The 72,089-nt window shown below is 36.3% G+C and overlaps 3 protein-coding genes and 1 long non-coding RNA gene across 4 annotated transcripts; all 4 read left to right on the top strand.

The window, feature by feature from the left end:
* The first annotated feature begins 5,959 nt into the window (after positions 1-5,959).
* LOC108599905 lies at positions 5,960-9,316 on the top strand. Its single transcript, XR_004458842.1, has 3 exons — positions 5,960-6,072; positions 6,125-6,307; positions 8,867-9,316. It is a non-coding gene; the product is annotated as an uncharacterized LOC108599905 (long non-coding RNA).
* Positions 9,317-15,256: 5,940 nt separating this feature from the next.
* LOC108599901 lies at positions 15,257-16,605 on the top strand. Its single transcript, XM_017987095.2, has 2 exons — positions 15,257-15,782; positions 15,837-16,605. Exons 1-2 carry the CDS (start codon positions 15,628-15,630, stop codon positions 16,381-16,383), a joined length of 702 nt encoding a protein of 233 aa, XP_017842584.2. The 5' UTR covers positions 15,257-15,627; the 3' UTR covers positions 16,384-16,605.
* Positions 16,606-21,671: 5,066 nt separating this feature from the next.
* LOC108599285 lies at positions 21,672-22,390 on the top strand. Its single transcript, XM_017986083.2, has 2 exons — positions 21,672-21,754; positions 21,817-22,390. The coding sequence occupies exons 1-2, from the start codon at positions 21,704-21,706 to the stop codon at positions 22,315-22,317; spliced, it is 552 nt and encodes a 183-aa protein (XP_017841572.1). The 5' UTR covers positions 21,672-21,703; the 3' UTR covers positions 22,318-22,390.
* A 48,151-nt stretch (positions 22,391-70,541) lies between these two features.
* LOC117134804 lies at positions 70,542-71,229 on the top strand. The gene is made up of 4 exons (XM_033293760.1): positions 70,542-70,640; positions 70,703-70,736; positions 70,788-70,843; positions 70,897-71,229. Exons 1-4 carry the CDS (start codon positions 70,593-70,595, stop codon positions 71,197-71,199), a joined length of 441 nt encoding a protein of 146 aa, XP_033149651.1. The 5' UTR covers positions 70,542-70,592; the 3' UTR covers positions 71,200-71,229.
* Positions 71,230-72,089: the final 860 nt, after the last annotated feature.

The following is a 72,089-nucleotide window of genomic DNA, read 5'->3' on the forward strand; positions in this document are numbered from 1 at the left end:
ACACACACGTACAACGCTGGGCGTTGATGTTTCGGGCGGAGTTGACTTGAGCTCTGTGAGTTGCACAGATAGAAAACTACAAGCTACACACACACACACACACACACACGCATATATTTATATATATACATATATACTACAAGCTTACGTACGTAAAACTCGATTTCAGTTAAGACGCAGTAAAAAGTTGTAATGCAGCTTAAGACGGGAGCGCAGTCGCTTTAAACATAGAGGAAGGAAAGAACCGCATGGAAAACGAAAAGCAGCAGCAACCACCAACAACAACAACAACAAATAAAAGCTTTACTGCTGGAAGTGGCAATTACACGCAACGAAAAAAGCAAAAACTATCAGATTGTAGCTATAGTCCCAGATTTGAGCCCATAATTTGTTATATGAAAATTAATCGATTTAGAAATGGCAAAGCGAGAGGGAAATCTGTCTTCGTATAAACTTTGACTATTAATTGTAGACATAGCCCAACTGCAATTGGAGAAAATCGTCTAAAAAAAGAGAAATTCGAAATGGTTTAACTAGATTAAGTGGCGGGTAAGTGGGTTAAAGTAAGGGTTAGCCATAAACTTGAAATAAATATTTTAAAAATCATCGAGTGATATAAGCAGCAAATTAATTAAATGCCCAGTTATTGTTTTAATTTCAAATTAAATAATTGTACCTTGGTAAGCTTTAATTTAATAATTTTTGCAAATTAAATATTTGTACCTTGTAAAGTTTTCTTTTTTTTTCTATACAAATTTTGTTGCTCAATTGTATAATCAAAATATATAGCAGCAAAACAATTTTAATTTAATTAAATTAAAGTAAGTTATTTTTAACTTATTTTTTCAACAGCAGCTTGTAGAAAATAAAGTTAAGTACCCACAACTAAAATTCTACATAATAAATATAAATAAAAAAGCGAAATGCAATTTGTTTTGCTAATAACAAAATATTAATGCTGTTTAAAACTCTATAAAAAATATATATATAAGAAAAACTATTCAAATACAATTTACACTTACTAAAAAAATTAATGGCACGCAAAGTGCTGTCAATTTAGTTTAGCTTAGTAAAAATCTGCAATTTTTATGCTTACATTTTATTATATTTTCATTTCTCTCAGTGTAAAGCAACTGCAAGCTATAACAAAGAAGGTTCTTAAAAGCTTTAATGCAACGTTGTCGCTGTCGTACCCCAACAAAACCGGTTGGGAGCCAAAGACTTGGAGACTCAACTCGACATCGACTTCGACTTGGACTGTGTTGTGTGTTGATTTGTTGCGCATGCGCTCGACTTGCCACAGCCGCTGCACTGTGCTCTCTGCGCTGTACACCCTGCAGCGTTGCAGCTGTGTGCCGCACACACACACACATGCATAGAGTGTGGGGCGGCAAGAGGAGGAGGGGCTGCTACATCTTGTTGTTGCTGTTATTATGACGCTCAAGCAGCTACTGTGCACTGCTTAACGATCATGCCCGATTTTTTTTTTTCATGCCTGAAGAAAAAAAATAAACAACAAGAAATGTAAGCCAAAAGCTCTCGGAAATGCGCACGTTTTTGTTTTTGTTTTTGTTTGGAGTCTGCTTTGGTTTTGGAGTTTGGCTTGGTTTCGTTACCATTCGTTTCGTTTGGCTACCGTTTGGTAACGCTTTTGGTATCGTTTTTGGCTCATTGTCAATGTCGCTGCTGCTGGCTGGTTGGCTGGCTGGCTCGCAGCTTCTGTTAGCCAACGCCGCGTGATTCATTTGTCGTGCTGTGCGGATCCAAAGCGTTAGCCCAGCAGCTTTGACGTTTGATGCGGGCAGCGCGCTCTTGGTTATGGAAATATGATTGCCCCCCCAACCCACCAAAAAGGTTCTGGGCCAAGTTAAGTACGTGCCTTGGCCCCCAGTGAGCTGCCATTAAACTATCATGGGTTGCACCCAGTTGGCAATTTATGCAAAATGAACGGTGATTAAAATGATCGCCGTCAATATTTGCATTGGTCAGCGCGTTTAAACTTTGGCTTGCATTCAATTATGTGAGCTCCCATAAAATAACAATTGACAGCATTTTTTAGCCGTCGGGGGTGTGCCCATTAAACAAAAGCGATGCACGAGTTCGCCACAATATTAAATCTACGTAAATATTCTCAAGGATGCATCGAGAGTTGCAACGATCTCACTTGCAGTTGCAGTTGCAGTTGTAATTGCAATTCCAATTGCGATTGTAATTAGATTTTTATGACCCTGAACATCGCAGCCAAGCTGCAGCAATTATGCATTGTACGCTCCTATATATGGTCAAGGTTGTGATTAATCTGTGGAATACGAGCTGCTGCTCAACTAAGTAATAGATCAATATTTACACTCCAGGGGGGCCAAGTAGCCAAACAAACGACAAACAACAGCAGCCAAAGCAAAGAATTTTCAAAACCTACGCTCAAGCAAATAAACTCAGAGATCTTATCGCTCAGCTAGCAAACAGCTAGATAAATAGTAAGGCGGCTTATCAGGCAGCAAACTGAAATGAAAATTTTCACAGCTCAAAACGAAAGGTCAAGTGCAATAAATATACGTCAAATTAAACTCATGTGGGCAAATATTAAAATATAAACTAATTTTTTTTTATAAATATTAATAATAAGCGTTGTTTGCATAATTGAGTTTAGTTAAAATAATTAATACATTTTTTATACAGTTTTTGTAAAAAATGAAAAAAAAAAACGATATAAGGCAGTAAAAAAATCTTTAAAAATCTGAAATAAAAACAAATGCCCGTAGTCATGTTTCGAACGATGTAAAAATTCAGAACGATTATGCGGTGTTCTGCGACGCCCTAGTCAAACTGTATCTAAAAGTTGGTAGCGCCCAACTGTAATTTGTCCACTTGTTTATTATAATAAAGTGAACTATAGTCTTAAGTCAAAAAGAGATACACAATGTTATTATTTGTATATAAAATAGGATGTGTGTAAAATATTTTAAAGCTAAATTTTGTAAGAATTGAGGTTAAGCTTAAGATTTGCCCATTGTAACCATAAAAACCAAACGAATTACTTGAAATTTTCTCTCAATGTAGCTTATTGTTATGCTTAAAGAAATTGTTTTAATTAAATGCTTATATATTTAATTTGACATGCAGCTTAAATGCACAAAAATATTAAATTTTAAAATTGCTGCAAAATTTTGTTTTAATAGAATATGATAAGCTTACAAATTTGGTTTAAAGGTAAGTTTGCATGCATATAAAGAATTATGATTCTGCCATTAACACAAAGCCAAACGAGATTTTGTCCTAAAAGTATTAATTATATGCATAAAGCATACTTTAATTAAATTACACGACTACAAATTTGCTGCAATAAATATTGTTTTAAATAGAATTAGATTAACGCTTATCAATGGTTTTAAAAGTACAGTTTTCATGCATATAATAAAATTTATTTATCTTTATGATTGTTTGCCATGTATAGACACAAATCCAACGAATTCGTGGAATTTTCTTTAAAGTAATTTAATTATATCTTAAACATAAATTTAATTTAAAATTGCTGCAATAATTTTTGTTTTAAATATAATATGATTTAGCTTATCAAATGCAAGGACAAGTCTGATAACTCGTTTCATTTGATTGATGCAGCTTTCCTGCTAGTACAATTGTCACTGCGATAAAGTTGATGCCAACTACGAACCAATGCCTGGACGCTCGTACTGTACCCAACTTAAAGATAGAACAGCGAGCGCTGCACACACATCCCAAACCAGATTAAACCGCAGATGCGCTGTCAAACTGACAGTCGCGGTGAAACGACTTGATTGCGCATGAGCTCCACTAGCCATACACACAATGCTGAAGGTAGAAGAAGGCGCAGGCACAGGCTGTGGCTGAGGCTCAGGCCTAGACACAGGCTCAACAAGCTGAGACTACGACAACGTTCAACGTTCTAATGAACCCAAAAGATTTTACGCGCCAAAGGCTTTTTTCACGTTCGTAAGTAACTCAACTGCAAATAAAATAATAAAGTATGTTATATAAAAAAAGAAGAAGACATTGGAGCGGTGGAGCTGTGCTCTCTGTTTTGATACGCGCTTTGCAGTCGATATAAAATTAAAGACCTAATGAAGTGGAGGCAACGACAAGGCAAAGATAAATATGCACACAGGCCACATGGAGTAGAAGAGAAAATAAAAAAATAATATAAGAAAAAAAAGAAAAAAAAAAAAACTCGTTTGACCAGTTGTCGCGCCAACGACGTTGGGGCAAGAATCATCATAATTTTTACTATCAACTTGCAACATGGACACATGCTACGATGTGGCTGCAGCTCTGACTCTGGCTATGGGCGGAGGAGACGCTGCGACGCATGCAGCCAACCGATTGCGTGTGCCTAACCCGCTCACGCCTACGCCCCGAAAACAACGCTCAAGCTACAAGTGCAAGCGAGACAAAACAACAACAAAACAGAGCCAGTAAAAATATATATATATATATATAAAATGATATGAAAACAGGTCATTGCCTTAATGGATCCCGAACAACAAATCCAAGTCTCTCGAAAGTCTCTCCTGGCTGCCTCGCTCGCTCACTCGCTCTCTCGCTCTCTCACTCACTTGCGCTTGTTGCATACAGAACGCGGCACACAGCGATAAAGATTTAAGCAAATAACAAATACAAACACAACTGAAAGTTACTCTACATTGTTAATCGAACGGCATCTTTATATATTAACTATCAACTTAACTAAGCAGTAACGCGGCTGTCTTAGAATACAATCAGATTTATTGTTAAAGCAAATCGTGTGCATAAAAACAAAGCAAAGCGCTAAGTAAATTGGGTTAAAAGTACAATTGTCATTTAGACTCTAATTGGAGGCGTGCGCGAGTGCGCGCGCTAGTCCAAAATCGCTGATTGGACGCTGGCCTGTCACTTGCCCAAAGGCCACAAACAAATCAATTGCCTGCGGCTCTGCAGCTTCGGAACAATACAATGAGGCTACTGTTTGGCCAGCTGGTCAACTTCGCTCCAGACTTGTGCTAAACGCGTGCCCGCCTGCAGCAGCTGCAGCTTGTACGTAGCCGCCCCCCATTGGATCGCTCGCTGTCTCTCTTGGTCCTCCTGGGTACAGTGCCGCCACCTTTTGCCAGCTGCTGCGCCCAGTTGCCTTGAGGCAGCTGCCAATGAGCAACTCACCCCGCCCCACCATGCCGAGCTCTTCTCTTAGGCGATCTTGTGCCTCTGATCTATGCAGTTGGGCCCAAGCGATAAGCTCACTGCTGGTTCAATGTTGACTTTGCTTATGTAATACTCAAGTCCACTCAGCTGCCGGCTGCAGTTGGCTGCTGCCTCTTGCTTGCCTGTTGCATCTTCTTTTGAGGCACTGGCACTTTGCTTGCCACTTTCTTGGCTCTTGGCGTGCTGCATTTGATAAATTGCCCGCGCTCTGTGCTCAGCTGTGGGCTATGCTGGGCTTATGGTTAGTCAAGTGGTTAAGTATAGGTCATAGCTTCGTACAATAGTGTGGGCTGTAACAACAACAATAACCAGCTAAAAGTGCTAAGGCAATTTCGCAATTTTTATCGCCCAATAAATCCTTTTACATACATATAACTAATAAATCAAGATATTATATTTATACTCGTACAGCTATGAAACTTATACACAATCTAAGTAAAATCAAATTCGTATTATAATTAAATATTTATTAAAATTTTTCACTCACAGAAATCACTGCAGATTTTAGTACAAAACGTAGAGCTTTGTTTAGTACTTTTTCTTAGTTACGTATACTTATTGCAAATATCTAAGCACTGAACTCTTGACAAATTGTTTTGATTTGGTTTTGAAATTCTCTTTTTCGATAAAGTCTAATCAACTCAGTATGTCTTGCATTTGCTTACAACAAGCAAACATTTTTTGTTTCAGGTCATGCGACATTATTCATTTGGAAATCATGCAAAATTCATTGAAATTTTAAATTATTAACAAAATTTATTTAATTGAAATTATAAGAATTTCGCGGACTTGGAGCTTTTTTAATTGGAATGTATAAAATCGCCGCTTTTTTTATATTTTGCTGCAGTTTGCCATTGGGTTTGTAAAATGATTCGATTATTGGAAAGTCGATTAACCCCGCTGATTTCAGTGATCGCTTTAACATGCCCTGCCTGTTACAATGAACAGGAGTGTCAGCGCCCCAGGAATGTTGAGTGCAATAAGCAAACTGTAACTGAATGTCTTACAGCAGTTAGTAAAGTTATTGCGGACTTTTCAAGAGACGGAGATTATCGATGCTTGGACCTGCAATATATGACCCGGGAATTCAAAAGTAATCTAATGCTATAGTTAGAGCAAATGATTAAATTTAGTAATTATATTCATATACCAGAAGCCCGTAAAAGGGTTTGTGTGGTTGGTAGCTGTGGACGCCAGAGAGTGCCCGAATTTCAGTCACTTATGGTAGATGCATGTTCCTGTCCCTATTCTTACGTCGGTAGTAGTAGCTCAAGCAGCCAATCAAGCAGTTCACATTCAAGCAGTTCACATGCGGTTCACCATCAAGCGGTTCACCATCAAGCGGTTCACCATCAGGCGGTTCACCATCATTCGATAACTCGGAACTAAGCGATCTTTTTCCATTGTATGTATCACACACATCATCATCAGGATCACAAAACACTACCAAAGCAAACTCGGCGAGTGAATTAAGCAAAAGTTTCTTGACAATGATCGCTGCTCTACTTGGATTAGTCCTGGGCTTTAAGCTATTAATGAGGCAATGAAATAAACTAAATACATGCATATGTTTGTATACGATTTCGAATAAAAGATGATATTAAGTTATGCTAAGCTATACATTTTATGTTATTATTATTAAAATACACACACACACCCTCATCAAAGTGGTTCAAAAATGCTCCTGCGCTATTTCAAATGAAACAAAGTGAACTCAGCTTATTTTTAATATTATATTAGAAATGAAATGTTTTTAATTTTTAAAGGTATCTGGTTTTCTTTTAATTAGTAATTATTTTATTTATTATTTAAAATATTTTTTCGTAAAAAAGTTTTTATTTTAAGTTATCTAGTCTTTTTAAAGAAAATTTCATTACAAATAATACATTTTTTTTATTAATAATTTATATGGGTGAAAAATAAGTAGACAAAATAGTAAAATACTAAACATAGAAAAAATGAATTAAAGAAAAATACAAATTATAAATTAAATTATTTTTATTATATTAATTAATTTAAATTAAATTCCAATTTATAAATTTAAGAATAATGATGCGACTGTAACTTTGAAAAGTAGTAGTTCTTAGTGATAGGGGAATTTATATAATATTGTAAAAATAAATTTAAATGATAAGATAAAGAATTCGGCAATTTTATTTTATTTTCGATTTTAGTCGAGTTCAATCGTAGCAGTCACAGATATTTACAGCAATTTAATATAATGTAACAACATAGTTCATTTGGAATTAATACATTTTCGGAATTTGCTTAGTAAATTAAAAAAAAAAAATGTATCTGAAGTTATCTTTATGTTAATAATGTGTAAAATTTCGATAAATGTGAGATACTAGTTGATTAATTCTGCCTATTGCAGTTAGATCTGCTGAATGTGAGACCTGTCTCATCCCAACGGAATGTTTGAAGCCCTAAATGGAAGAGTGTGACGAAAAGGTACATGACAATGAGATATGATTCCGCAGCAGGCGCAAGTAATTGAATGCTTCAGATAGAAGAGGTGACTAAAATTTACCACAATCATTTCTATTACACAGAAGTACATATCAGTGGCTGTGTGGGTGGTACTTGTCCCTGTCAAATGCCGATCCGGCCTGAATATGCTAGCTACAATAGTAAATAATGTAGTTGCGGTCCCCCTAGTGGTACTACTAGTCACACTTTTACTATTACTCTTGGTGGTGATAATGACCAAGAGTCCAAAAATGATAAAAGCTTCGCGAGTAAACAGAGCAACAGCGCGACTGATGGGCTTTATACTATTCGTAAGCCAGTGATCTAAATCCATAGACATTAATCAGTCTTAATAATCAAGCCTTGAACGACTGCTCATGGATGGAAATCAATTTCGTAATTGTAAGTCCTAAAAAGCAGCTACATAATTTGCAGTTGTCGTCGTTTAATACTTCAAACAATTTTCTTTAAAACATTGCGTCGCGCTTAAACTTGTGATAAGAGCATCATAGATAATGATAAGAGTGATTGCTAGTGAGGCAATTATTTAAACTATATTTAACTACAGAAAACCTTTTGGCTACAAGTTTATGCTTTTTTAGAACATTATTGCAAATATCTAAGCACTGAACTATTGAGGAATTATTTTTATTTAATTTTGAAACTTCTCTGACTCATTTTCTTAACTTATATTTAAACTCTTGCAACTTAAAACTAAACCCACCTCAACTTATAAATAAGCAAACTTTTTTTGTTTCAGCAATGCCACATTATTCATTTGGAAATTATGCAAAATTTATTTAATTGAAATTATAATTTTAGTTGAAAATGTATAAAATCGCCGCATTCGGTACTTTTGTTATATTTTGCTGCAGTTTGCCATTGGGTTTGTAAAATGATTTGATTATTGGAAAGTCGATTAACCCCGCTGATTTCAGTGATCTCTTTAACGTGCTCTGCCTGTTACAGTGAACAGGAGTGTGTGCTCCCCAGGAATGTTGAGTGCAATAAACAAACTGTAGCTGAATGTCTTTCAGCAGTTAGTAAAGTTATTGTGGACTATTCAAAAGACGGAGATTATCAATGCTTGGACCTGCAATATATGACCCGGGGACTCAAAAGTAATCTAATGCTATAGTTAGAGCAAATGATTAAATTTAGTAAAATTATATTCATTACGCAGAAGCCCGTATAAAGGGTTGTGTGGTTGGTAGTTGTCCCTGTGGACGACCAGAGAGTGCCCGAATTTCAGTCACTTATGGTAGATGTATGTTCCTGTCCCTATTCTAACGTCGGTAGTAGTAGCTCAAGCAGCCACATCAAGCAGTTCACATTCAAGCAGTTCACATTCAAGCGGTTCACATTCAAGCGGTTCACAGTCATCACACACATCATCACAATCATCACAATCATCAAATACTACCACAGAGGACTCGGCGAGTGAATTAAGCAAAAGTTTCTTCACAATGATCGCTGCTCTACTTGGTTTAGTGCTGGGCTTTAAACTATTAATGAGGCAATGAAATAAACTAAATATGTGTGTGTGTGTGTTATTTTATTATTATTCAAACACACACACACATCCAAAGTGGTTATCAAAATGCGTCAAATGAAACACAGCTGATTAAAATAGTATATTAGAAAAGAAATTGTATTTATTTTTAAAGGTATCTAGTTTTTCAACAAATAAGTTTAATTATTTAATTTATTATTTTAAATATTTTATTAGAAATGAAATGTTATTCTTTTTAAAAGCTATCTGGTTTTTCAAGAAACACGTTTAATTCAGAAATTATAAATTTATTAAAAAAATGTTTTAATTAAATAATTTATAATTTTACTATTTTATGGGAGCTATAAAATAAATTTTTTAAATAATAAATTTAATAAATATATGCTTGGAATTAGGAAAATTTTATAATTATTTATTAAACTTTAAATTTAGAAGAGGTGACTAAAATTGAAAATTGACTGGCTAAATCAACTGTAAATATTTTATACTTCTAAGCCAACAATTTCTTGATTAGGGGTTACATAATTTATGCATCAAGGCGCAGGTGACAGCTGTCGACAATTGTTTTAATTGTACATCTAAAAGAAAACGCTAAATAACTTATTTGCAAACTGGCTACTCAAAAACTGTACTGCTGGCAAACAAGTGCAGGCAGTAGATCTAGAACTAGTTTCAGTTTGCAGACTAAGGACTAGCAGCTAAGCTAAACATTTGAATGTTGACTGCAGCTCTTGGGTTGGGCACCAATACCCAGTTGCAACAGTGCAACGGCACTTGCAGCAGCACTTATCGTCGCACTGTGGACGTGCAGCAAATATCTAATTTGCAAAGTATTGCTATTAATTGGTCGTAATTTATTGCGTGTCGCGTCCGGTCTAAATCCTTTTATCCAGCATTATAATAGTTCCTTTATTTAACATTCAAGCTACATGTGATTCTATTGCTCGCTGTTGTTGTTGCTGGCACTCCTTTGGCTCGTTTTCCCTGCGCAGTTGTCAATTTTAATTGATTGTTAATCTGCGCAGCGCGTAGGCTCTCAACTCTCCGCTCAGCATGATCTTGGGCCCTGGGGCCGCTGGCTGCTCTTCAACGAGGTTAATCTTATAAACGTACCGAGTTAATTGTATTAAATACGCTCCATAGCATTGTTGTTGTTGTTGTTGTTGTTATATAGAGTCGGCTTGCTTGCTTGATTTTCGTTGGGCGCGCTATCGTCGCCACTGGAGTTAATGAACCATTGAAGATCAAGGATAAACGACGACTTGCACATGGCAATTAGTTGATTGTTTTTATTGTAGTCACAGCGATATAACTAAATATAGATTGAGGCCACAAACGTATAAATTGATATGAAGCCAAAAATAAAAAGATCTCTAAGCACAAATCTGCTTTAAATTTGATGCTTTATTTATAAAGTATATTAAATATGTCGGATCTAAAATTATTGTTCTCAGTGTATGACAAATAATTTGGCACGTTGCTTTTCATATCCGTTTATTCGCCAGGTAGCCAAAATAGTTCGAAACGGGCGTCAGGTTAGAAAATTGAGAGAGTTACGCATAGTACGATTGTCGTGCGTTTATGCTTGAGTCACTGCGAGAGACAGAGACGGTGAGAGGTCTTTGACAGAGACTGCAAGGTAGCATGTGAGGTGCTTGCGGCAGGAACACTCGCCTCACTCTTAAGTTAGCAGCAGTGCACTCAAGTTTATTCGCCAAGCGCAATCTTTAATAATTAATCGTGATTAAACTACACAATTATGTCTGACGACAACAATAATAGTGTGCACCCGACAAATATACTATATATTGTAACGAAATCAGCTGGACCCACCGATCAGCTGGGCCGCTTCGGTGGGATCCGACCTAGCACCCCAACGCTCCTGTACGAACGGGCAATTAGAGGACCTAGCCCTGGTTTCCGCTTCCCGTCCCTGGGCGCTTTAAGCATCTAGCCCTGGGCGCTTCCCGTCTCTGGCTCACTTCTCTTTCCTTCCGGGCATCGTGCCGAACAGACGCGTATTAAATTAAATAAGCCCTAATAAATCTTCTAAATTTGGAATCATCTTGCAAATAAACGTGAAGTAAACTAAAATTTAAAATTGTGTTGGTGGTTTATTGTACAACTGTGCCTAACGTTGCAAGAAATCGTAACCCGCCTCGCTCAACCGCTACCGCCCAAACGACGCAACAGAATTGCCACCGCACATATGCGTAGTTCGGACCCCAAAAAGATTCGTTCGTGGGCCCACCAAACGGCTAATTTGTGCTACAATATTATATTTAAAAAACATTATTTCAATTTTTATAATATTTTTGAATATTTTATTTATAGGCGGCATGGAAAGCAAACTTTTGGCAGTTAAAATTCAAAGTGTGGTTTGCGTTATGGTAAGTCTGATATTAATTTAAGCTTGTAAGTAATTATATAACATTTTTTTTAAATCAGACACAATGAATTGAAATATGCTGGCATTTTTTATTTTTATTTTACTTTTAATTGCGCAAACCTGCGTAAAATTCAACTCACTTCTTGGCCCTTAAGTTGCTCGTAAGATTATTGGCCAATGTGGCTTAACTTATTATTAATCTATTCATAGCTTATTCCAAGTTCAGGTTTACATCTCTATCATATGCTTTGTTTCAAATAGTCGCTGACCTACTATTATTTAGTTCTAGCATACTTTGGGGCAAGTATTAAACGCTATTAATCTATTGACTAAAAGCTAATATTGTTGCATTTAGAACACAGTTATATTTAGCAATATATCAGGTTTACCATTAACTACGTTGACAGGCATTAAAGTTAATGTAGTCTTAAAATAAATGACGAAACCATAAAACGCTACACGATTTGCATATTCTGAAGTTATATTAATAACACTGAGATCAAGTGACAGGCATTAGCATAATCAAAACCTAAGGTCTGGAACGCAGACTCGCGGGGCTGTTGTTGGCTGGCTTAGTAAAATAAATCAAACTTTTAATTACGCTGCAATTAAATAACGTATTTCAATTAATTAAATGCAATTTGATTTGGCTTGCGCACGTAACTTGGCTCAGACTGGGACACACTGGGCCCACGCCTTGCGAAAATCGAAAAAATAAAAAAAACTGGAAAAACATTACGAAACTTGAAAATTTTGCGCGCCAAAAAATCTGCTGAAACCAAAAGAAAAAAAATAAATAACTAAACAAACTGCGCATTGAAAAAAAATATATATATTTATAAAAAATAACGCCAGGCCACAATGTTGGTTGCAATGAGGGTGGGGAGGGGGGGTCGGTTGATAAGGCAGCTTCGCTGGCAGGTTGTTAAAACCAGCTGCTGCTGCTGCTGGCGTCGAGGAGGGCAGCGTGGGAGCTAAACAGCAACTCGTATTGCGTCGTGGCAATAAAAAGAGAAAAAATTAACTGCAGTCGGTCGAGCGGTCGCTTTGCCACTTGGCATAAATGTTAAAAGGCTTCCATATACAAAAAAAAAAATAAAGTCTATGAAAAAAAGCTTCCTACACACAGACCCAGGCCCAGGCATGAGCGGCATGACGGCTTCCGTGGCTTTGGCTGCGGCTGCGGCTTCAAAACAAAATTCGCTGTTGACGCTTTTGGCCTAATGCGAAAGTTGTTGCCCTTGTATTAGTGTGCACACTGCAGTGTATGTTTGTGCCACAAGTGGCAGTGGCAAGTTACACCACGCAGCCAAGTTAAGTGCAGTAAAGTGTAAGCAAACAGTTCTTAGATTTATTTACAAATACGACTTGGGTATGAGCATTTGTATTATATAATATTTAATTATTTAAATAAATTATTCCATGCAATTTATGTATAGTTATAAAATGAAAACTTATTTATCCATTAACAGCAGAACAGATTTACATGCATTTCAATTTATATATCAATTGATATTAATTGAGTAACTAACGAGCTTAAATTGTTTATTTACTATATTATTTGTTTTATTGCACTGCAAAGCTTACGGAGTTATAATAAAATTGATCTATATTTATTTTTAATATTTTTTTCAAATCATAACTTGATAGTAAACAATCAAACCCAAAAATTAAAACTTAATTATTAAAAAAACAAGTCTAAAAAAAATATTTAGCAGCTAGCTTTTGCGCTATTTAGGGAATATGAAATAGAAGAATTAAAAAACCTATACAGATGCTGTAAAAAATAAAAAGTATTTGCTTAATTTTATGGCTTAGCTTGAATTAAAATGAAAATTAAAGAACTTATAACTGCGTGTTTGCTATAATAAAACTTATAATAAAAACATTGCCTCATAAAAAATATTTATTTACTTATTGCTATCAAATTTCAATGCATGATTTTTATGCACAAATAAATGCATTTCAGCATTAAGTTAATAGCAAATTTGTAGTGCAGTGTAACTAGCAAACTAAGCAACCGAGTCACGCGTCAAACTTTGTACGTGTTGTTTCGTTTGTTGGTCAAGTGAGCAACGGCAACAGCAACAGCAACTTGCCATATCGACAACAACAACAACAACAACAACTGCAACACGCGCTTAATTTTATTGGACGTCAAGCAGTGCGCATGCGCAACGTAATATCAGATCGAGCCAATCCACCAATAGCTGCTGCCAGTAATTTGTTGCTTTTTATTTTGTTGTTGCCTTTGTGTTTTTTTGGGCCAAATGGCATAATTAACTGGCCCACTGTACGCTACCGTCCCACACCAAAGCCCACACGTATACAAATCACACATACAACATGTTGTACTACTAACAGACAAGGGGCAATCTGTACGTGAGACATATTTGGTTTAGCTTCAAGTAATTTATTGATGCAATGCCATTAATTTTAATCAAAAGCCTAAACAGGCTAATTTGCCATTATACGTTATTTAATAAGTTTTGAATTAGTTCATTTTGAACACAGTTAACTGTTCGAGCTCTTGGCTTAGTAGTCGCAGCTACGAAAATAGTGAGCGCTCAAGTTCAGCTTACGCCAAACTTGACAAACTGAATTTGCTGCATAATCAAGAATAATACACTGCTAAGAATATTAATGTAGTAGAGCAACACTGAATGACTGACGAAGGGTGACAGCCCTACAACTATCGCCTAACTGACCACCCCTAACCACAAAAGCGCATTATCAGTCTGAAATGAAATTTGAAGCCGTGAAGTAGTTTGTTTTAAAGTTGCCCAAAAAGTCGTTAATTTGTTTAATTGAAAGTTCCTAAAAGAACACATTATTCCTTTATGTTAATTTATTTTGGCTCAGGCTATAAAAATATGATTTTTTATGTGAGTAAGTTTGCAGTCACAATTCGTGCAGCTTTTTTTTTTAATTTGTTAGCTGTGTAGTGTAGTGTGACTGGCACTTAACAGTTGCTTTTTCTAACGGTATATATGGCGTGTAGTGCTTGCTGGCTAAGCAATTGGAGGTTGAAAAGGAGAAGCAATTGGAGGTTGAAAAGGAGAAGCAATTGGAGGTTGAAAAGGAGGGCTAACTGGTTAGAAGGTTCTTTGTATTTCATTTCCATTTGGAATAGTAAGTAATGGGGCGGTAATAAAATCAAATTCAAACTGATCTGGGACTGCAGCTGACGGTTCGGACGGAACTTACTGAACTGATAAATCGTACGGAACGGACCGTTGCAAATCTTTTATGGTTTGCGCCTTCAATGTTTTTAGTTCCTCTTCCAGTGCCTCCACTTTACATGTGAGGCGAAAATTGTTCATTTTGTAGTCGCTTAGTTCAGCCTTTGTTTTGGCGAGCCCTAGTTCTGCTTTTTGTAATTTGAGGTTATGCTCGTCTACCGCTTTCTCAGCAACTCTTCAATTCTAAAGCTTCTTGTAGGCGCAGCGTTGTGAAGGCCAGCTCCTCCAGCTTTTGTACATATTAAATTCATAAATTATATTCATAAAGTATATTAAATTCATGTTTCGCTAATTGGCAAATGTTGCTATCAATTGCTTAAGAAGCTATTGACAAGCAGCGGCGGAGCAGGCGGCAGTGGACAGCTATCGGCAACACAAGCAAAGAAAAAATTTGAAGCGCGCTTGAATTTGCCAGTTTGCTTTCAGATCTGCTTTCAGGCAAGTTAAAGCAAGAATTAGATTAAAAGCATATTAATAGATTTTTAATGCAGGCACAACTTGAGCCCTTGCTTAAGGAGGACACGTTGATAGCCAAATTTTCAGAGGATTCAAATCATTTGGCAGCCTTTAATGTGGCGCTGTCTATCTACCTGAAGTGTTTGCAAAATTCTACAAGCTCAAGGTGCAAATTATTTTGTGTCTCTCACGTTGGATTACAGATGCCATTAAGCGCTTCAAAGGCAAACAACAGCAACAGTTTTCCCAAGGCATTCACACGACAAAACTATTGATTACAATTGCATGTAGATACGCGCAAGCTGCACCAAAGATCCTCAAACATTCAGTTATTTAATGATGTTATGAAGAATTCTATGGCTGCTCTGGCTGATAACCTAAGCAATCAATTGCTCAAGATACAGCAGACACTGAAAGAGCCACTCAAAACTTTTGCGCAGTTCGGTTTGTTGGTGGTGCAGCAAATTCTATCACATGTCTGCAGTATTCTAACTACGGCGTTAGTATAAAAACATGCAAATATTTGTACGTTTAAATAACTTTAGTCTTGCAGCTATTATAATGAAGAAAGCGATATGCTTGCTTCTGTGCAGAAGACTGACGAGTCTTGGCGTCGTCTGTGCAACTTGAAGAGCGTTGCGACAACATCGCAGGCTAGTCTTGCCATGACGGAAGATGATAAGATACGCCAGCAGCTGCGTGTTTATGTTGCCAATTGGCAATTGGAGCTATCCAAGCTGAACTGGTGGAGGACAGTATTAAGTCCAAAGAAAGCAATGCTTACGACGAGCTGGACTATTATATTTTGCTGGAGCGCATGTTGCCGCCGTTCGAGCGTTGCTTCTTCTACTGCCCGCTGCCTGAGTCTGAGTGCGCGACAAGTACTTACGGCAGACCACTTAACTTACGTTTCAACGGATTTGCGTCCCACGGAAATATATCGCGCGGCCAGCAGCCATGTGGAAACTTATCCGGCGCGCGTGCTTAGCGCTGGCGCACGTTCGGGCATCTTTATGGCGCTGCAGAGCTTTAAGCAGGAGGTGGACTATGCTTGTCGTGGCCCTTACGCTGATCTATTGCTACGATCGTGCAGAGAGTGAGCTGCTAGTGCGTGAATTCCAACGCGTGCACAGCTTGAGTGGCACACTTCGCTGACTTACAACACGGAAATCTCCCAGAGGCCAACTTTGATCTGAATGAAATCTTGGCGACGGAGAAGGATACGGACTTCATGCGCGAGTATCCTGGCTCGCAAATGTCGCGACTCTCCATTTACTTCAAGCAAAGTCAGTCAAGCATGTTTCTCACCAGAAAAACTTAATTTAGAACATGCGCCTGGTCCACAGAAAATCTGTGTTTTATGACAAATATTATTTCTATAAATTTCTATGATTAATTTTTGTTATTTATGAACTGCTTTGTTTTTTACAGCGGCAATTATTTGTAATAATTTGTAGCTCTCTAATCATAAGTTTTGATGTATTGTTTTATTAAAAAGTCTAGTTTAACATTTAAAAATAAATCAATTTTATTGTATACATATTGTGAAACTAAATTTATCAATAATTAATTTTTGACAAGCATTTCAATATATTATGATAATTAGCAAATATACTCTCTTCTGATATGAAATATGTCTCTGTTGCCTCCTCCGCTACGCATCGAGCAAAATTTTTTTGTAAAAATATATTTTAATATATTTAATTTGACCTGCACAAGTAATAAAATATTGCGCTGACCTCTGTTGACTGAACTTTAGAAAATGCAACTATAACCCTACTTTACCCTAAGTTTATTAGCAGTCAGACGGAGGCTAGATAAATATAAAAATATGGCTCTTGGGGCCCAATTGTCAAAAAATTTTATTTGCAAGCCACTTTTTGGTCAATTTATGTACGCCTCTATGTATTGTATGCTTTGTGGTATTAACAATTAAAAAAGCCGCTCGACAAGATTTGAAGAGCTCTCAATAAAGTTTGTACAACTATTAGTAAATTCATATTTATATATTCTATTATTGTAAAACGATTGCAATTTTCTCCAGCTAACTGCATTGTCAAGCTAAAATATTATAAAATGGAATTGTTTGTTTTTAAGTTTGTAGTGAAAATGAATATTCTAATCGCATTGATATTCACCTTGCTCTTGTCAAGTGTTTGGCTTATTGAAGCTAAAAAAATAAAAATCAAAATTGCTATAGGATCAAAAGGAAGTGAAACAAATAATATCGGTAATCGGAGGAGTGAATCTTTCCGCTATCCACTACACTATTACCCACCCTACCCAGAACTTGCTTTTCACACGGTCAACCAAGAACACCCAGTCCATCCAGACCACCCGGTCCACCATCCTATATTTGGTAACCCTCCATTTGATCCACATGTATATCACCATATATATGGTTATGAGGATGAAGAGCCTGGCCATGTGTTTGCATCCCCAAAATAATGTAAACGGTATAAATTATAATCCTAAAGGCCTAAAGCTAAAACTTTGTTGTGGAGAATCGGTCGAAGATCCAAGTGAAATAAAAAAGTTTATCAATGTCAAAGATTTGTAATGAAAGCGGGCTGATATCTGTCTCTCTCTAATTGCTTTGAAAACTATTCATAGATTTCTTATTCTCATGGCATAACATAAAATGGCATGTAATGCAGTCTAATCAATTCCCATAATTGCCATCTGTATTACTGCAAGCAAAGCGCGAAAATTTGATAAAGCATCAATAACTTGTAGTACAAATGATGGAAGATTCAATTTAGTCCAATTGTATATTGGGTAAGCGGAATTGCAATTTTCTCCAGCTAATAAGTTTTAGTCAAGCCGTATATAAGCTCTTAATATTATATAAAATGAAATTGTTTGCATCCTTTTCAATCATTTGTGAAAATGAATATACCTAACCGCAATTTGATATTTACCTTGCTCTTGTCAAGTGTTTGGCATATTGAAGCAAAACAAATAAAAATCAAAATTACAAAAGGATCAAAAACAAGAGAAAAAAATCAAAAGGGTATACAGAGGAATGGAGATTTTCACTATCCACTCCACTATTACCCAGAGCCCCCACCAGTCTATCAAGACGACCCAATGCACCCAATCTATCCAGGCCACCGCCCAATCTACCCAGGACACAGCCCCCCAATCTATAAAGTCTATCCAGACGACGAAAGACACCGCCCAATCTACACAGGCCACACAGGACACCGCCCCCCAATCTACAATGTCTACACAGACGAACGAGGACACCCCCCAATCTACAAAGTCTACCCAGATGATCGAGGACACCGCCCAATCTACACAGGCCACACAGAACACCGCCCCCCAATCTACAAAGTCTATCCAGACGACGAAAGACACCGCCCAATCTACACAGGCCACACAGGACACCGCCCCCCAATCTACAATGTCTACCCAGACGAACGAGAACACCCCCCAATCTACAAAGTCTATCCAGACGACGAAGGACACCGCCCAATCTACACCGGCCACACAGGACACCGCCGCCCCCCAATCTACAATGTCTACCCAGACGAACAAGGACACCCCCCAATCTACAATGTCTACCCAAGCCCCCGCCACCCAGTATACACAGGCTACCGTCACCCGCACCACGATGTATACCAGTATCCCTCTATATATGGTTATCGGTATTTTTGACCATTTGTATGCACCCCAGCCGAAGTCCGACGTATAGGGCAAAAATAAAAGTGTTCCAATCAAAATGTTGACTTTTAATGTATCAACACTGTTCGAGCATCAAGTGTATTACTTTATTAATTATTTCATTCTCACAAAAAGCCCACAATATTATAAAATTAAAAAAATTAAAAATAAACTATATGTTATGCACAATTATCTGACTAAGCTTTTATACCTTTCTCAATAAAAATCAGTTCCAGTTTAACAAGGAATTAATATTGTTATATATGTTATTATAAAATATATTCTTATTATATGTTGTTTATTAACATTTTCGAATTATATAAATGTTTAGTTTAAGGTTGGATTATTATTTATTTATTACGCATCAAGGAAAATTCAAAGACGAAACTTTTAAAACTAGTATTTGATTTATCGTTAGAAATAGTTATAAAATATTAAGCTATGGCAATTATATGATAAAGTAATCCGCTCTGCTTATATAATGTTGTGTATAATGAACAATTCTACGGCTTCGTTGCAATGTAATGGAAAATATAAAAGTTTTGCATACAAAGATTTGATTTCAGAATGATCGTTCATATCGCAGCTATATGCTATAGTAATACGATACAGCTGATTTTTATGCAACATGTTACTATTAATTTATAACAATTTTGTGTCAAGTCTCATGACTCTAGCCCCAGTGTGCGTGGGCTCTAATTTATGCTAAAATATATTTGCGCCTGCAACTGAAAGATTGACGATTGTCATTGGTTAAAGTCAATTAAATGCAGCTATGAGTGCAAAATCTAACAGATTTCTATTTCTATTTTACATTACGATATGCGCAGCAGGTCTGTGTGCCACATGCTGCATGTGGCGCGTTAGCGAGTGGGCTTAGACTTTGCAGCAGGTTTTTTTTTTTGCATGCGCTAATTTGCGCAAATCAAAAAGCCCACAACTGAGGCCTCGAGTAGTCGGAACTGAAGACTTGACACACAACCAGTTTGTTTCTCACTTGCAACAACAACAACAACAGCAACAATTGCGTGCAGTTGTAAAACACCTGCTACAATTGATTAAATCACTGCAATTTATTATTACCAATTTTTTTGTTGTTGTTGCTAGATTTTCAGTTAGACCACAAAATAGTAGTAAATGTATATAAAAATCGAGGTTGATTGATTTTGCGGGCCGATCAACCTGACCCAAGCATTGTGGGTGTTCCTTACGTGTGGCACAGACTTTGTGGCTAGTTTGGCTTGAGTTCCGTTAGATTTGCACCTTTGCGTAATAAATTTGGCACGTTCGCGAGCGTTAAATAAGATTGGATTTGGCTCTAAAGATTTACATACTCGTGCTGTGGGTTGGCTGGGCTGATTGATGTGACGCGTGTACACTGAACTGAGACTAAATAATTAGCATAAAGCCATACTAAGTAGCTAGTACGAGCCCAAACCACTATTAATTCGTACGGTAACGATATTTTGGAGTGTGCCATTTTCAATGACTTCTAATTTTTAATAGTGGAAATTTTATATGCAAGTATATATCATGGTATGACTAATGTTACGCGTGTGACAAAGGACAAAGCGGGACATAATTTGAGCCCAAATTGTTTATAAATCTTAAATGTGACTGTCTTAAGATCATTTTGAACTAAATTTGACAAAAATCGCTTGTTTTTTCTGCGCACAGTGACTAAATTAGGATAAGTTTCATAATTTACATTAGGTGATCTGTGATTAACTAAAATTAACTAAAATACAACTAAAATATAACTAAACTATAACTCCAAAATAGTCCACAAAGCTCTTAAATACAATGCAAAAACGAATCAATGCAATTATTAAAAATAATGAAGGCACCAATAAGCTTTACTTAATAAATATTGGTGCCGTACGAATTAATAATGGTCAAATAATTTCAAGCACAAAAAAAGTAGTTTTATTCAAATAGACTTAAATCAGGTTTATTTATATAAAACGTATATATTGTTATATACCAAAATGAAGATAATAAAATAACCTTTTTTATGATATATATACTTGCATATAAAATTTCCACTATTAAAAATTAGAAGTCATTGAAAATGGCACACTCCAAAATATCGTTACCGTACGAATTAATAGTGGTTTGGGCTTGTAGCTAAAAAAACTATTTCAAATTAAAACTACTTCTTTACTAAATATTATTTAGGAATTTTATATAAATATTGTCATTGCTTTGCAATTTAAATTCATGGCCAATTCTTTACCAAATATTATTTAGGAATTTTATATAAATATTGCTATTGCTTTTCAATTTAAATAAATTCATGGCTAATTTATATAAGAACTCAATATGGTTAAGCAATAAATACAATTAAATAATACTACTTTAATATTTGCTATAAAGTTATAAACCAATGGAAAATGTCAATTTGCTAAGCAATTTATATTAATCATTCTTTTTGTACTATTTTAGTACAAAGTATATTTGAAAATAATTGCTAGCTAGTTGTTATTTAGCTTTTAGCACTTGGTTTGTTTACTTGTTGTTAATACAATGTATGATTAATCAGCCAAAAATAAACTAGACCCTATTGCATGTAAATGGCAACAGCATTGCTGACATTCCATAGAAATAACAAGATCAGCGAACATGACATTGGACTTGGAACATGAAACTCGCGTGTTGCATGCAGCGCCTGAGCAAAACAGTGGACAGTGGGCTTGTTGTATAAATAGGCCAGTAATGTGGCCCGTTCAGCTACTGTGAGCAGCCAAAGTGAAAATGAAGTGGGCAGTTTTAATTTTATGCGCTCAATTGTTGCAATACATTGCGGTAAGCGCTGAGAGCTGCACTTAAAGCCAAATGGACAGGATATAATTTATATTTATTTGCAGTGCGAACAATCGTACACGGTGCAGAATGAGAAGCTAGAGTCCTTCGAGGGCGACTCGGAGACGCTGGTGCTGTTCGACTCGCTGCAGACCATTGGACGCGAGCGTGCGCTCAATGGCTCGTTCTCCTTTCTGGGCGACATGGACAACGATGACTTCAAGGTCTCGGTGGAGCTGTACTCCAGTCCCCAGGGCGACGGTGACTTCAAGCGCATGGTCTTCGATGTGCCGCAGACCAGCATCTGTGAGTGCTTCAAGAAGTTCTATGTGCAATTTGTGCAGCCTTCGGTGAGCAACGGCGACATATCAAACTTTCCAATGGTGGATGAGGACACATGCCCCATACCCAAGGGCGAATATTATATCAAAACGCTGCAGTTTAATACACAAGATTGGCCCGAGCAAGTGCCACGTGGCCTGGTCAAGGCCATTATAACCTTCTTTACCGGTGGCAAAAATGTGGGCGGTCTCATTGTAGTTGTGAAGATTGAAGATCGCAACTGAAGCAGCAGTTTGTATTAAAAAATTAGTTACTAAGTAGCAATAAAAAGGTCTTTGAAAGCGATTAAATGTTTAAATAAAATTAATAACAATATATTTATTTATTTGCAAGCATAATTATTGTACAAACTAAGGAGTGCTAGTGACTCGCAATAAGAAAATAATTATTTTTATTTGCTTTTTGCTGAATTAACGCAAATAATTTAATTAACAAAATACTAATTGTTGAACAGTCATTTGATTGAAATAATCTAAGCCAACAATTACTAATTAACATTTATGCTTTAAACAAGCAACTAACAATATGAAATTAATTAACATTGACAACACAGATGCCGACATAATTCATTAGAAGCCCAAACATCAACAGTCCCATCAAACTCGACTTGGGCCTAATCCGAGCGTTGTAGCTAAAGCATTAATTCAAAATTTATAAACACAAAGACAGAAAGTGCGCCAAAGAAAAAACTCAGCAGGAGATATTTTCACATTTTCACGGGTGGATTTCCCCAGAAGTGCGATCACTTTTGCCTCGTCTCTATTTTATTTATAAATTCATTCAACTCGGCGGCAACGAGGGCGGTAATTGTGCTGCTGTGGTGTGTGCTGTGGGGCAAGGTGGCGATTCAGTTCAACACAGTTCAGTGTGTGTGTGGTGTGGCTTTAGCTTTTGGGGTCGTCAGTGCTATACGCGCCGCCTGCCTTTATAAAAATAGAAAATGTGATGCAAGTCAAATGGGGGATTTTCCGAAAAATGAAAACGTCACTTTAGTTTGGCATTAGTTTCGAAGGGGCGGCCAGCCAACCAACCAAACATCTGCGTCTGTGTGTTGAGATCTTTTTCCAAGTAATATGCAACACATGTTGCACGCACTGGGGGCGCATGCGCCGCAGTCTTCCCCACATTTGCCAGCTTATGTCAGGCATGACATTAGACGATGATAAGTCCTGCACAGGCAGCTCACGCACAAAAATTGTCAATCAAGTTGCAAGTATAGTTGCTGCCAAAAGTTGTTTGACTCACACACAATTGAAATAAATCTTCACTTGACCTCTCAGCGCATCTGAGCAGCAATGAAATATAAATTTAACACTTGCTGCAGCTTCAGTGCCTATAATTTTTATGTCTTTCTCAAAAACAGTTCAAATTTGATTTTTCTACTCATTCTTTACAGCATTTACACAATCATTAAATGGGCTACCCAACAGGGTCATAAAACCAACTTCAGTCTCAGCTGCTCCCCAAAATCAAAGCATACAAATTGTTTTCAACAGAATTATGGCATATCTATATATCTATTGCTATATGGCTAGCGACAATGATTAAATATATATATTCGAAAACTACTGTTTGGTCATTAAAGTGCCAACGCTGCCAGCGCGTAGAACTTTAACGAAATTTTATTAATGGCTCGCGTGATTTAATGTGCGCCCTCATAACTCGAACTGGGAGTTGTCTCTGTTATGTCTCTGTTGGCTTCTCTTGCCTTAATTGCATAATGATTGAGTTAGTTTATGATCTGACCGCTAATTGGTTCGTGGGGTTAACTATCTACTTTTCAATTGGTATCGTCTCAAATGCAGCTTCTAATTGAGGCTGCCGTGCTAAGCTGCAGTTTGGTAATCAAGCTCAAGACTCCCCAGCGTGTTAATAAGCTCAGGGCTAGGTAAAGTTTCTCACGCTCAACACTTGTTGCAATGCCTGGATGACTTCATCTGCTCATAAAACTTTTGCTAATTGCAGCAGCTGTGCGCTCAAATTGAAAAAGAGGCCAAATCACAAAAACGGGAGCATCAACCCAATTGGGGGTGCCATCGATTTATGACCCATGAATTGTGACACTCTAAAATATTTCCTAAAAAGCATTTTTAATGTGCGACACCAATTCGTAGCAGTTTACGATCGCGTGCCAATTCAGCGTGAATTTGCAGCAATTTTTATTTTGTATATAAAATAAATTAAAATTATGTATTAAAATGTAAAATGTACACTCCAGCTTAAGTCAGCTTCTTACTCTACGACTTAGCTAGAGTAGAGTATACATATGTATATAAAGTAAGAAAAGAGACACACTCTGCTGCTGAGCATGGTCTGATCGTAGAGCGCTGACTGACTGAGAGAAACAGAGAGGGCAATAGACTTTACAGGAATTATGAAATTAGACAGAACTCTGTGTTGTTAAAGTCAGTCGGGAAGCGTCACTGGAAACGAACAGAACTTGCTGTGCGATTTTATTAAAACATGGAAACAAATGAGCTATCTCCGACAAATATATTATTTATGCATTGCAATTTAATAGAATTCTACAGCTCTTTAGGCTTAGACAGCAGTTTTAGCTTAATGAACTAAATTTATAACGTAAAGTTACACACACGTTTTTGTTTGATTTTTTAATGTGTTAACAGAAAGAAAAATTATCAGACTTGCAGTATTTTCAAATAGCTTGATGCTGATATTGTTGTCATATATTTGTATAAATAATTGGGCCACAACTGTAGCGGCTGATTAATTAAATGATAGTCCAAGTTCGCTATCAAATTGAATGTGACGAGAGTGAAAGCTGAAGCGCTCTTTAACGATGCAATGTGATATTTCAAAACTTTATTTAGAATATAAATAGCACAAACTAAATATATGCGCAAAGCATTAACATTTACTATTTGAATATTTATGCCAAATTAAATTAAATGTGCTGATTTAAATACATAAAAAATTGTTAAAAAATTGTTAAGTTTTTTTTATCTAAAAAAAAGTCATTAAATTAAACAATTATAAACAAAAATGTTCATCATTATTAATGAATTAAATATTTACTAGCGAGCGCAGCTTGCATTTCAAAAGGAGTTGACGTCACAAAAAGGTTGCATGCCCCTCAAAGTATGCAATACAAAATTGTAATGAAAGGAGCCAAGTCCATACATTAAGTATAAAGAAGAAGCAGCAGCGGTGGCAGCAGTGCTACAAAAACCAATTTATAGATAATAAAATAATTAATCATGCACTTGTCCAAACGTAAGTCCTGAACCAATACAGACACACACAGACTTTAGTGGCAGGACACGCAAACACCCAACACATTATCCCTGACCATTAACTGGAGCTGTCGCCGTCGCAGCGATGATTGATGTGTGTGTGTGTGCGTGTGCGCTTGGATGACTAAACAGTTTTTGGAATTTTGCAGCAGAATGTTGCCAAAATGGTTTTTACTACTGGCTCGAAATTATGATAAGACAATTTGACTTGACTTGGCTTCTAATTAAACTTGTATGCGCAGCAGGACTCACTTTTCTCTACTTTTCTGCGGCATCATGCTAAATAAGCAGTGTGGCTCATTAATGCAACAGCAGATTTGTTGCAGCTACTGAGCGCGCTGAATTATTCATGTGTTAAGTGTAATGCGCGTGGGTGTGGCAGACAGAGAGTCGCACAGTCAGTTGGACTGGACAGAGAGTCAAGTGGCACGCTTATTAAGCGGATGGCTCGCTAGGCCTTTCATAATTGAGCTCAAGGGCTGCAGAGTTAGAAAAATGAAGTGATTAGATGACTGGACGGCAATTGGGAAAGGCTGACAGGTGTTTGATGATGAATCACTGGGATGAGGACTCGATGCTCGATGCACTTAAAGTTAATTTTTGTGCATAAAAATTAGCAATTGCCTTTGGCCTGCTTAACAGTAATTGAATAGTTATCGTGCAGCGCTTTGTGGCAGCAGCAGCAAATGCAAACAGTGCAACGCGCTCCAAGCTTGGACAAATGATTTATGTGCGGCCGCACCTACATTTATGCCATAAAGTGGCCATAAATCACACCAAGAGTCAAAACTGCAAGCTTTGCACACCAAAGGCAGCTGCAACTGCAACAGCAACAGACGACGCTGCAACAACAACAACAAAAGCAACAACTAGCTAGCCAAGTGTCTGACAGTAAAGCACGCAACAGTCGCAGTCGACAACAAATTGATATTTTTAACATGTGAGTTCAAATAGATAAAGTCAATTGATGGACAGAGTAAGAGTAGAAAAAAATATAAGAAGAAAAATCAGTAGCGCACAACAAACACACACACACACACACACACGATCATGTGTGTGAAACAGCGGGACAACTGTTCGAGCTGCTTGCATTGCTTGGCTGGCATGACAATTAGCCAACGGGCTGCCAGGCTGGCTGCCCAGAGTGACGCCTCCAAATAGCAACAACAACAACAACAACAAATATAAGAATGACAAGACAGCGTACGCGTAAGCTGCCCACCACCCAACCCCCCACCATTTGCTCCACCTCACGCAGCAGCTAAAAAGTTAACTACGTCTGCCGCTGCTACAAGCTGTCAATTTGCTTCTCTCTCTGTCTCTCTGTCTATCTCTTGCTGCTTGGTGTTTTCTTGTTTAGCGTCTGCTGCCTGCTTCTATATAGAGTAGATCAGTTATGTGTGCAAATATGTAACAGCTTTGGCATTAATGTTGCAACATTTAATTAGAGCTGCTAAGTAAATATTCAAAATATATGTGGATACAATAAAATACTTTCGACTTGCTTTAAATTATTGTATATATTATATATTATTTTATAAACTATAGTATATTATAAATATACATAGGAACATATTCTAAATGTTTTCCTATTTATTTATTTATTTTAATTGTAGCCTTGAATTAAATTCTATGGTACAATTTGTATAGCCAGAGCAACAAAGGCCTTCAGGCTATGCTTTCCTTTTATTTTCATTAGTAATTCAATAAAATATTAATTCATTATTAGCTTACTGCTTACATATTGTAGACTAGACTGTAGAAATCTTATTAGTATTAAGCAAAGGTTACAAATTTGAGCTATTAACACATAGGCGCAGATTTGAGTGCTATTTTCTAAATATATGAATCCAATAATAGCTAAAAGTAATTGTTAATAGTCTAAAAAAGGCTTAGAGCTGCTGAAAAATTTGATAATCAACACTCAAGTCTGCTGAATTAGTATTTTCCATAAATGTATTTGATTCAGAACTAACATAGAATTAATAATAGAATTAAATATAATTAAATAGAATTTCTTACTTATTTATTTTATGCGTACTGCTTATATATATTTTAGTTATTAATTTGCATTATTTAATTTTTTTAAATTTTGCTGCTTTTATATAAATTTTCATTTTACTTTACTGCTTTAATTTTATTTATTATTTGTTATTTAGTGTACCAACAAATTTAGTGCAGCATACATAAAGTGTATTTACTAGTCGCTCTAGCTAAAATTGTTAGTGCTTAATGCTTTTTGTTTTGTTTTGCTCGAACACTTGTCACAAATTGTGCAAATTTATTTTACGCGCTAAATGCAAAACGTGCCCGGCCAGTTAAATGGCAAAAATTACAGCTCAAGATACTTACGCTGCTTTAAGATACAAACACATACTACTACATACATGTGTGTGTTTGTGTGTGTGTGTGTGCATTTGGCATTGGTGCTGCTATTGTCAATAACTGTGCCTTCAACTGAACTGGGCCCACCCACAAGCTACGCAGCTTGAATATTCTTACAAATTACAACAATACATATATAAATATATGCTTATGGTGTGTGTCTGAAGTGCCTGGGCAGCTGGTCTGAAGTTTTTCGAACCCTTTTTCGTGAGCCTGGCTAACAATGCGTAAAGTTTGTCGCCGAGCTGAGCTTTTGCTTTTGATGGATTACAACCTTGTTGAGGAGTTGGAAGCTGTTTACTGCTCTGGCTATAAGTAGGTATATAAATGTATTTTGCTTTAACGCTTTTGGCCCTTTGTGCGCTATTGTAATTATTTATGTATGGCTGCTGCGAATTTATTTCTGGTCTACCGCGCTGAAACTTTGCTGTTAATTTTATGCCTTTTGAGCAATGCCTTTGATTAATTACCAAGACATTAGGCAGGTGGGAGAGGCTAAAGCAAGATTAAAGCATATGCAATTTAAAAATTGGCGCTGGCTACTGTTTGGCTAATTAGCTACGTGGCCGAACGTTTTTCTTTTGGGACAATGCCAATCATCTTGATTAATGATGTGCACTCAATCAGAGTGGGAAACCTCAAGACAATCATTGCATTTGCATTTACAATGTCCGAGAGCGCACAAATGAGAATTGTAAGCAATTATCTATTATATGGCTCAACGATCGATCGATCGTCTACATTTTGGGCAATTGAAAGATAAACATCAACAGAGGAGAGCAGTGAATGAGAAAATGGTCTGGGGTAGGGGCTAGAATAACAAAACGTTGAACTGAAAATGATTAGTCAACAGGCAATGGGCAGCAATAAAAAAAAAATTACAGACAATTTTACTGAACAAACGCCTTTTATGGCCAGACACAAATAAAAAAAGAAAAAATGTTGTATGAAATTTTATAAAAAGAAGAAAAAACTATTAACAAATGTCAATTAGATGACAGAGGCGCAAAAGTTGAGGCAACAACAGTTAATGACAATGCGACGTGCAACAGATGCAAGCGCAGAGATACAAGATACAATATACAAAACTACAAGATACATTTTGAGCGATATCATTCTTGGCCATGTTACAGTTTTCACCAAATTGATGACTCAGTGTCTCGCATTCTACGCTGCCTTTTTATGCTCATTAATATGTATCTTGGCCCATTGTCACATATGTTGGCTATATGCTTGATTAAGTTGTTCAGCTTTAAGCTCGAGCTGAGTCTCATTTGATTGCATTACTATACGCATTTAATTTCCTGTTTTCAACGCTCGTTTTTATGCTTGAAATCAATTTGTAGCACTTTGCTAGAACATTAACATTATTATGAATTTTATCAACACTTTTTTCTAGATTTTCTATTTTTTTATTCAGTGTCGCAATTAAAAAACGTTGCATACAATAGCCAAAGGTCTAACGCTTGGGTCAATAGAAATTAACGCTTGAAATGGATTTCAAGTATGGCGGGCTAATTGAAAAGTTTGCACAAAAGGCGCGACAGGCAGCCAAATATATAAAAAATTAACATAAAAGACAAAGAACTCAGTGTTCGAAAAAAATCACAGACATGGCAATAATTGACCGCTGGGAAATGAACCCATAAACAATTTGGCAGCGCAACTCATTTAAGGACCAAACGTGTCCTTAAGCCAGCGCTCAACACGCACACATTTATTTATTAATCGCATGTCAAGCGACTCGGCGCTGGCAAAAATATTTGCACGTAACCATTAAATACTTTTTAAGCGGAAGCACTAATTAACAAGCAGGCGGGGCTCAGCTCAGCTCAGGTTTGAGTTTCAGGTCCAGGCTCTTAAATAAAAACACGACAGCAGCAGACAAAAACTTGGCAAAAACTCATTAGCACGCTCGAACGTTAAAAATGTCGCGTCAAAATCAGCGCTTAATATTTTTTTCCACAACATTTTCCTTTTTTTTTTCTTTTTATTTTTATGATTAGCTGTCCCAGAGCGACGACCAAATGCGTCGTGACATTTATGAAGCCAAAACATATTGAAGGCTTTTAGTTTAGTGCAACAAAGTCTAAATACTCTAACTAATTAAGCAAATGCGCATATATATTCTATATATTTATTTGTATGCCGATCAGCAGACAATACCACAAATTGCTGACTCAAGTTTTCACTTTTCTTTATTTTTGTTGTTAACTCAAAACTTAAACTATAATTTAAACAAATGTATTTTTAGTTTAACATATATACATTATTACTTGATCAGCCTAACTTAGATGGCTAAAAACTTCGTTGCAATTAGGAACTAGATAACAAGATAACATAACATGGACATATGTTGTGTTGAAATAACATGAACATAAATTTACAATTTAAGGACTCGAGTTAAACAATGTATTAGTGTCTTCATAAGCTACCTACTTAATTGTTGATAGTGACAGCTCAAACGAAAATATTTACACTTATGTTTATAATTTATAAGCATTAATGATTGATTGGCAAGGCTAAGGATTTACTAAAAAATCTTCTATGAAACGTTAATAGTACTTAAATGATTAACTTGAAATTTGCCAAGTAAAAATATAAAATAAAAATTGTTAGCCAAGCGCTGCAGTGAATAATTTAAGATACTTTTGGTTCTACTTTTAGTGATGCGTTTAAATTTAAATTATATGCCTCTACTACAATACTTATAAACAAGATCTATCAACTTACAAAGCTTTTACTTACCATTTTGTATGCTTATTGCCAACTAATAATTAAAATTCAAAAGACTTGAATGCTGCTCATCTTGTAGATAATAAAAATGATTTAATAATTTTGCATTGTGACAATGCTTGTATTAGCGCGTTTTATGCATATTTTACATTAGCTATATAAGCATTAATATATTTAATTTTGTCCTTTTTTCTATGCTTAGTTACAATTTGAATAAGACAAGCGTGCAACTGAATTTGTAGCAAGTGTAGTCATTGGTGTAAATGTGCACACGAATTATTTGTTATTTGCACAGACTTTTGTCTGGCATAATATACTATATATACACATGCATATCGTATAAATCATAGACTTAAGACTTTTGTCTGGCATAATATACTATATATACACATGCATATCGTATAAATCATAGACTTATAGACAGGTGTTTGGCAAGTTGTGGAATTAGTAGTTGAAGCTCTCGGCGCTGGGGGCCGACGTCATCGTAAAAGTAATCATCATATTTCTGTGACTAAAAACGCTAAAGACTCATTAATCGTAAGCTCACACACACACAGCGAGACAAAAGCCAGTGTGACAGGACATTTGTAGCATGTCCTGTGTGAGTCGCGACTCTGACTTTTGCCTGCCAGAGCTGTTTTAATTGTCTGCTTTGTGTGGCCAGCAACGCAAGCGAAACGACAACAAAAATATTTGCAGCAAAGGACATGACACCCGCGGCTGCGTCAGAGTCAGTCCCTTCTATACTTCTGTTTCCTTTTTTCTTTTTTTTTTTATCGGTAATAAGGTGTTTTTTGACGACCCGACTGGACCTGGCATTGCAACGCGTTGCGCTTTTATAAATATGACGATAAATTTCGCTGGCCACTGTCGCGACTTTATACTTTTTGTTGTTTTCATTTTAACTTCATTTTGGTTTTTAATTTCCTACTGGGATTTAAGCCAAAAGGCAAGCGCTGCTCACTCTCGTTCTCTTTCTCTTTTCAGTGGCAGCAGCAGCACTAGCCAGCGCTTTTAATAGCTCTCGTCCAGTCTGCAGCGATTTTAATATAAAAACTACAAGCAGACAACGCAAAATTTGTTTGCCAGGGTCTCTGGTCTTTGAGCTCCCAGTTTGCCCAGCAGCTAGCACAGTGAGATAAGCGCTTTAAGCCCTATTAACGTGCTTTGCTTGTTGCATGAGGACCATGTGTTTGCCAACTCACTGTGTCTGTCTGTCTGTCTGGCAGTCTGCACGTGTGATAGAGCAAATAGTAAAGCTAAACAGTTAAGGTAGTCGACAGCAGCAGACACTTTAAAGTGCGGTAGCTAAATATTATTTAAGCTGGAGAATTTCCTTCTTTCCAAAAAGAAAGAATGTTGAACGTTTGCATCTCTCATAAAATTCAAACTGCATTATTAACTCTCAAAATGTTTATAAATGATTTCCAGCTAGGCAATTTTAATTAAATTTTCGTTATTAAGTTAGCTTTATATTCCTATTCCGAGAGTTTCTTGGTAAGTTTTCTATGACAAGGTCCGAGTAATTTGAATTTAGTGTTCATATGTTTATCAAGTTTTAAAAAGTATCTTAAATGTAAGGCGTTGCTTTTTATTTTGTATAAAAATATATTTTATAAAAATTCTTTCAAGCAAAAGCATTCAGACTTTCTCATGTAGCGAGTTCTAAACATTTCCTGCAATGCAATTTAATCTTAATTTTTGGTTTATTAGACAAAGCTATTTTTAGGCATATGTAATTTTGTCTACCTCTAGTGTTTTGAATGCAAGAAGTTGGACTTTGTGTTTAGTGCAGGTGTTTTGGTTTAGAATGATGTCAAATTACTTAAGTAGTGAGTGAAAAGACTTGCTTACTTAGTTTTTTTGTTTATTTTATTGCTATTTAAATTCAAGATGTATGTATGCTGCTGTTCAGCATTTGTTGTGGTTTATACAGACATTATGCATATTAATGGTAGTTAAGTTAACTGGTATGGAGCGACGAGTTGGGTTGTGGTGTTTGGGTTTTTGGGACAAGATTGTAAATTAAAAAACGTTTATAGATATTTTTTATATTGAAGGCAATCAAAATCTTTTATTAAACCTAAATCAAATATAAATTTGAATGCCAAGCGTACTTAAGCTTATTATGGATCATAGAATCTCCACCTATCCGATAAGCCCCAATCAAGCTGCATTATATAGCCAACTTAATTGCAATCTAATACTTGCATAGCCACAACCATTCCATAAATCCGCTACAATACTCAACGAAAGCAATTAAAGCCTAAAGCCCACCCACCCAGGCAGAAGCTCTCAAAATTCGAGCTCATTTGCTCGTAGACATGGAGGCGGCAATCAAATCAGCCAAAACTTGTTATCGCCTCCTTTGAGCGACACCAAGAAAATTAATGACCAACAGCCGCCACCATGCCGCCACCGCCGCTACGCCACCTAGCGGCTGTAAACTGAAGCCAAGCAAATGTGTAATGCTTGCCAGGTGGATGATTCGATGGATGGGAGGCGCATTTGATATATGCAAAGCATATAAATTATGTGCCGAGCTGCTTGGGCGACAAACTGTGAATGAATCAAAGGATAATCCAATTTATTTTACATTATGTGCCCAGTTATAGATACAAAGTGCTGCAGCGACGACGACTGCAGCTGCACTTCAAAGGTGTGCAGGGCGTGCTGCACTTTCAGGCAATCAATACGTTTTTGTCTCTAATATAATTTACTGCGTCTAATGTGTTGAAGCCAGAGCTGAGATTTATGCCAGAGCTTGCTCTGCTCACTTCTCGTTTTGCTGTGGTAAAATATTTTACGCTCAACTGAATGCGCTCAAAAGATTCGCAAACTCCATACACATGTCAGTCACACTTAACCCCAGGCTATGCCAAAAAGCGCAGACGACCAAACAAAACAAAAAAAAGAAAAGAAAAATTATTTTGTAAATACAAAATTCGAGATTTGCTTTTATTGCCTGGCGGGCAAACTTATTATTTTAAGTCAGCAGCGATCTGTGCAAATGTTTTCCCAACATTTATTATGATTTCCGGAATTTTTGTGGCTTCGTCTTATGCATATGTCAACAGCTCGTAAGGATATTCGAGCTTGGCTACTGTTGCTGCTGCTTTGAAAATTGCATATTTGCATTTCAATTTGCCGCCTCAGTGTGTGGGGTTGAGAATTTTTTTTGGCTCGTTTTGTTATCTTTTTGCATTGGCAAAAATTTAATTGTCAATAAAAATTTACCGTGCGGAAAATTTGTTATGCAAACAAATGAAATTGAAATGCGGCTGCTGTGGTTTCTTTATCTTTAGCATGTGTGCACTTTTGTTGGCAAGACAGTCAAAGGATTTGCAACTGAGAGAGAGAGCGAGCGATAGACTGTGGGAACATTTGTACTATTGCATAATGCATGAAAGTACAGAAAACTTTTACATTTCATAGGACAAATGTGTAAATGTTTAATTGAGTTAATTGCAAAGTGCAGTGCTCGATGCTCAACAGTGAAAAGAAGTGAGAGTGAGATTCAGAGTTCTTGTAATTTTGTAATTTACATTGCTGGTTTTGAATTTACACTTGCAGGCAATTAATAATGCTGCATTACAGGGGTTATCCATATACCACACACACACACACACACACACACATACACCCTTATTGCGTATGCAGCACAATTAAGCTGGATAATTAAGTTTATCGTTCATTGGCTTTGCACAGCCAATACAAGAGACAAGCTCCTCTACCAAATTCACTTATAGAGCAGTGCAGCGAGCGTGAGTGAGCGAGAGAGCGAGCGCATAGGTAATGTAACACGTATGACAGATTACAGCAGCATGTCGGCATTTGCAAAAGGATTGAGGAATTGAGCATTGCAATTGCAATCGGTCTGCGAACATGACTCTGCATATTAGACAGGCAATAAGTAAGTGCAACGTTGGCCCAAGCTAAGTGCATTTCCCAATTCAAAATACAGTGACAAGCAAACTAAGCTAGACTTGCATTTAATATCAAGCTAAAAGCATGAATCAGGCAAGAAATTTAAACATTTTATTTATGTATAAAACGTAATATTTGATTAAAGTTAAGCTCTGCTTGTATAGCAATTTTAATGTCAGGCTAAAACTCCACAACAAATTATATGTTGACATTATTTTAAAGTGTGCATTTTACTTATTATTAAGTATTTAATAACTTCATTCTGATGAGGCAACAGAATGTTGAGTCTGCCTTTAAAGAAACATTTAATGAAAATATTTCTGAATTAATTTTAACTAGTTTTTTGATTTATTTACTTTTAGTTTTAAATAAAAAATTATTAAGGCTTGTCTCTCAAATTAAATTTACAACAGTTAAGCGTTGTAAAAACTTATCAGACTGCATCATAGCATAAGATAATAATGTAAATTAAATTATTTGTATCTGCCAATCTTAATTTAAACTTATGTAAAAGCTTTTCATCATCTCTATTTGTTGTGCAACAGTAATTTTCATTTCATTTCACTTCTTGCTACATTTTCGCAATATATTGAAGTAACATTTTGTTCCATTAGTCGCTTGTCAGCATCATTAAAAATTGTTGTTGTGTCATCAGTCATTAAAGCAGACATTGCTAGACGCAATTAAAAGCATTCAAAATGAGCATTTCATTGCCAAAAGTATATCGTTAATGTCACACCCTTTCCCAAGCGACCGCTCTCCGCGCTTCTCACATTGCGACACCAGCAGCGAACGCATCAACCAGGACAACATTGTCGTAAACCTTGTCTGACATTAAGATAACTTTTAATCATCGTAAAAAACCAAAAATGTAAAATCAAACTCCCAATGCTGCTTTTTTATATTTTTTAGTTTATTTTTTAGCTTTGCAACGTAAGCGGCTTTTTGTGTTGCCAGCGCCAGCGCCAAAAAACAAAAATAAAACAAAAATAATTCAGCGCATGTTTTTACAAAACAATCAGCAAAATTCTTAAACAGGCTTACAGTCAGTCAGTCTGATGCTGACATTGATTCAGTTACAGTTGCCAATGCCTATATTAAATTTGTTACGGCGCTGGCTTGAGCCAGCATTGATCATGGGGGGTTGGGCATTGTGGCATGTTGGCAACCGTCGAAACGGAAATGTAATGAAAATTCAATTAAAAAATGGCATTTGCCAGATTTCGCCAGCCCCAAAGTCAATTTTTGTTTGCCAGCCATAAAAAAAGGTAAAAGCTTAAAGCAGCAAGTGCTTTAACAAATAAAAGCAGCTTACAATTAACCAATAGTGCATAATTCACAATGCAGATTAATGTGTAATAAATTTTAATAATTATTGTACGCTTGTAATTTCACTTATCTGACATAATGTCAACAATTCTGAAGCCACCAACCAGTAAATTCACATAAAAATAACCCAAAAAAAATCTCCCTTATCGTTTGGCAGCATAACAATAACAACGAGTTGACTTGTGTAGCAAATAAAATTCACTTGATAAGCTCTATAGTTGCCAACCCCTTGCGGCCCAAAGGGTGTCAGCCGTATGCTAATCACATGCGATACGCACAAGTAGCCCCCCCACCACACCCCTAAACTCTTAAGAACCGCCTTAAACATGCTTAAGCTGCAAGCAACGAGCAAAAGTCTTTCTTTTCTGCTCACAGCATTGACAACAAATGGAAATTGTTATTCGGTTATAGCCTGGCGCCGCTTGAATGATTTTTATGGCTCTAACAAATATAAAGCAAAAGGAAAATTGTGTGTGCGCAAAAAATTCAAACTGATTTGCATTTCTTTTTCCTTTCTATGCTATGGGATTTCAGTTTAAATTCATAAATATGTATATATATGCTCAGTATATGAGCAGGAAAAAAATGTTATTATATATACGATATAATCGAAATCAGGAAACAATGGAAAATGGCAATCTACGCCCACTTGCTCATGAACTGCATATGATATTTGATATGATATTTAAGTGTTAGCTATTTATACAGATTTCTTGCTTCTTAATTTATTTTAATTATTTTAATTATTATACCAGCTAATATATTAACTAAAAGTGAAGAGTTCTAGCTGCTAAGGTCATCGACTCAATGTTACTGAAAACTTTTGTCACATCTGTTCTTAACTCTTTTTTTTAGCATACACAAAGCTTTTGCTTGCTACTGTTTACAATAATTGAATAATATTTATTTTTAAAGCTATAAATAAAACTATAAGTTAGTAATCATGAAGTCAATATCCTGAACGATCCAGCTCCATATTATTAGTAGAGTTGCTTGTCTTATTTCTTAGAGACTTTGCTCATATCTGCGCTTGTTTGCAGTTTTATTTTCTATATAAGCATTTGATATTAAAGGGCGGCCTGGCATTTAATAAGCACTAAAATTCATACAAAATCACAATTTGCTATTCTTAGACTGTACACACATTTCCTTTGACCCTCTCGAATCTAGAGCCGTATGTAGTGGCTTTCAATTTCAAGAGTCATTAAAAACAGTGCATGCAATTAAGTCGAGTGAAAATTTCATAAAGATAACAATCGACAGCAGTGCACAGAACAAGAAATAAACATAGATATAATATACATGTGTGTGTGTGTGGTTTGTGTGTGTGAACAACCTGCAGTTGGGCGTCAGTCAACACTTCAAATAAAAAGAAGACGCGACATAGAGTGAGGCAGGCAGGCGCACATTAATTTGCATTTAAAAACTGTTTTTAGTAGCATTAAAAGCAAAGCGTTGGGGCAACTTGGGCAAACACCATTAACAAAGTGTCTCCAGATGTGAATGTGCCACAGCAAGCGGCAGGCAGCAGGCAGCATGCAGCATGGAATTGGGGGCCTCTCATCATATTTAACATAAAAAGATGAAAAGTTTATTATGATTGTGCTGTTGGGCCTGTTGTTATTAGCTAAAGAAAATGATTATGGAAGCAACGCACGCCATGCCACAAGCAAATGTCAAAAGCCAGCGGTCACAGTGTGTCCAACTTGTGGCACAAATGGAGCTGCTGATGCTCAGCTGCCGTCGCTGTTGGCCCGTGTGGCAGCTCTTACAATGATCTTGTCATAAAACGTTCACAGTCATCAAAGTTGCACTTTATGCGAAACGATCTTCGCTGGTGTGTGCTTGTTGTTGTGCCCCTTATTATTGTTGTTGTTGTTGTTGTTGCTGTTGTTTGTTGTCGCTGCACGTGTTCATCGTCATCAGCATTAGCGGCGCTGTTCTATTAGGCGAGAACAGACAGACAACGATGTAGACGTCGACGACGAACACAACAACAACAACGATCGCCTTGCTCTTTGCACTCAACATAATCATAGAAATTATTGTGGCCCCTGCCTTGGCTAAATGCTGTTGGCAGCGCCATAAGCTCCGGCTAATAGACCGCATGCAGTTGCTTTGTGCACCATATGGTAACAATGAATGCAACAGCAACAGCAATCAAACATTTCTGGGATTAGCAGCAGCAAATGCTACTAAAGAACTTTAAGTATTGTATTCAAGGCAAGTTTATTCTGATGTCCAATGATTTGTTTAGCAAACAAATATCGGCTTTAGGCCATAAAATCAAACTAAATGTTAGCCAAGCAAACGGAAGTTGTTCTATAGCCTAATGCTTAGTTAATACTATTATATTGCCGAACTGAATACTTAATACTATTATATCTGAGCCCATGGCTAGTGACTTTATAAACGGTGCTTAGGCAGCTTTTCAGACATATCTAATACCTAAATGTGTTTTTCTTTGGTTACAGTTAAGAGCAGTTAAGTATGAAACTAAGTTATAAAGTCTGTATTATAATTAACACTCTCCTATATAAATTAATTTAATTTCAATATGATTCAGCCATGTTTTTTTTTTCAATTTCAACTGTTTGAAATCAAATCGCATTTGACTATTGATAAGCTGCAACTCAGCGTAATGACGTTCGATTTTAGAGTTTCATGCCTTGTTAGACTCATGAGAATGCATAAGAATAAAACTGCATTCAAACTTGGGAGTTCTACGATTTTCGATATTTTGGCAAAAATTCGTGATTACCCTGTAAATTTTGCCAAAAAATGAATGCGTACTTCATTTCTAACTCACTTTCTAATTTTGAGAAGCTATATCTCAGCCTAAAAAAAATCGCACAGAAGTGTTTGTAGGCTTAATCATGAGATACTAAATAAACATATGCTGTTGTGTTCGATTAATAAAAAGTTGTTTTTGAAATAGTTATGGCAACAAAACAAATGCTGAAGAGTATCTTTTTGTTAATTTTCAAACTTTGCATAGCTATAACTCATCTAAAAAAAATCCGACCCAAATGCTTTATACGTCTATATGTTGGCGTGGAAAGCACAATTAAAATGTGTATAAGATTGTAAGATATAAAAATTATTTGGCGAAGTTATGAATATGAAATATCGCACTTTGACAAGCCGTAATTCAGCGATTTTGTATCCGTTTGCGGAGTTTCATGCCGTGTTAGACTCGTGAGATGCGGAAGAATCAAACTGCATTCAAACTTCTGAAGTTTTCGATTTTCGATATTTTGGCAAAAATCGTGATGTAACCCCTGTAAATTTTTACCAAAAAAGATGCTGTCTTCATTTCTTATCACTTTCTAACTTTGAGAAGCTATATCTCAGCCAAAAAAAATCGCATAGAAGTGTTTGTAGGCTTAATTTACTCCTGAGATACTAAATAAACATATGCTCTTAAAACGGTAAATAAAAAGTGTTTTTGAAATAGTTATTATGGCAACAAAACCAATGCTGAAGAGTACCTTTTTGTTTAATTTTAAAACTTTAAGCAGCTATAACTCAGTTAAAAAAAATCCGATCCAAATGCTTTATACGTCTATATGTTGGCGTGGAAAGCACAATTAAAATGTGTATAAGATTGTATGATTTAAAAAATTATTTGCCGAAGTTATGAACAAAATAGTAAACTAACAAAACAAATTTTTGTGAAATATCGCACTTTGACAAGCCGTAATTCAGCGATTTTGTATCCATTTGCGGAGTGTCATGCCGTGTAGACTCTTGAGATGCGAAGAATAAAACACTGCATTCACACTTGGAAGTCTACATTTTTGATATTTTGGCAAAATATGTGCTGTAACCCCTGTAAATTTTTGCCAAAAATGATGCCGTCTTCACTTCTATATCTTTTTCTAATTTTGAGAAGCTATATCTCAGCCAAAAAAAATCGCATAGAAATGTTTGTAGGCTTAATTTACTCATGAGATACTAAATAAACATATGTTGTTGTGTTTGATTAGTAAAAAGTTGTTTTTGAAATAGTTATGGCAACAAAACAAATGCTGAAGAGTATCTTTTTGTTTAATTTTAAACTTTGCATAGCTATAACTCAGTTAAAAAAAATCCGATCCAAATGCTTTATACGTCTATATGTGGGCGTGGAAAGCACAATTAAAATCAGTATAAGATTGTATGATATAAAAATTATTTGGCGAAGTTATGAAACAAAATAGTAAACTAACAAAACAAAATATTTGTGAAATATCGCACTTTGACAAGCCGTAACTCAGCGATTTTGTATCCATTTGCGGAGTGTCCTGCCCGTGTAGACTCGTGGATGCGGCAGAATAAAACTGCATTCAAAACTTGGGAATCTACGTAGATTAATAAAACTAACAGCAAATACAATTTAAAAAGAACTAAGTTAATTTTGAATGTAAAAATTCAATCTGAACGGGGTAAAACTGGCGGCTTTGGCGAAAGTAAGTATGACGGATGCAACGGGTAAGTTAAGGTAAGTAATGATTGTTATTGTTGTTGTATTTATTCCTGGCCGGGCATGCATTGTGCCCAGATCAACTGTAAAGACCTATAAAGAGTGCGCATTTTAAGAGAAGCGAAGAGTGGAGCGCATACGCAATCAGCAAACGGCATTGAGAACAAACCTTCCTAAAGATTCCTTTCCTCTCTCTACAAATAATAACACATATTGAGTTTGTATTTGGTTTAGTATTTTATTAACATGCTTGCCACAAGCAAAATGAATATATATACAGTACAATATACAAGTAATATTTATAGAATAATGTATATTAATACTAACTTAATAGTAATTAGTTGGCAATAAACAAAATTCATAATTATATAAAAGTTATATTTATTATGTACAACAATAACGTAAAGTAACATATCGACTGACAAACTAAATGCGCTTTAAATTTTGTCTGTAATCAGAATTATAACAATAGATTAAATGGTAATTGAACAATTGTTTGTTGCTTTAAATATTTTGTACTACTCTTATAAGTAATCAATAAAAACAGATAACTAAAGTTAAAGTTGATTCAGAATCCTTTCGAGCAGCAAAGCTATGATTGATGTAAACTGATGATTAGTTTCGATGACTTCCGTTTCCCTCAAGGATTTGGACTGCAAACGGTTAACTGTCAAGCGGTGAAGTCCGTTGCAGTAAGCACTTCCAATAGTGAACAGAAGCTGGAGAGGCGCCACAATTATTAACCATGATGTTACCCTCGTGCAGCGCAAATAGAAACTTCTAAATAAAATACAAAAATTGTAAAATGTTTTTTGATAAGAATAAAGATGCAGATGCAGATGAATTGCTTTTTGACTTACTTTCTTCTAGAGATGGGGTATGGCATGAGTGACATTTGTTTGACTAGCTCCAGGCCTGCATATTATGACTGCCTGCAGCGCATTGCTATTAGTATCTTTGGTAGAGGGACAGAGAGAGTTACATCAATAACAAAAAGTTGTTACATCAATTACAAAAGCTTGCGTACTTCATACTTTGACAGGCTCTAACTCAGCGAAAAATAAAACCGATTGAACTGGTTTATACCATTAATTGTAGGCATGGAAAACACAAATGATATAGGTGTAGAAATGTATAATTAAAAAATTATTTGGCGAAGTTATAAACAAAAGAGTAAACAAACAAGACAAATTTCTGTGAAATATCAATTTTTCATAGGCTGTAATTTAGCTAAATGGTATCAGAATCTAGAGTTTTATATCTTGTTATACTTGTAAGATGCCTGAGAACAAAACTGCATTCAAACTTGGAAAGTCTAAGATTTTCGTATTTTGGCAAAAATCGTGATGTAACCCCTGTAAATTTTTTGCCAAAAATGATGCCGTCTTCCTTTCTTATCACTTTCTAAACTTGAGAAGTATATTCAGCCAAAAAAAAATCGCATAGAAGTTTTTGTGAGGCTTAATTTACTCAATGCGATAACAAATAACATATGGCTTTGTGTTCGGTTAATAACAAGTTGTTTTTGAAATAGTTATGGCAAAAAAACCAATGCTGAAGAGTAACTTTTTGTTTAATTTCACACTTTGCATAGTATAACTCCCGCTAAAAAAAATCCTATTCAAATGCTTAATACGTCTATATTTTGGCCGTGAAAGCACAATTAAAATGTGTATAAGATTGTAAGATATATGTATGATAAAAAAATTATTTGGCGAAGTTATGAACCAAATAAGGAAACAAACAAGACAAATTTTTTGTTGAAGCCGTAACTCAGCAGCGATTTTGTATCCGTTTGCGGAGTTTCATGCCGTGTTAGACTCGTGAAATGCAGAAGAATAAAACTGCATTCAAAACTTGGGACCGTCTACGATTTCAATATTTTGGCTATGATGCTGTCTTTATTTCTAAATCATTTTTTTTCCTTGAGAGCTATATCTCAGCAAAAAAAAATCGCACTGAAGTGTTTACGGCTAATTTACTCATGAAGATACTAAAATAAACTATTTGTAGTTCTCGTCATAAAAAAATTGTTTTTGAATAATGTTATGGCAAGAAACCAATGCTGAAGAGCAACTATTTGGTTTAATTTCAAAACTTTGCATAGCTTATAAGTCAGCTAAAAAAAAATTCCCGCATTCATGCTGAGAATAAACTGCATTCAAATTTGGAACGTCTTAAGATTTTCGATTTGTTGGCAAAAAAAAATGCAGTGTTACTTACTTAAATGAAAAAATTTTGAAAGTTTAAAATCCCAAAATGCAATGATGTAATTTTATTTTTTTGCAATCAATACAGCATAACGCAACATATAATTTCAAAACAATCCGATGATTTTAAAAAAGTTATGGCTAATAATCCGATTCAGCCAATGCAATCAATTTGATTTTGTTACAACGCAGTTACATCAATAACAAAAGAATTTTACATCAAGAAAAATGAATACGTTGTACATCAGCAGCCAAAACCACATCAGTAACCATTGGACTGCACGGCAGCAACCAACGATTATTGGACTGCAATTGTTGCAATCAATGGTTGCTGCCGTGCAGTCCAATAACCGTTGGTTGCTGATGTAATCCAAAATACAATGATGTAACTTTATTTTATTGACATCAATAACATAAATACATCAATAACAAAAGGTTGTTACATCAAGAGCAAACAGTTGCGTTAACACCAATTGTTGCTATGTACATCAAGAGCCAAAGCTTGTGTTTTACATCAGCAGCCTATGTATGTTGTACACACTACTTAATAACAAAACGATGTACATATTTTGCATTTTAATATCAATCTGTGAACAGCTGTAAGTTAGCGAAACAGTGGCCGATTGCAGAGTTTCGTGCCTTTTGTTGACTCGAGAGATGCAACTCAAAGAAGCTGCATTCAAATTTGCAAATTGTGTGACATATAAAATTACATTTTGGTGCATGATATGATATACAATAAAGTAAAGTAAAGTATTTAACAAAATATTAGTGAAATTACATCTTATGTTATTTTCTTTTTTACATAAATATATTTATAGAGTATTGTTTGCCAGTGATTGCCACATAGAGAATGTGTGGAAAAACTTGTTGCACATTTCGATTTGAATTATGTGTTGAGCAGCAGTTTGGGGAGCGCATGTGACAGGCAGGGCTCGAGTGTGGCCTCAAGTGTTGTCACACACATGAGCAAGCCAAAGGCATTTAACCAAAGATTTTGAAGGCGAGCAGCATGCGGCATGCCTCGCCTGCCAAATGGCATGAAACCCAAAAACATGCACCGCAGAGGCAGCAGCAGCAGCAGCAGGCAGAGTCACAACTATAGTTCAAGCACTTGACACTTGTGCCACCGACTTGTGGCATGAGCCGACTTGACATGCGTTTGCCGCTCATGTTGCTGCTGCTGTTGTTGTTGTTGTTGCTTCTGTGCGTCGTTTGCTGCTTGAAAATTATCATTTTTTCAAGATCTCTGTTTCACAGAAAATTTGTTTGCGCTGCATCTGGGGACTCGCGCGCTGGCTGATTGCCCGTCGTTGTTAGAAAAATATTATTTTCTTTATGTTTTTGTGTTTTATATTTCTACGCTGATTGCAAAGACGAGTAGTTGCAGTTGGGGCGTGCTGGTGCCACAAAGGGCAGCCTGCCGCTGACGCTGTCACTCACTAGAGTGCCCCCCGCCCAGCCCCGCAACACGCTTGAGTGAAAGTTGATGTGCATGAAAAGTTTTAATTGCGCGTCGAGTTGAAGTTTTAGTGGCAACACAGGAGCTGCTGGGTGGCACTCACCGGCGCACAGCTTGTCGCTTCGCTTTGCTCTTTTCCAGCAACATATTAGAGGCAAATAAAAAAACGCCTAAAACGAAATCATTAAAAATGATTTTAACACACATTTTTTGGGTCATCTTTGCTTTGTCTAATGGCTCCAAAGAGATGCTGCGATAAACGATCTACGACTCTTCTTCATCTTCAGCCAAATGAAGTGTGGCATGTGCTGCAGATGCAAGCACTTGAGCCCTTCGGGGAGCTCTAACCACGTGCTGCGCTTGAGCTACGCGTGGGTCTCTGTCTAAGATATTTAGATGATGCAGCAGTCTAAGCCAAAGCAGCAATTGATTAAAGGCACGCGTCGACTTGAGCTGTAGGTGTAGATCCATTCACTTTGATAAGTTTCAGTTTTACCGTAAGGATGCCAAGTGTCTAACGGTCTGCTTTCTAAATGAGATGCATTAGTTAAGATAAGCCAAGACAGTAGCCAAGTGCTCAGTAGATCAAGTATTATTTGAATTGAAGGATCTCATGTTTATCCAACTATTTATCTCGTTCATTAATAAATAAAAGCAAACAATTTTCTAACTAACAACTATGCTGCACTGCTTTTGCGCTAAGCCAGCGACGCACCCACACGTTGAGCAGCGTTTTATGTATGTGTACGCTGCGTCTGTAGGTGAGCGACAGTTGACAAATCATAGCTGAAGTATTAATTCAATAAAAATATCTTATGTATCTAAAATAAATTATATTCTGAAAAACTTCAAGCACGTTAAGCTTTTCAGCTACAGCTTGCATTAATTAATAAAAAATCATTGCGTATTTCCAAGAACTTTAAGCACTTTAAGCTTTTCAGCTACAGTTTTCATTAATTAATAAAAATCATTTCCAGCAAAACGTTTTTAGTGCTTAACAATAATAGATTTTGATCATCTATTTCTCTCTTTTGACCATAACAAATGTTTTAACTATTTCAAATTGTTGTACAAGCTCCAGCTAATGAACTATGCCACACATTTTGTGACTTCTAACTGATAAATGCCAGCACGCAAAGGTAGACACTTTTGATTTGATGATCAGTAAACTGAGCAAGATTGACTACATAGTTCAAATGGTCAAAAGCTAATAAATTACACCCAAAAACCACAAACAGCTGAGAAAACTCCAGCATTAAATGCCGTTTTATGGCACCTTTTTCACTAAAAAACGAAAAATCCCAATCGAGCCATAGATCAAACATGCACGCTCAAGAGTCGAGCTTACCAATTGGTAGAAATGTAGATCAAGTTGTGGCGATAAAAGGCCAAAACCGCCTTTCACATTAATTATAAGTTTTTAAAACAACATAAAATTTAACGCGCGCGCACATTTTGATTGAATGGACAGACAGACACTGGGCCAAGCATTCTGGGAATAGTTTCATTATGCGATCGCTGTTGATAAATCATTAAAACTGAAGTTTTTATTAAAATTATAACTGCTAAGAACACCCCGTCGTAATATCAGTTTAATTGCAACGCCCAGCGTTAAAAAGAATTCCGCATAAATAGCTTGGCTAACTCCATAAAACGCAGCGCAGGGCTGGACTGAACTGGACTGAGTTTTTATGATGTTTTTTCAGTGTCACAAGTTAATGTTGTAATTATGGCTGTCGTTCAACTTTTATTTCAACGAGTCTTACTTCAGCTAATTGCATTCTTAAGTGACTTTCTTTTGGCCAGCGCAAACAAAACAAAAGAAATAGTTTTGTTATCATTTATGGTTTGTTTTCTTTTTTTGTTTGACAGGTTTCAATGCGCAGCTTTAAGCTTGTGACTCATTGATGAACTGCCCCACAAGTGGCTTTAAAAATGCCAACAATTCCACACAAAATATAACAAAATTCACATTAAGTCTCTAGGGCATTATCTCCAGGGCAATGCAGACAACATTCAAATGAAAAATGCAGCACCACTAACAATTTCATTAAAAATGCAGTCAACTAGAAAAAACTCAATTAATTTCAACGTAAAAACTTTGCACAGCGCCCACATAAAAGCAACAAAAAATGATATAATAAAAAAAAAAAATCCAATAGTAAGGCTGCATCAATCCGAAAAGCAAATTCTTTTTTGTATTTTTTTGTGCAAATCATTTGGCAAACAAACACAAATGTGCATAAAATTACAACAAAGCAACAAATTTTTTATATGTCGAGGGATGTGCAGCGAGATTGACCACGCACAAGGCTGAACAGCAAATATCAAGGGGCGGCGGCGGCCACTCGACCTCCCCCCATGTCTCTCTGCTTGGCAGTGATATGCAAAAAACTGCATGTCATTGCCGTTGCCAAAGCAACTTGCATTTGCTGCTGCTGCCCTCACCCCACTGCAGTGCACTGGAGGGCTGGCTTAACATTCGATGAGGGCTTCACTTGTGCGTTTTTTATGTAGTTCACTTTTTGAAAAATTGACAGCTTGACCGCAGCGCAGTGTGTGTGTGTGGATATATTGTTATTGTTATTACATTGCTGTCGTTGCTTGCTTATTGTTGTTGTTGTCACTGTTGCCGCTGCAATTGCAATTCAAGCGCAAAATCATTAATATCCTTTTGGCCTCACGCACCACAGGACAACAAGTCGGGTTGCCCCCCTGCCCAATGGAATGCAACCTCGAGGATTCAAACTGTTGTATTTTTTTGTGGTTACTGCATTGCAAACTAACGAGGCAGCAACAACTTTTTTTTTTGTGAGGCTTCTTCTTGTTTTCAGCGCATTGTTTTGTCAGCTTTGCTGCAATTAATAGACTTAACTTAATATGTCAAACAAGCAGCAGCACTCTAATTGTAAAAAATATATAATAAAAAATCAAATTCCAAAGTAATTTGTAGTTTTAGTAAGGAATATCTCAAACTAGACTGTGGAATGCACTTTATTTTTTAATTTAATTTTAATTGTAAAGCAACAAAGCCTAAAAAAGCAATATTATTACTTTTTTATCAGCCTATCTAGCTGCATCCTTTTCCTTCAATACATGAAATCAACTCTAAGCTAATTTTAAGTTGCTTTGAGCTTCACTTAAAATTCAGTCTGTCCACCTATTCACATTATTTAGTCATAATTTAATATTTTTATTATATTTATTAACATTTGCTTGCTATCAATATAAATATCGATTTACATTGACATTGCTGCCCCCCACCAATCACTTGAGCACTGCCCTAATACACTTGCTCTCTTGGCAGAGATACCTCCCCCTGTTTACATGCCCAGTACACCTTTCACTTATCCCAAATATCAGCAGCAATTATGTGTAGACACAAACAGCACTCAGCACAAGGAAAAGCCAAAGCAGCAGCCCAAAGCATATAGCGCTCAATAGTTTAATGAAATTATCAATATCCTTCACGTTGGACCCATGTGACTCATCACACACACACACACACACATAATCACCTACTGATGTAAATACAATATTTTCAATATAACCACTTAACGCTTAAATCCCGCACCGCATACACACAACAACAATAATAACAACAACAGCGACGATAGCAAAAACACAACCCTCATCAGGGGTAGGCATTGGTTACCCCTAACCCACTGCACATTGCCCACATACATAACGCTCTGTCGCTATCTACGACTACTACTACCTACTGCTAATACCTTGTGGCTCTTGTTGCTGTGCCGCATCACCCAAGTGGCAGTGGCGGCGACTACCGACAACCACAACAGTATCAATGCACAAACTGTACCCGCTATTCGGGCAAACTCCTCATCGCTTTGAATGGGCAGGGGTCTTGTCAGCAACCCCCAAATGCTCTTGCTGCTGGCGCAGGGTTAAAGTTTGAGACGACGACAGACTACGACGCACAGTGAAATGTCATAATTTTTGCTTGACTGACTGACTGACAAACTGACTGACTGACTGACGACTGACTATCGGTGGTTGATGTGACTTACCAACTGACCATCTGTCATGAGTAAACCCAACTGCAATTCAGTTGTGAAATATAGAAAGAAAAAAATCCACGGCATATTTTTCAGCGCATTTTTCCTTTTGTTGAAATTCAAATGACGCCCTAGTGACAACTGTACCATTGGCAAGTGTAATACGCTTCGTTGCCCATGGCTGGCAAGTGATTGTTGTTGTTGTAGCTGTTGCTTGTTGCTGTTGCAAACAATTTTGTTAGAATATTTTTTTCGCTAGACAGCTAAATTTGCATAACCCGTCGCGACAAACACTTGAGGAATTCCTTTACAAACTCTCCCCTTTATGGCAGCATATTTTTTTTTTTTCGGGTTTCTGCAAAAGATTTTGAGTGTGTCGGCATTTCATGTTAAGTTACTCTCGGCGTTAGGGTTTGCTATTGACAACCACGTATTCATCATAGCAAAGGGTTCGGACTGCTTTGAGCCACTGCTGAGCTTAATTGCTTGGAAAGATTTCTTGAATTCATGATGGTTTCTTAGTTAAGCTAGCGAAGTGTTAACCCAAGTAATATAACATTTATTTATTTATTTCAACGGGCACGAGCAGCATTCAAACATTTTAATTTCAATGCATTCATTAATATAATATAATAGCAACATTTGAGCTCTTTTTAAATATTTAATTTAAACAGAATAGATTTTCAACATATTGCAATATTCAAACATTTTAATTTAAATACATTCACATACAAAATCATATGAAAAAAAAATAGATTAATGTAATTTAATACTTACCATTTTATCTCTTTTAATATATTTAATTTAAACACAAAATATTTTCAACAAGTTTAATATTTATTTCAAAGAGTGCATAGATGATTTAAATTTATTAAAAGAAAATACTTATACTTAATATTTTTTCATATTGCTGTTGCTATTTGTTGTGCAACATTAATTCCATAAAATTGTTTTATATTAATATTTAATTTAATATTTAATTTGAGCAATCATTTTAAATTTTTGTATAATATTTTAAGTGCTTAAATGTACAATGCAAATTTAAATTCAGAGTTACAATTTTATTCATGATCAAAATGCATAATAAGCTGCTCTTTATACCAGTTCAATGTTTCTTTAATTTATGCAGAATTTGCATGTTAAAGGCAGCAGCTTTCCATCATTCAGTTGACTTGCTAAGACATAATCCAAGCGTCTGTTTCCACATCCACACTCAGCTCACTCATACTCTCTCCACTGTGAATTTTTAATATGCAATGGACTTTCACTCCTTTCAACCAAACTGCGCCTAACCACAAGCAGCTCCCAGCTAGGTATGAACCACTAACTAACCACAGCATCCTTTTGTTCATCAGGCAACAACGGCTAACTGCAACTCAGTCACAAGTCAGCCAATTAAGTAGCCAAGTCCAGGCTGCTTACAATAAGCATGCAAAGTCCACACTGTTCCACACATTTGCACAATGCCTTAATAAAGAAATCAATGCTGGCATGAGCGGAGTTGTGCAATGCTTGGGCATTCGCCTGGATCTGGATCTGGGATGCATCAACACTTCAATGAGTGTGCGGCGCTGTTGTTGACTGGTCAGCCACGCAATCGGAACTGAGCCTGCAACTCAAGTGTGGGTACGATGAGGCACTTCGTCTTTGGTTAATGCCCATGACCATGCTAGACCGACCGACCAACCGACCGCCTGCCAATGCCACCACAATTATTTCCATTTGATTGAGCAAAGAAGTGTGCGTGGAGCGTTCGTTCATTGCTTTCTTTCTTTCTTTCAGTTCACTCGTTGCTTACATTTCCTTTTTTCCACAACATGCTGGACACATTGTTTGGGGGTGCGCCTGTGTGGTCAGGTCTGGCGCTGCTGCGGACTGGTCTGCGTATTTATTGCGCTGTATGCTTGAGTGCATTCGCATTTATGGACAACGCTGATGATGATGCTTGCAGCAAAACTTGAGTTGCCAACAGGAAGGTGTAGCCTTGCAGCTTTAAGTTTTCAATGTGGCACAAATATTTCGTTCTTAACGGCTTGTGGCTATTTAAACAAATTGTTTGACAAGAGTGGCAAAAGTTTATGCTCAATTTAATTCGCTGGCAGTGTCACATTGAATGCAATTAAGTAAATTGTTGCAACTTTCCTTGGTTATTAACCTTTAAACTTTTGCGCTGCTGCAACCCGCATGCAAATTTTTAGCCACACGCAATTCGAAAACTTAGTTTAGTTTAGTTGCTGGCTTATGGTGCTTAAGCTGTTTTCACCTGCGCGCTTAGTCACCCTTTTGGCTGTGTGTGCAATTATCCTTGACATTTATTCGCAGGAATTGCCAAGTAATGCTCCATGCATATTTTAGTTTTAACGGTTTTCAAAACTCTTTGACTTTGAGAGTCGTTACAACTAATTGTCTATGAGGGTGAGTCATGGCCTTTTCAATAAATAAACATTTTCAAGCAATTAGTGTGTGTGTGTGTGTGTAAAAACAACAGCAACTTGAACACTTATTGTCTTGTCAAATGCAAAAGCCGCTCAAGTGCGACAGTTTCACTTCCAAATTAGCATTGCTTTCCAGCTTGTCAATGGCAGCAGCCAAAAAATGTTTCTGCTCTTTGCGAAATCAGCGCCATAGACTTGGCATTGACACTGTAAAGCACTTGAGACACAAAAGTTGCAATTAACAGTGTCAACATTTGAGGGCTGAGCCCCAAGTGTTTGGCAATATTATTGTCAGTTTGTCAGTAGTCAAAGTAGGTCGTAATTTGTTCATAGCCGGGGGCAGCAGCAGCCAATTGATGTGGCTGCTGCTGATTTATCAGGGCTTTAAAATAAAACTAATTAACTTAATTAGCTGCGATTTGAGTACGTGCAGCACTAACCAAGCCATGGGTCTGTCATCATTATGAAAATTGCAAAAATTTACAACAATTTGTTTTATATTTTTTTTGCAGTAGCAGCGGCAGCGGCAGCAGCAGCGGCAGCAACAGCTACCGGTTAATATAAACGCATTATGCAAAAGTCACAAAGAGCTAAATGCATGAGTTGGCACAAAAGTTTGGCGAGCAGAGCAACAGTTAATAAAGTTAATATAGTGCATTAAGTTCTATATAAGCTAAAGAATAAACTTTGTATAAATTCTACCACTAAATTCGAATACAAGTATATTACTTACTATTGTCAAAAGATTATTGTATTGATTATATATAATCCTAATCTAAATTAACAAACCTTTTTTAATATTTATATATTATACTTTTGACTTAGACACATAATTTCTTTTAAGACTTTAGCTAATTTAATCTGTAAAAATTTTAAGCAATTTGTCTTAATTTAATAATGTTTGTATTTGTCACATAATTCGAATTAAATTTGTGTCGTTTTCCATCACGACTAGTAAGATTAAAATGTTTACTAAATACAATGAGAAACATATTGATATATGAATTTAAATTCTTATAGAAATAAAATGCAGAATTAAGTTCAGTTTTGCAACTTATGTAATATATGTAGATTGAATTATCTGCTGCATAAATCTTAATTTTATTAAATGCATTTTGTGTCTTATTAACTTATAGTTTACTTAATGAATAAATTGTAACTAAAAGTCACAACTATCTAACTAGTCTGCATAATTAGAACTTAACAAACTACCCACTGTTATGCTAAAACCCCAAAGAGGCAATGTTTGGTACAAAAATAAATATAATATAAAAGCCAAACGCATTTTTAATGGATTTTTTGCCGTTGAGTGGCATGTGAGGGCGTGGCGGGGGTTTCGCTTACGCTGGTGTTGATGCTGGTGTGGAAAGGGATAAATCTGGCATTATGTGGTATTACTGCTGTGTTTGTTTGCATTGAAATGGGCTGACACCAAGGCAGGAGAGCAGGCGGACAGGCAAACAAACAATGCAAAAGAGAAGCTCGAACATTTTTATATTAAAACCTGCGGTCAGGGCGTGCTGCAGTTGCAAAAATTTAACACGCAGCCATTAAAAAACAAACGAAATAAAAGCCATACAGATGAGGTGATGGTAATGGTAATGGTGACTCTGGACCAGGTGACGACGATGATAATGATGACGACGACGACGACTGCGACTGAGTATTGTGAAAATTGTGGAATTGTAAAGCACTGCGCGTGGCACGAAGCGTGAAAAATGCAGCAGACATTGCCGAAATGCCATAAATAAGCAGCAGCAGCAGCAAAGAAGCAACAGCAACAAAAAAGTGTTAATAACACTAATTTGTCTGCGGTCAAAATGGTAATTTTTGTGGATTTTCAGTTGAACGGAATTGAAGTTGAGTTTTGCGTGTTGATTGGAGTTTTGGTCAGTAGGTGAAAGGCACTGAATAATGAGATATGTAAACGATGAGGTATTGATTGCTGTTGTTGAATTTTTAAAATGTAATTGGGTGCAAATTGTGTGTGGCAATTCGGGTTCGGGAAGTTGCACAGTAGCTTAGAATCAAAGTTAAGAGCGCAACAAGTCAAAAGTTACGAGCTAGACGCGCATCTTGGCGTCTGTGGCAAGAACTTGGTCAACTTGCGGTTGCAGCTACTCAGTTACTTAAATTTGTGGCCTCGCTGTATCTTTTTGACTAATTCACTTTGATTTTGTTTGTGGCTCCTCTCGTGATTTGCAGCAATTTGGTAAAGTGTCTGGCGAGGTTCTAATGTTATGACCGGTCTAGACCACACCAAAGGGTCCACAGAGGTTGCAGGTCTTGAGCCTAATGCATTTCTATTCTTTTTGTGTTATGGCGATAAGCCAAATTGTTTATAATGAGCACAGCTGCGGTCTCTCCACGCTCAATTGCGTTTACTTAATTGTCCACTGGCCAACGGCCACTGGACTTACGCTCAGCTCAGGCTGCATCAGTCTACAGATTGCTGCAATTAGGTCAGGCCTGCTTGTCAGAGAGTTAATTCCTGTGGCTGCTGCATAGGTAGCTAGGCGACAGGCCTGGCTAATGGACACACAGAGTAACAGTAGCCCAACTAATGCTCGACTAATTGAGCAATTTTTGACTTACCCCGAACCCTTTCTCAATTTTCTCAGCCTCTGCCGCAGCTTCAGCTGGTTTTCTTACAATGGCTGCGAGCATAGCCAATTGAATGCCCAAGGCGCTTTGCTTTACGCTTTATTGTTGCAAATTTGTATCCTTTTTCAGGACATGCGTATTGCTTTATTCCTTTGGGTGACATGCTTCAACTGCTTAACCTGGCAATCAATCATTCGCCTGACTTATGCGCCTTGTAATCTAAATGTGACTATAAATCGAAAAATTATAAACGCTTAGCCACTGACCACCCTACCCGACTTGGGTTGCCTTGACTTACATTCGATTAAGCAGCTGATATAACCCTCGAGTTGACCGCACTGGCTTTAAGCCTTTAACAAATCCAATTGCGCTGCTAACCAATTCAATTGACTGTCTGTCTTCTTCTTCTTGGCCAGTTCGATAAGCAGTTGCTAAATTTATGCATTTATTTTGACAGCCAGCTTGATTTATTAACCGTAAGTAATTTGTAAATATATTTACTGACTGACACTTCCCAGTTATGCTAACGGGCCAGCTTCTTGGCCTAGAGACACCCTTTGCCCAACTGGTCAGTCGACAAACTTCTGCTGTAATTTTTTAAAAATTTATTTGCATTGGCGCATTTGTAACCGCAACGAATTTGTTTGTAATAAAAATGTAAATGCCAGTGGACGCCACTTCAAGACGAGTTCGAAGATCGATTTCCGATTTCTGTTGCGAATGTAAAACAAAGTGAAGTGAGTGAGAGCTAAAAACGAGTTGGCCCAGCTCGAAATGAAATATGACCGCAAACTGACACTTGAGGATGAGCTACGGACCATGCGTAACCCTTGCGCTTGACCAGAATAAGTTCAGGGATTGCCTTTTCGCCAAGTGGTTCTCCCCTCTGGGCCAAACTGCACGTAGCCTTTGCCTTTGCGATTGTTTGCCAAAGCTAATAAATGATTTGTTTATGTATATCAAATGTTCAGTTGATTTATTGTTTAAATAAACACATATTTAGCATAATGATAAGACTGTATTAGCTAAAAAGAAAATATAAATAGAGATTATAAAAAGACTTGGAAAACTTTAGTATTTATGCAAAATATTATACTCAGCCTTAAGGCTGCAGATAATAAGTAAAAATAAATAATAAATGAATATATTTTATTGAGGGTTTGTTTTAATTTAATAATTTGTATTAAAGCTGTCGAATTTTATTAATCAAATTCAATTGACAACAATTTTTATTGATTTAACTTTCACACAATCGAAACAATTTAAGTAAATGAATATGTCTAATATATTAATAAAATTATTTAATATTAATAGCTGTCTTCTTTATTATTTTTATGGTCAGATAACAATTAACAAGTATTTATTTATGTAATTATTTAATACTAATAGCAAACTAACAGATTTCTTTTAAGTCTTTATGTTAGTACTATATTTTTCACATGACTTAATGAATTAAATATTCTTATTAACAGCTTTATTAAATCCTTCATTAGTTTGCTCAACACAATTATTGCCACATATATCTTTTCTCAATTATCTTTATTTCCAATTTTTACAGTCAACATATTTTTGAACACAATTGAGAGTCTCGAGTGCGTTAAGGCGATAAAAAAAAACTTTAAAAATTAAATTCGAACGCTGCTGGGGAGCATTTGAAGACTTGAGTATTGTGTAAATATCTCAAGCCGCCCCCTTTTTTGAACAGAATATCAATTGCCAAGGTGACGCCTCAAGATTTCAACATTTGTTGTTATTTTTAGCGCTTGCTACGAAGAAAATGGGGAAAACTAAGAGGCGCTGACTAATACCAAAGCGTAAAAAAAAATGTAAAATAAATTGAGTGGCCTGTTCTCCAAGTTGTTGAGGCTCCCTTTGGCCATTAGTTGGAGCTGCGCTGCCCGCATTTGTTGGCTGCTGTCTGCGGCATGAGTTATTAGAAAAATGTTTATCTAGATTTTTGTGCGTGCGCTTAAAAACAATGAAATATGTTAATAATTAATTAGATTTGTTGCTTCGGGGTGCGTTTTTTTAATGCTGTTGATGATCACAAATTTACACATATTTCTCGCTTTGGGCTTAGCTGTTGACATTTTTGTAGCAAGACAAACAGATATGAAATAAATCGTCGAGCAAATTATAATAAAAAAATAAGTAAAAACGAATCAAGACTAATGCACATAAATTTTGAGAGTAATTTTATGGGCACGTTGCCACGCCCAGCTAATTACACAAACAAACACTTGAAATGCACTTAAAACAATAAATTAAATGAGTCTGGGCTAGCGAAACTATCAGGAGCTACTTAATAAACAAATTTTCACATAAAATTACAATACGTAAAGCGTAGAAAGGAGAGAGCGAGACAGGAAGAATATACACTTAATAAAATTTATGTGCAGGAGTGGCTTAGCCCAGGGAACACACATGGACCCAGAGATAAGCTGAGGGCAGCACATAAAAAAGATAAAGTGCCCGGAACCAAGTCCGAGCAGCTACTAGAGCTAAACCTGCCACACACACACGTAAGCATGTGTAGGTGTGTTGCAAGCCGCTGCTGGGGTAATAATTATATTTTTATTGGACATTTATTGCCCAAAAAACGGGCAACATTTTAATCAAATTGCCGTGTGCGAGTCGAGGGGGGAAGTGTCTATGTGTCGGAACTTGCCCCTTTCTCTGCTCGCTGTTCATTGTTTTTTGTTACTTTCTGCGGCTGGAAGGTCCTTAAGCCTAAACTAATTTATGTTACGTATAGACAGCAGCAACCTGGGAACCAACTCGAGCGCGCTGACATTGAATTGCTTTTGGGTTTGTTTATTGAACAAACAATTTTCCACTCGCACAATGATTTGTAATTCAATACAGCAATACACAGGCGCATGAGTAAGTCAGTTTTTCAGTAAGCAATAGATAAGCAACAAATGCACACAAATACACACAAATAAATAAATAAATCGCGCTGCTAATTAAAGGCGGCGGCCAAAAGGCGGCGCAGCGTTTGATCCATAAACCAAAATAAGAGCAGAGCAACCCGGAATATCGTTTCAGACACAAGCACACACTTTGCTTTGCCTCTGCAGTAAAAGCAAATTCAATTGAAAGAAAGCGACACAAGCAACACACACACACAGTGAATGACATGAGCAGCAGCAAACAGGAAAGGGCCGCTGCTAAGTATTCAAAGAATCAAATAGATATAGGCAGAAGTACGACTAGCAGATACTCTAAGCAAAAAGCAGCAATAGAAATAATTTAATTAGATTTTTATGTAATATTTAATAACAAATATAGACAGTCTACGGTAAAGAATTTAAGCATAGAAAATACTTTAAGCATAGCATAAATTTAAAGAAACAAATTTAAATATTTTAGATACAGAAACTGAAAAAAGGAAATAACAATATATATTATAATAAATCTAAAGATACTATAATAACAGTAGGCTATAATCATTGTAGTTAAATATGCTGTTGAGCCTAATAAAAAATTTATTAAACAATAAGCAGTTAGTGGAAAAATGAATTAACATCTAAAGAAACAGAGTCAAATTAAATCGTTTATACATTTTATTGACTTTATTTTGTTATCTATTAAGCATACTAAACATGCTATTACTCTATAGCCATTTAGCAAATTGTTATACAATTATTTATGAATAATTATTGGCGAGTTCGAGCTTGCCCAGCATAATATTTGGTTTGAGATTTTGGGTTTTCCCCAATCGTTGCAACAAAAGTTGGGTCTGTTTAACACTCCCAATCTATAAGTTTATCAAATCTAAAAACAAAAACATAATTTTAAATAATTTTTAAATTTTATTTTAAATATTTGTTGTAATCATTTTCTTTTTTTGTCGACTGTTCATAGTTGACATTAAATAAATAAATAAATGTGGCTTTTATTTTGAATGTTTTGCATACAAGCTAAGCGTTATTTAGATTAGCTCTTATGCTTAGATAGATAGATAGAGTATGCTTATAGAATTATACGAGTGCTAGCTAGCATAGAGAAGAATTCGAGGACCCCCTGGCGTGTTTTTATATAGAAAAAGTTTTACTTTGATGTGAATACTCGAGCGCTGACTGCACTGAATGCTGTGTGCATGAACTGAATGTGAGTCGCGAGTCATTCGCTTGTCGTTTTGTGCGGCGTTGCGTTGCATTGGATTACATGTTTCAGTTACACGCCACATTGAAGTCAACGGATTTGGGGGCTGGTGTGTTCGGCTGATGGGGTTGTCAGACAAGTGTTAAACTGCATTTGTCTGAGTTTTTGACTAGAAATTTCATTTTGACGCTGAGCAATGCGGCACAATCAGGTGCCGACAGCAGAGAACAAATGCTAGAGGATAACAGGGATATTGCCTTACACACACACATGAGTAGTAAGTAATATGCCAATGTGCACAATTGACAGTTGACAGATGCAAACCGAAGCTAAGGCTGAAACTGTTGAGCATCTCCGCATGTAAATTGCATTTCATCAAAAACATTCCTGTGGCTGCTTTTGACAAAACAAAGAACACACACAGCCCAAAACAAAAAATTGCCTCAGCTTGAGCTTTGACAGCTTGTCAATATGCAGATTGTGACGCAGTTACGCACGATTTGTGTTCAGCAAGATTCAAGTTCAAGTGCTGTCTGTGATTGGCTTAGACCTTAAGCCTTTTAATGTAGCGCATAAATTTATGAATTTGCTTTTTTGCACTTGACAATCGTTCAATGTGTAGCGCTTAGTTCAATGTCAAATGCGCTGACGCACTTTAAAAAATTTTGAGCATTCATATGTAAAGCTCATAAAATTAATCACAGCAAATTGCGTCGAAAACAAAAAACGGCAACAAAAAATACATTTTCCGGTCCAGGGATTAATCATCTAATGCGTGTAGCAAAAAACTTGAAATTCGTCTTGGCACTTCAAGTTGAAATTTGTAAAAGATACAGACGCTGCCCACAGACAATGCAGCTATGCAGTCTGGTCAAGGTGTTGACTGAGGTGCTCTGGCTGCCCAGAAGGGTTAGCATGACAACAAAATGGCAATTAATTGAAACATGAATTATTAACGCCACACCGCCACAGCAGCCGCCGCAGCCGCAGCCAGTCAAGTCCATTGTCCATTCATCAGGTATGCAAAGGATGCTGCTGACGAACTGTCAGACTCTCTATTGTTGCTGTTTAGTGTTTGTTGTTTATTATTTGATTTATCAATGTTCATTAATCTTGCTGCATACTTTTTCCTCTTTTTGTTGAGCCATATGCGTTGTGAAAATTTCAATAAAAACTTGAGGAAAACCAACAAAGCGAGTTGCTGCTGCTGCTGGAGCGGTCAAGTTTTTGTAGTTTTGTAGTTCAAAGTCAAGTTTCTTACATGATTAATTAACAAATTATTCATTGCAGTGCAGCCGAAAGTTTTAAGGAAGCTGCAGAGAACGTGAGAAAATGATAAAAAGTGCTTGACTGCTAGAAAATGAAGCTAAGTAATATTAATTAATTGTAAAGCAAAGTTTGTGGTCAGCTAATAAATAATTATTACTCAGTTTGAGTTGCAAATAGACTCAATTCATATTATATTGAAATAGTTAAAGTTTTGATACATTTTCTGCTTGAGTAGTTAGAGTTACTTGTAGAATTGGTTGTCTCTATTTCGTTACTGAGTGCGATTTTCCCCACTTTACTTTTGCTAGACTGTCCAGCTGCTTCTAGAAAAGTTTTCTGGGAAATAGAGTATCTTCTTTTAATTGATATAATATTTAAATTAAATTAAATAGCTTAGCAAACATGCAGTGGCCATTTGGCTGTTGATCGATGTAAAAGTTGAAGAATAGTTTGCCTATATTTTGTTGCTCGAGTCCAGCTCCTCCTAGAAGACTTCTCCGATCTCTGCTGCAAAGATGTAGGAATATCCACTTTGTACTATTTGTAGCTCATTAACATAAATCATGCGATTGGTAAGCTATGCCAACTACAAAATGTCAAGCATGTGTTATGCTTGTCTTTCCAATAAGTCTCCCCCCCTCTGAGCATTGTGGGCTGCACATTTGGCGTGTGTGGATCGATTGGAATTTGTTAAGTCAAAAACCATAGCTGACACTTAATTATGGACAGCAAGCGTTGAAGCGTGCCAGCGCCTCCCTCAGTGCCTCCGACTCGGCACCGCCTTCGACTAATTCATAAATCTTAGTCTAGCGCGCGTCTTGTCACTGAAAAATTGTTTCGAAAAATGTTGACACAACTATTCAAATTAATTGATTTAATGCCTGATGCACTTGGTTATTAATGAAGACGCCAGCGCAGCTCTAATTAGAAACTCAGACGGCGACATAAAATTCTTAATTTTTCATTGCACCAGCAGCAGAAGCATTGCACGTGCTCTCTCATATATTTTAATAATCCACTTTTGGCTAATGCACTGCCAAGCCATCGCTTTTAACGGCTTTTCTTCTTGGGCGACAGTTCGCAGTGCTCAACTCAGCGTTGGCTGCAGGTGTTGCCACTTTCGCATATCCTTACACTTAAAGCGCATTTTATTTTCATTGCACCTTGCTGCTGCCGCTGCTGCTGACAATTAAATTAAAGCGCATTAAACCAAATTTATGTGAGCTTAATTTCATACAAGTATTACGATTTTATGATGTCGGTTTTTGGCTCCTTCAACTCGTAAAACGCGCACTTAGCTACAGCAGTGAGCAAAGCAGCGTTCAATTAGATTAGCAGCTGACTGATTAAACTAAAGCTATATTATATAGCGTAGCTACCACAAGCGCAGCCACGCCCAGCTCTGCAGATTAATGCCGCCTCTAATGTCATTCAATCAGCTCACACACACACAAGCGCGCAGGTAGCTGAATTCATAGCCATCCATCTACATCTTAATACTCACACCCACGCCAAGCGATGGACAAGCGCTCACTTGCCAAGGCATTCATTGCCAATAAGTTTGCGAGATGCGCGCGATAAGCTTGTAGAGTAACTCAAATTTAAGAAAATTGCATTTTTGTTTCATACATAGCAGGTTTGAAATATTTATTTCTACTCAATACACATATCAATTATTATTATGTCATATTTTAATTGATTACTGCTGTCAATTCAATTAAATAGTTTAAAAATAGAATATATAAAACACAAATGAGTATGGCTTAGTTTTTAAAAATAGTGCAATTTCTTATTTGCATTTTATGCTTTTAATAAATATTGCATATAATTATTATACTGCAGTATTTGAATATAAATTGAGCAATATGCAATTTTTACATCATAAATTTTATTTTAGGGCTGTCCCTGTCATAAAAGCACTTATTTTATTTAATAAACAAAAATTATAAATTATGCTGCTTTGTTTTCTTATTTATTAGATATTTAGAAATTTAATTTTTGCCAGCACTTTAAATATTCTAGTTTATTTTAATAAATTTACTTTTCTCCAATCTGAATTTTACTTTGATATAACGAAAACACGTATATCCAATCAGCTTACTATTCACATTTCATATATATTTAATTACTGCAACTCTTTTGGCCACCCTCGCTTGTCGATTGGTCTGCTTTGGCTTGCAGTTTTGGCTTTTATGCGGCGCTGGCCATGTTGACAGTCGAGTGAAAAATGCAACTCGCCCGCTGGCAACGCATTGACTTGAGACGTTTGAAGATGAAGATGGAGACGACGACGATGATGATGACGCTGATGACGATGATGGGCATGACGTTACGTTTAACAGAGTCAGCAAAGTTGGAGGCATGGACTATGTTGGTTGCTGCTTGCACCATTAGCGAGCAATTGCGCATAAAAGTCACGAGACAGTAACTGACAGCACTTGGCTACTTGTGAATGTACTGAGCGGGGATTGAGGGGGGGCCAATATTAAATAATGTTGTAAAAATGCAATACAATCCACTGCTGGCTACGGATAAATAAATAAATAAAATGAAATTAAGTTTCGACTTTTCGTGTGCAGCGACATTTTTCTGTCTCTTTGTGCACTGACATTCGATTTCTAAGCAATTCAATGCAGACCCCAAGGGGTGGTGGGGCTGGGGAGGCCAAAGCACAAAGGTGAAATGTGCTCATGCTGATGACGTTGACGCCAATTGACGCCACAGTCATAAAAAATCGCAGCTCATTTGAGCGCTTTTTCCTTTGATTTGTTGCTGCTCAATCGCGTGTTGCTTTTGCGTTTGTGTCGTTTGCTTTTGTGCCAAGCCATTGTATCGAGTTAATTTATTGATGACAGACGTGCGATAAAAACCAAAAATGTGAATTGTCATTAGAACTCATAAACTTGATTGACAGCCGCTAAGTCAAATACCAAAATGGATAACGATTAAATGATGATAGTGCTGCTCAGGTGTATTGAACTCAGTTGGAGTTCAAAGTAATTAAAGTAACTTATTTGAAAGATTAGCTAAGGAATATATACAACAGATCTAGTAAGTATATAGAATAAAATTTATAGCTTGTTGGGGGTAAGATTTTCCATACATAGTTGTCATATTTGTTTTCATATAAAACTGTTGCAACAAATTCCTTTTGTATCTTCATCCCATCCAAATGAAATTAAGTGAAACCTTTTAAACATTTTCTATGAATTGTTTATCTTTGGATTGATCATAAATTTACTAATAAACCGACTATTAGTATAAAAATTATTAAAATATATATGAGAGCAATATCCTCTTTCATTTAACGCAGTCTGAAAAAAAAACATTACAACAAATTAAAATTTTAAGCTGCTTGTAAACTTGTTGGGCTATTTTTCTTGTTTCAACTTCATATGTTCTTGTTCCTAAGTAAGCCCATAAAAAGATGCTGTGACCACCTTTCGTCCATTGTCCCTTTCCCAGCCATAAAATGAATTTGCATAACAACTCAATTAAAGAGATTTTAAAGAAATATACAGCGCATAAAATGCCACACAAATTCAACAGATTTTCCGCCTTAAGAAACAAGTTTAACGGCTGCTGGCTGAGAAAATTGCGCTGAGATCATAAAAATTTCCACACCATATATGACCGTTGGTCATAAATATTCAAATTTTGTTCTTTTTTTCACAGCTTACAGCATCCAAAGCGCTGCATCAATCATAGAAACAAGCTCATTAAAAATCATAAATAGATATTTGGTTACATGTATTATCCTTTTTTGGGGCACATCCTGCGCTGACCACGATTTGCATATAAAAAACATTTAAACGCAACAAATTGCATGTAAATTGTTTTTCGCTCTCGCTCGCTCTGTCTCGCTCGCTCACTCGCCACTAATTATGCTCATTCAGAAGTGTTGACATAAATCTCCGAAAATACGTAGTGGCCACAGGACTAGCCCGTTTGAGGGGTGTTGTGGACCAGTGTGTCCTGCCTATAAATTTCAAATTATTTTCGGCAGCCTATGAGCGAGCTGAGCGCATTCCCAGAGCCATTGTCAGCGGCTTGTCCTAACAACGTGTTAATGTCGTCCCGGTCTAACCCTTTTTCGCTATATTTTCGTCCTTTGGCGCGTCCTCGTCAGGCGCTTGACACTAATGTGCCGCATTACAAACTGTTGAGCAATTTAATTTAATGTACACTCGTAGGTTTCAATTTTTTCTAGACTCAAGATTTATTTAAATTTCGCCGGCAAGCTGGGGTTAAAGCATTTGCGTTCAAAATTTATTACCTTTGAATTTGAATTCTTTTCTGCGGTTTTCTGTATTATTTTTGGTTCATTAAATATAATTTCATGCTTGAGTTTTGATTTAATTAAGTTGCATTAACAAAAACTCAATTGCTCTTGAGTTTAATGAGTTGGAAAAATGTTGCAACTTGAAATTTTAGCAAATTAAACTATAGCTATATATATAGCTACTCTTTAAGTTTAGTTGCTGCATTAATTAATAACAATTAGACACACTTGCCAAATATCTTACGCTCTAGCGAGCTCAGTCAAGCATAAGACGTGACTCTAGTGAAAAAACTAATTACTGAACCCACACATAGGAACCGTTCAGCGAATCCTTTCTGCTTATGTCGCTAGCTAATCACAAAAACGTGACGTCATTCGCCACGCCTTTATTATGATTTTTATTAATGATACTACATATGCATATAGCGAGGCTATATTACGGATTAAAGTAGCTGAAAATGAAAACCAATTTGTCTGCTAGACAAAGTGCGAATGTCGCTTCTTGTGTTTTAATCCGCGCGTTTAATTGAAAGTCGCTTTTGGGTTAATGCTGCGGGTAGCCAAGTCAGTCAGTCAGTCAGCCAGTGGTGGGTTAAAGCAACTGACACATTGTCAAATCTTATAGATATTAATGATGTTTAGACATACAACCGCAATACGCAACAATTAATTATGATTTTTATTCTCAACTTTTGCGTGACTTTTGCCTTTCGGTGGTTGCAGCGCCGACACGATGGGGTTAAGCCTTGGGTTTAAGTTTAATCAGCTGCCCGCATAAAAATGTTATATTTTTTAAGTGTAACAATTTTATTTTTTTATTAATTATAATTATAAGGCCTTAGGGGAGAGAAGGTGAGTGCGCTCATTGGCAGACTTATTAAAGCATTGAGTAGGGTTTGAAATATTCAGGGAATTTGTTTTACAGTTCTTTTGATAAACTATAAATTAACTAAAGTATACTTTAATATTTTTTTAAATAGATTAATTTTAAATATTTTTTTGTTATTTGTTAAATAAATAGTCAGTTAAATGGAGCTTTATGACATGAGTATACAGGGGGAGATAATTAACAACAAAATAAAAATGTTGATACATTTAATGTTGCTACTGCATTTTTACACATTAATTTATTAATCTAGGATTTGCATAAATCTTAGTTCTATTTTACTTATTGCTGTAGATTTACATATATAATATAATATATTATATATACATATAAAAGAATCATATACGAGATAAGAATGACATAACAGAGAGAAAGAGAGAATATATATTAAGACGAGCTTAGAAAAAATGCAACCAACTTGGGTAATATATATAACAATATTATATTATTCACATATAATATACTTTCACATTGAAACAATATTTCAATAAGCTACTTGTACCTACAAACTTTTCTTTTTTATGCGCTGCTTGCTCCCTTGACTTTTTTCCAAGACAACCCGCTGGCTTTGCCCACATAAGTCAACGCTTATCAGCTAGAAATCGCTAATAATTCATAGAGCTGACATAAGTAATGCGCGTTGCTTTATCAATGGCAATTTTTTTCGACTTTCTTGTGCTCTTAGCACTTTGCTAACTTTTTAGCAATTTACAAAATATGGCATAATTCGAAAGCTCAACGGGGCAGAACTTGTCGTTCATATTATTGCCCACTTATTGACTTAATGTGCTGGCAGATAAGAAAGTAAAAATACTTTAGTTTGCTGTTGTAGCAACTGTACGCGCTTAAGTCAAAAGTCAGCCAATTAAAAATGTCAAAGGTTGCGCGACATCAACAAGATCATTAATAAGGATTTTTGCTTTGAGAGTCTATTGCGTTGTTTCTTTTATTTCCCACGTGTGTGCGAGAAAAAAAACATAAAAACTGCTCGCAGGCAATGCAAATATTTATACAAGTTACTTTTGTTTCTATTTCTGTGTCTTCAAATGTCAGCGCCGGCACAAAAGGGTTAATGAGTGCAGCAGCTACTACTTAAACGTCTGATTAATGATCTGCTCTCAGCTCTAAGCCAACACACAGCCACACACACGAAAAATGTTTAAAAACTTTGCATAAAATCATTAATTAAACACAGTCAAAGGATCAGGCCAGCGAAAAATCTTTACAATATGCAAATTTATGCCTCAGTCAAGCTGCTTCCCAACACCTAAAAAAATATCACACACAAATTTCCAATTATAAATTCATTGAAATGACATTTAGCTGCGCTCAGGGGTTAAACAAAAAAAATATTGTAGTTAAAATTAATGTTTGTTTGCAGTTTTTTAAGCTTTGACTGTATGCAAATCTCGCAGCTCGCAGCTCCCAGCTCCACACTCAATTAACTTTGTTGTCAATCAAATGCAAATATTGTGGTTCCTCACCAAATGCACAATTTGTTGCAGCCGGTTGTGGCTCATTAGAATTGCTCAATTATTCCATCAATATGCGCACTGCTGTTAATCGAATTTGCAGTTACCTTTTTTTTTTGCTGTTGCCTCACTGTGCCGTGGCGTAAAAATTCATGCATATTTTAGTGGCCAATTTTTGGGCATGCTCAGTTTTCAAACCCTTTCGTTGAAAAGAAAGCAATAGGCCAATGGCAAAGCGATTTGCATGGGAGAATATAGCTAGCGTGACTGTTAGCGAAAGCACAAAGTTATGGGTTAAGTTTTAGGATTTAAATTAATTGCTTATGCAGCATGGGCGTAGCTAGGAAGGGGTAAGAAGTAAAGCTGCTATGCACTATATGAATTAAACTAAGTTAAAAATTCTGCAAAATTATAATAAATATACTTCTGAATACAAAAACTTATTTATCTTACATACAATTTTAAATATATTTAGTTATATAAACTCCTTAGAAAAATAAATAGATATATAGGCAGACAGTTGTGACAGAGAGCAGCTGCCCACTCCCTTGAGTACATGATCAAATTTAATTAAAAAAATTTAATTGTAATAAATACTTTTCATACTTCTGAATTCAGCAGCTTACATAAAATTATAAATAATGTAAATAAACATAAATCAGCCTGAAGGCCTTTGTTGCTCTGGATATACCAGTTTCATAGAATTTAATTCTAGGCTACAATTAAAATAAATAAATAAATAAATTATATAAATTCCATAAATAAATTAATTGCTTCAAAATAAAATAAATTATTTAGAAATATATATATAGATATAAAGGCAAACAGTTGTGGAAGAGAGCAGCTTCCCTCTTCCAAGAGTAGTTAATACAAATTAAATTAAAAAGTCTGCAAAATTATAATAAATACTTACCATATTTAAAGAATATAGCATTGTAATAAACTAAGCTTATTTAACAAATAAATAATTTCAACCAATTTATAAGTATTTATTATTATTATTTAATAGCTAAAGCTATAGCTGCTGAACCTTTTGGCATTTGTCATTTAATTTAAATGGTTTGTATGAAAATCAAACAAAACATTCGAAATTCACAACAATGTATAACAAGCTTTAAACAGCCATTAAGCAAATCGAACAACAAACAGCTCAGCAACAAGCAACTGCAACAACAAAAGCAACAAACAATGTTCTCATCGCCTGGGAGTTGCCCCGTTTCACACTTTTGCTTGCAACAGCGAATGATCAATCAAAATCTGAATTTTAATGTTATGCGGTGCATGAAACCAAACAGGAACCAACAAAAAAGGGAAATAAGCATATCCTGGCAAGCAAAACGCAAAACAAAACACAACCAAAAAAACATGCATAAGAATTTTTCTATGTGTGTGAGCAGACAAAAGGGTGCGCTGGCATTTTTCTAACCCTTGCCAAAATATTTGGAAAATTAAAAAAAAGCAAAGTCAAATGCAAGAGTAAAAAAAACGAAGCAGTAGCTGACAGCGTAAAATAGTAAAAATTGTAGAAAATCCTATTAAGTGCTGCCTGGCGTCTGTTGCTGAAGCTTTGCTTTATTTTTGAATATATCAATTTTTTTTTCAAATCACACCACAGTCGAGTGTGAGTTACCCACATGGCGCTGACACTTGGTTTGGGGTTGGAGCTCGCCCCACTCGACAGCAGCTTTAAGTGTCTAATTTAAATGCATGCGCTTTTAACAGTTGTAGACAGAGATTGATGATTGTTTGCTTTTTTGTTGGCAATTATAATTGCTTACAAATTTTTGTAAATTTAGTTTATGCTTGGGCTAAGCGCATCAAAAGGCGCTCGCTCATTAAAAAGCAAAACCTCAGTCGCAGTCGCAGCCGCAGGTGCAGAGTTTCCCACCACCCGCTTGAAACTCCTTCACATATGATGATATAATAAATGACCCACACACACACGCACACACACATGAGAGATGTCATCTACTCTATATTGAGGCCATAAATTTATGAGCTCTAACAAATCAAGTTAGCCATGCTCACTTAACAAAACAAAAGGCCAAAAACTTGCGCTGTGTATAAAATTTAAAGCATTTATCGTAAATTTTGATCGCTAACGCTATAAAAATTGATAACAAACAACAATTGTGGGGAGCCCCCAGTACCAGCTCAGGTCAGTAGCCTGGACAATGGACAACCCTTAAGCACACATCCTGTTTGATACACAGACAATGCTTTGGCTTGATTAGGAAGTGGAAAACAATAAAAGGCTGCCCACATTAGAAAGGCGACACTCTCGACTCGAACGGATGTCATTAGGCCTATTTAAAGTAGTTTTGGCCGCAGGCAAATTCGCAGGCAAGTCCAGCGCCGGAAATCGTAAACACCAAAACCTAAAAACACAATCCCTGCCACTCTGTTGCTGTTGCAACAGCTAATTTATCAGGCTGACATTCGTTGCGCCTCTCGCGGGGTCAGCAGCTCTTGTCACTCTAATCGTGGATGCGCCTAAATAAATATGTCAAAATCAATTTCTATTTGCCGCCGCCGCCAACGCTCGATACTCAATGCCGCCGCACTTTCAATTAGTGCCACTCAATTGAGTTTTTAAAATGCCATTTTTGGCTCTTATGCCGCCACACACAAATGTGTAGTAGCTTCAATTCGTTACGCTTCAGCGCAAGGCTCCTACCCGAAAAATATTTGCAACAAATGGGCAGCATTTAGTTTAGAGGCGCAACCAAAGGGGTTTTGATACTAAAAGGGAGGTTGCCAATTTTTCACAGGTAATACGCATATATCAAAGATAGAGCGAGCGTAGCATTTTGATTTTCAATTTAGACATGATGGGGTGTAAAAATTAAAGTATGCTAGAGTTAGATGTATAAGCTAAATAAAGAAAAGTTACGTATATAGTTATAGCTAGTTATATATATATATATATATGAAGCGAAAGCGAACGAAGGACGACGAAGGACCAAGTGGAGGAGAACCTATCCACACTTGCGGTTGAAAATTGGAGAAGGCGCGCTCAAAGCAGAGGCGCCTGGAGGGAGTTTTTGAGGTCGCGCCGTAACCGGCAATAACGCGGTTGGTTATGGTCCCACCAAATAAGTAAGTTATATATCCATACATATATATATATATTTTAGCATTAGCGTAAGTCGAATTATTACTATTATTTTATATTTAAGGCTTATTGAGTTTTTATATTATTTAACATATTTATTTAAGTAAAAATTATACAAGAACATTTTAATATTGTTTTATATTTTTTATGTCAAATTTATTTATAACTTTTAACATATTGTCCATTTTTTTCAGCCAATAATTTTATACCAATATATAAAATAATCATAAATGTATATTTTGCTTTTAATTGTAATATTGCTAGATTTTGGTCTATTCCAACTTCTTATTTTTAAGTTTTGAGCTCACTCTTAGTATAACTACCCAATTCATTTTAAGTTCTTCGCGTTAATCATTTCCTTTACGAACATTAAAATCTCAAGCAATATTATGAGCCATAACAAATGCTTTAAGGGTAAACTAAAAGAGCGTTAAATCCCTCAAGTTGCTAACAGAAATTCCCTAGAGCTTGACTCACTTTTTCTGCCTCTGCAGCTGCAAAATATTCTCACCATATAGCAACCAATAATATTTTGCTATTTTTATGGGTTTATGTTATTAATTGCTGCAAATTTACGGCAAATTTTGTGCAGCCCTCGAATCAATCAAAAATTGTGCATGTCAAACATAAATCCCAATGTAAATCAAAACAATAAAAGGCATAAAAAACTATAAGAAACTGTAAAGAATGCAGCGCTGTCATAAATATTTTGAAAGACGCAACACACAAATAAAACCATAAAAAAACAGTGGTGAAATTCGTTAAAAAAATATACAATAATTAATTTGAATGCAATGCGATTTCACACAGTAAAAAAATTAAGCTAAAAAAAGCAACCCAAAAATGCATTTGGTGTTGAAATTTTCGAAAACAGGCAGAGGGGGTTGGGCTAAAGCCAATAAATGAGCCCAGAAATGAGCGGCGGTGCCTTTGAATGCAGTTTTGAAAACAGTTTAAATTTGATTTGGGTGCAGCACTTGGTAGTAAGTTAAGTATTGTGTACATTTTTTTGGAAGGGTTGGCAACCCTTTCGAGTGAAGCGCAACTGGGCAACGAAGCGTTGCGTCCAAGCACTAAATAAATCATTTCTCTTCGATTAATTCGCTTGCTGACATGTGGAGAGTGCACACAGACACACATGTGAGTGTGTGTGTGTGTGTTAGTGTGTGTGGCTCGGTTACGGATTTGTATATTTTTGGTAAAGGGGTTACGGGTTAGGGGTTATAAGCTTAAAGGGTGAGGACGACTAAACGGCCGCTACTCATGTCAAATTTTGGCTTTTTTTTTTCATTCGCTGCTCCGCATTGTAGTGGCATGGAAAATTGTTTTTTATGTGCGCAATCATAAGTTATAAATTAGTCGACTTTTCAAGCACTTTAAAGTTAAACTTCTTTATTCGATCGAAAAGGGGTATGTGTGTGGTTAGCTGCTATCTCTTTCTCGCTGCTGGCAATTCATTGACATCATTCCACATCATTGATTCCACTTTATTATGTTTATTTTAAATTGCACATTGTGCGTAACAATTGGCACTTATGTCGTATGCGCATTTTTAAGTGCATTGATTAATTTTTATTTTGATCGTTTTGAAATCAATATTGTTTGCAAATTTCTGTAAATACACCAAGGCTGGAAAGGACTGAGCAGTTGGTGTGTGTAATTTGTCGTTACTTGCAACGCCCAACGCAGTTGTTGCCACTTTGGAAGGTTTGAAAGGGTAGCGCAACTGCATTAAGGCAATAAGTTTCTTTTTTTTTCTTTTTGTGGAATTTATGTAGTGGAAATGTTTAAAAAGGATTGTACTTGAGAGTTGCGTGAGAAAACGAATCTTGGTGCTATTTTTGTTATTTTTTTGTCTCAGAATTTTAAATGCTTTATATCACTTTGTACAGAAAAATTTTAATGCATATTGCTGTCTTTACTTTTACATAAAAAAACGATTTATAAGCGATACTTATCTTTATTTTTTAGCTCAGCTGTGATTTTGTAACAGTTGGAATATTTATTTATTGTAGCTTGGAAATTTATTAGCAGCTGATTAGCTGATCAGCCTAATTAGCAAATTTAGAACTTTAAGCTTGTGTATAATATAAAATTTGATAATCAGTAGCAGTTAATTACAAGCAAACTTATTAAGAGTGAAACGACTTTGTTTAAAAATTTATCGAAAAGCGAACGTAAGGAAATAATCGATAATTATAAAAGTAGCAGCTGAGCAAAGCTCAATGCGCATTCGTGACTTGTTATGAATACTTTAAGAAATATTTTAATGCAGCACTTATTGATTACTAAAAAGTGTAGCATAAGTTAATTTATTTAATGATTTATGTAGTTAAAAATATGCTTAAAATATTCTCATACTTAGAATACTAACATATTGCATTTGAATGTTTATTTGAATATTAAATGCTTTAACGATTATTTTAGAGTAACTGCGACTGCCAGTGGTGAAAGCAATAAAGTGCTGCCCATTTGAAGTTATAAGCGACAAAAGTGTAACCCAGAGCGCAAAAGTAAATGCGAAAAATTTTCATATTGCTATAAAATGGATGAGATAAATGGTTATAAAATGGATGAGGAGCTTAGTCTTTTGGTAAATAAACAATAAGCAAGTGTAAATATGATTAAAATATTTATTTCTCATATTGCATGCAGGATGATCTGGACATAAGTGAACTAACTGATGCGGGTAAGACTTACCACGTGGCTTTGTTACTTAACTAACTTTTGTCTTTAACAGATCTAAGCATTAATTCAGTGCCAATCGAATCGTACAAGGATTTGTCCTACAACTGCGTAAGTTATAAGACATATTAAGCAATTAATTCATTAATAAGCATTGTAAACAGAAATATGTGCGCATAATGTTCAAACGTGCTGTGAAGCTGCCGAATAAGCCGCTGACTACAACAAATAATGGCTTCAAACGCAAACTGCGCCCGGAGGGCATTATCACTAGCATTATAGATGAAGATCAGATAGTGTTTGTGGTAAAGTTTCAGCAGCGCAAAATTCCGGAGCTCATCACTTTGGAGGAAATGAAGCTGCGTGCGCCGGACATTGTCAAGGAATATTTTCTAAGCAATGCGAGCATGACATTTGCTGATGATGAGGATGAGCTACAAAGTGTGAATTCATTTGCAAGCATGTAAACAAATGTAAACTATATGCAAATATATATAGATATGCATATTGGAAAGCAGAGTGCTAAGCATTATTTAAGTACAAAAGGTTTGTTAACTAATTGGCCATGAGATTATTCAGGCAACAAAAGCTTTGATGCTAACACATTTATATATAACATTATTTATAGATGAAGAGCGTTCAGCAATATCTTGGACAATAAGCAACAATAGAGCTAACACTCATTGTCTGTCCTTAGCTGGCTGCATATTTGTTGCCTTTATATAAAATAATTAACAACCCTTTACTCTAATTCATTGCCTTTGCTTAACCCTTTGGCTGATCGAGCCTAAACATTTAACAACTTAATCGAGTCACACACGCGCTGCCACCCAAGCCAAGTCACACACACACACACACTGAATGAACACACACACATGTGTGTATGTGTTGCTTTTATTATTATCAATTGCGTCACACGAGTTTGGCTCACGTTTGAACCCTAGCAAGATAATTTAATCAGCGCTACTTCAAGTGCGCGTAGGTAACGCTGTCCATGGCTATAAGAAAGGGAGCAAGAGCTGAACTGAGCTGAGCTGAGTTGAGCTGAGGCAGGCAGACAGTCGAGAGTCGCTGTGCCTTTCACTTCGGGGCAGAAATCAAAGCGTAACAAATTGCGGCCACTCGACAGGAGCTGAGGGCAACTTTCACTGCACGGATTAGCAGGCACGTGACTTTTTTTCAATGCGAAACGCGCAGAGCCTTTGTTAAGCCGATTTCAATGCCCAGGCATTTACACTTCATTATGGCTGAGCTGAGGCAGCGCACAATGGTCAAGCTGGTTGGTCAGCCGGTACAGCTGGTCAGCTCGGACTCTAATAATTATGTCACTCTACTGCGAATTTATTAATTTTTTGGC

This window comes from Drosophila busckii, chromosome 3L, assembly GCF_011750605.1.
Source record: "Drosophila busckii strain San Diego stock center, stock number 13000-0081.31 chromosome 3L, ASM1175060v1, whole genome shotgun sequence".
Taxonomy (NCBI): domain Eukaryota; kingdom Metazoa; phylum Arthropoda; class Insecta; order Diptera; family Drosophilidae; genus Drosophila; species Drosophila busckii.

Coding starts and splice junctions, on each gene's coding strand:
- LOC117134804 (XM_033293760.1), top strand. CDS start 70,593: ATGGATGAGATAAATGGTTATAAAATGGATGAGGAGCTTAGTCTTTTG. Junction 70,641..70,702: donor ATGAGGAGCTTAGTCTTTTG/GTAAATAAACAA, acceptor TATTGCATGCAG/GATGATCTGGACATAAGTGA. Junction 70,737..70,787: donor AAGTGAACTAACTGATGCGG/GTAAGACTTACC, acceptor TGTCTTTAACAG/ATCTAAGCATTAATTCAGTG.
- LOC108599901 (XM_017987095.2), top strand. CDS start 15,628: ATGAAGAATTCTATGGCTGCTCTGGCTGATAACCTAAGCAATCAATTG. Junction 15,783..15,836: donor TGCAGTATTCTAACTACGGC/GTTAGTATAAAA, acceptor TTAGTCTTGCAG/CTATTATAATGAAGAAAGCG.
- LOC108599285 (XM_017986083.2), top strand. CDS start 21,704: ATGAAGTGGGCAGTTTTAATTTTATGCGCTCAATTGTTGCAATACATT. Junction 21,755..21,816: donor AATTGTTGCAATACATTGCG/GTAAGCGCTGAG, acceptor ATTTATTTGCAG/TGCGAACAATCGTACACGGT.